This window comes from Nicotiana sylvestris, chromosome 8, assembly GCF_000393655.2.
Source record: "Nicotiana sylvestris chromosome 8, ASM39365v2, whole genome shotgun sequence".
NCBI classification, from domain to species: domain Eukaryota; kingdom Viridiplantae; phylum Streptophyta; class Magnoliopsida; order Solanales; family Solanaceae; genus Nicotiana; species Nicotiana sylvestris.
The window spans coordinates 11986086-12058174 of record NC_091064.1 but is presented as its reverse complement, the minus strand read 5'-3'; the positions used below and the strand labels follow the sequence as shown (position 1 = coordinate 12058174).

The 72089-nt window shown below is 38.5% G+C and overlaps 3 protein-coding genes and 1 non-coding gene across 9 annotated transcripts; 1 reads left to right on the top strand and 3 right to left on the bottom strand.

Moving 5' to 3' along the window:
* Positions 1–11992: 11992 nt before the first annotated feature.
* Positions 11993–14050, bottom strand: LOC138874689 (uncharacterized). Its single transcript, XM_070153467.1, has 5 exons — positions 13977–14050; positions 13314–13810; positions 12965–13210; positions 12666–12844; positions 11993–12076 (listed from the first exon to the last, which is right to left on the bottom strand). Exons 1-5 carry the CDS (start codon positions 14048–14050, stop codon positions 11993–11995), a joined length of 1080 nt encoding a protein of 359 aa, XP_070009568.1.
* A 2758-nt stretch (positions 14051–16808) lies between these two features.
* Positions 16809–22111, bottom strand: LOC104232727 (indole-3-acetic acid-amido synthetase GH3.10-like). The gene is made up of 5 exons (XM_009785992.2): positions 21623–22111; positions 20722–20823; positions 20010–20401; positions 19062–19511; positions 16809–17437 (listed from the first exon to the last, which is right to left on the bottom strand). Exons 1-5 carry the CDS (start codon positions 21946–21948, stop codon positions 16899–16901), a joined length of 1809 nt encoding a protein of 602 aa, XP_009784294.1. The 5' UTR covers positions 21949–22111; the 3' UTR covers positions 16809–16898.
* Positions 22112–27263: 5152 nt separating this feature from the next.
* LOC104218952 (pentatricopeptide repeat-containing protein At1g03560, mitochondrial) lies at positions 27264–57258 on the bottom strand. 6 transcript variants are annotated; one of them, XM_070153105.1, is made up of 7 exons: positions 55051–57258; positions 53966–54118; positions 51547–51736; positions 35537–35604; positions 29411–29534; positions 27786–28729; positions 27264–27415 (listed from the first exon to the last, which is right to left on the bottom strand). In XM_070153105.1, the coding sequence occupies exon 1, from the start codon at positions 57205–57207 to the stop codon at positions 55144–55146; it is 2064 nt and encodes a 687-aa protein (XP_070009206.1). In that variant the 5' UTR covers positions 57208–57258; the 3' UTR covers positions 27264–27415; positions 27786–28729; positions 29411–29534; positions 35537–35604; positions 51547–51736; positions 53966–54118; positions 55051–55143. The 6 variants fall into 6 exon arrangements, with proteins under 6 accessions (XP_070009206.1, XP_070009208.1, XP_070009205.1 ...); XM_070153107.1 differs by having other exon boundaries at positions 51547–51712; XM_070153104.1 differs by having other exon boundaries at positions 54013–54118.
* Positions 57259–57379: 121 nt separating this feature from the next.
* Positions 57380–57451, top strand: TRNAQ-CUG (transfer RNA glutamine (anticodon CUG)). The gene has a single exon. It is a non-coding gene; the product is annotated as a tRNA-Gln (tRNA).
* The last annotated feature ends 14638 nt before the right edge of the window (positions 57452–72089 follow it).

The following is a 72089-nucleotide window of genomic DNA, read 5'->3' as shown; positions in this document are numbered from 1 at the left end:
GCTTTAAGATTTGTCCATTTAAAATAAATGAGACGAGCCTCGCCTAGTAAAATATGTAGATTGCGGGGCCCTCACAAATGTATGCATTAATTATTTAGAACATCGGAGTTGTCCGTGTAGTGAAATTTTACGGCCTTTCCCAAAACAACAATACGCTAGTCGCTCTAGGCGCGTCTTTAACAAATTATTTTCTTAAATATGGGTGTGCATTTATGTAACCCAAATCCAAATCTCAACGGAGTCGAAATGTGTCGATAACCACGGGTGCATTGATTGCGACGTGGTTTGAAATACGTTTTCACAATGTTGCAATTCTCCGTAAAATAATAACAATAAATAAAAAATAATAAAAGCGGTTAAAGGATAAAATTTGCACATAAGTTTATAATATGTATTATATCAGATAATCAAGCCGAATATAACAGTTGAGCGACCGTGCTAGAACCACGGAACTCGGGAATGCCTAACACCTTCTCCCGGGTTAACAGAATTCCTTATCCGGATTTCTGGTTCGCGGACTGTAATACAGAGTCATTCTTTTCCTCGATTCGGGATTAAAATTGGTGATTTGGGACACCCTAAATCTCCCAAGTGACGACTCTGAAATAAATAAATAAATCCTGTTTCGATTGTCCTTTAATTGAAAAAAACTCCCTTCCGTGCCCTTTTGAGGCGGCGCGGGGCGGAAAAAGGAGGTGTGACACAAACTCTACAAGTTCGTCTCTGATAGTAATAGTTTCATTAATCTGTACCACCATTATGAAAGTTAATGCATGGTGTAACACACTTAGCTCAAGAGTCCTTCCACACAAAAAAGACCTCAGCTGATCAATTATGTATTGCTCCTCAATTGGAGTAGTAGCATCAGCAACAGATCACATAAATGAATTTTCTAAAGACTCCCAGTAACGTGTACATTGCGCAAGATTTTATGGAATTACCATTGTGTGCAACACTCATATCAACTCTACCCAAAGCAACCTTAAATACCTGCATAGTGTCGAACCACGTGTCCACATAACTTGCCTTATGAACTAGACCAAACAGAGAAAATAAGAGTCCAACAGCTTTTTCCACCCCAACATGCGGTGATTGCTTGGAGTAACTGTCATCTAATACCTGCAGCCCTCGCTGTATTTTTTGTTCCCTAGCACACTCTCTGGATTTAGACAACAAGAATCCGGAAAAATTGCACACTTGTCCAGTATCAACCCAATTGCATTTGTGTAAGCTAAAAAGCGACATCTGATTTTGATTAGCCCCACCAATTTCTTCAAGATAACTACTCAACCATGGAATTGTGCCAAACCATAGGGTACCATCAAATGGAAAATCTATTACGTCAAATCTCACACTCGCATTCGACACCACAATTCCTTGGCTAGTAAAAACCAGGAAATCCAATGTATCCCATTGAGGAAATTTGTCAAACACCCCAGTCATAGTAGAATCTCGTGAATTTTCTTCCTCCCCATCATCAGATCTGGTGGTATCATCTAACGCCTCCGTATGGACTTTGGTTGGGAAGCTGGCATTTGCATAGCAGCTATCGTTGCAAACTGTGGATACTGTAGTAACAGAATTGTTTCTCTCGTGGACAAGAGCATTAAGATCATGAATGTCGGAGCTCACTACGACGAGTGAAATGTCGTCGCGCACATGATCTTCAGTGATAGCACAAGGTTCCTGTACCAATTCCACTACCTCTACTGAATTTGCATTCCAAATTTGAGGTGCTTCTATATCTTCAAGACTGACAATCTCAGTACCGCTTCCAGTAATCAATGTCAAGGAATCTAAATTTTCATACGTCACTGGCAATTTATCGAACATATGGTCCGCCTTTGAGTTTTCAGTTTCATAAGCTGTTTCAAATGCTGATGTCTTCGGAAAAAGGCTCGAAACAGGAAAAGGAGACACCATAGTTGATTGTGAAACTATAGGGACAGTATCAATGTAGTCAAAACTAACATATGAGGAACCAACGAAACGCCTCACCGAATATATGGCAGTTTGTTGTCGAAAGTGGTGAGCAAATTTCGCTTTGAAATGCGTCCAATCAAAAAATTACTTGTTCCGAAACAACCAATTGAACCAATTAAGAGCTTCATCATCGAGGTAAAAGGAAGGAAGAGGTAGCCAATCCTTCTCGGCGAAGCCAAGGTAATTGAAGTATCGCTCGGCCCGAAAAAGCCAACTCTCTGGGTTACCGCTGCCGCTGAATCGATCTAGTACCTCCATTGGAGTCCGATGGATGAAAGCACCAATGTAACAAACCACTAATTCAAACACTTCTATTACTTCAACAGTGACCGGAAATTACAAGATACTAAACTGAAATACAAAAAAAGGAGAAAAGGGATGAGAAGCTCAGACGAGATGATACAGGGGAGAAGGAAGATGAGGAGGAGCAGACATTTCATTCAACAATAGGCATAAACCTTTCTTTCTGTCTGATAGTCCTTTTTTTAATAAGTCTGGATCCCAAATAAAACTCTCCAATATTTTACTCAGCCCAATCTCTTCTAACTCAGTCTCACTCACCACTTCTAGCCCGTAGGCTCATATGGAGTGAGCTTGGTTCATAACATATAATCTCAACGTAATTAATATCAGCATAACTAATATAAATATTATTAATATCAGCATTGCTAATACACTTTATTCAACACTCTTCTACCTCCTACTAGACGACCACTAAGAGTTCACACATTGAAGGTACATTTTTTTCGTGTCTGTTTCTGCATCACATTACTAGTTCTATGGAAAAAAGGGAGACAAGAAAGGACCAAATTGTTTCCCCTTTACATGGTTTAATTTTGTGAAATAATTTTGTGGTTGGGTAAAACACAACTGGGTTGCATAAGGCTGCTGCCAAACCCATTCAATGTAAGGGAAATCACCCGCTATGTCCATTTATAAGTAGTTTATTATAAAAATTGGTTAATTCGTAAAATATTATTAATATTAGTCAAATATTATTAATAGTAGCCAATTAGCTATTTGTAGCGAAAAAGATCAAATTTTTTGCTTTCTTTTGAGTGGGTGTTATTAGAATAGATTGGGTATATCTTAAGGAGCTTGAATCTCGGTTTTGGGATGATTTGGTGGAATTTTGAGGTGGTTTGAATTGAAAATTAAAGTAAAAAATGAACATGAAAAAAATGATATGTGTATCACCCTGTGTATCATATTTATATCAATTGTGTGTTACATGTATATCTATGTATACCTATGTGTGAGATACAAGTATGATATATGTGTCGCATAAGAATTTTTTGAACTCGATTTAGTTATGAATTTTGATATCAAACCAGTCCATAGCATCTCCAATCTTCCTCAAATTTTGTATGTTGACTTATCTATATGTTTTCAATGAATTTCAGCTGTACCCATTGAAAAAGGTCCATTTTTTGCTTAGATTCTTGGATATATATATATATATATATATATATATATATATAGTATTCCATCACCTTATTTGCTACCTCATCCATGAAATTTCCTTTCTGTTTTGCTTCTAATTTTACTAATCACGCATATATGAGACATTTCTATAGGTTTCTCTCACAGAAATTGGTCTGTCCAGAAGAGAAGTCCGATGTTGTTTAGAAGCCCAAATGGAAACTCATATCTCAACTTTGCTGCAACTCAAACCGTAATGTTTTTAGAAGTATTCAGTAAATTCAAAATTTTGTTAACAGAGAACAGTGCTAACACTAATATTAATCTCGTCATCTCATCAGGTCGATTGAATCCGGTTTAATATATAACTCGCCATTTGTTTAACAACTTCTTACTAATATGGAAATTAAATTTGGTGCTCGTCAAATTTAATGGTAATGGCAGGCAGTAATGAAACCAAGAATTTCACTAAGGTGCGTCAAAATATAAAAAAGTAAATACACGAAGAAGTTAAGAATTCAAAATATAGTATACGTATATAAAAATAAAATTTTGACATAGCTATACAATATAATTTTCAAGCGAATGGGTACCAATTTAGCCTAAGGCGGCTCCGCCATTGATTCTTTTCATGATTATTTATCATTACTTTTAGGGGTCGTTTGGTAGCCGGTTAAGGAAAAAATTATTCATGTATTAGGGGTAACATAACTTATACCTTATTTGGTAGCCATTAGTTATTTTGTACCAAATTCAGCATAACTTATACCATGTTTGGTTGGCATTTTACAATTCTACATAAATAATATATGTATAAGTTATGAGTCAATCTGTGTATTATTTTATGCGGGGTTGAAGGTGGAATAACTAATACATATGTTAGTAATACATGGATAAAATACTGAAATGACAAATTTATCACAAATCATTGCCATTTTCTCTAGCAAACTTTTCACTGCCGTTTTCTCCAGCAAATAACAATATTGTGCTATGATGTTTTTGAATTACTAAATAAAGTGTGTAACAATATAGCAAAAAATTCAACCAAAATCCAAGAAAGAATTATATACACTATAATTAGCATGGCCCTTTTTTTGAATTTCACATGCATTACTCAAGGACTAATCCCTGCATAACTAATTCATGCATAACTAATCTCTGCATTACTTATTCCTGCATAATTAATACATGCATAACTAATACTTGCACAAGTCTAACCGGCAACCAAACGACCTCTTAAGGGATGACTCGTGTTGTGCACGGGCCCAAATTCAAGTAAACTAACACAATTTAAGTGAATTAATAATTTAACTTTATATTCTATAGGTTTGAGTATGATTGAGAAATGTAATCGCAATTTAAGTTAATGTTAGTGAAATATTGAAATTTTTTGTTTAAGAGAAATAAATGCAATTTTGCTGCAAATTTTCGATAAAGTTTTTTATGTTAAGTTCATGTCCAAACATAACTTAACTTGAAAACACTTTTTTTCTTTCCATATTTCAAATTCAAATACTTTTTTTCTTCGGCCTCAATCGGATATTGGTTAAGGAAGGTTAAATTTTGAATTTGAACCCTGGTGATTATTATGCATAACTTGTTAGACCAGTGGTCACACCGAAAGTAGGTCACAGCGAAAGTACGAAGGAGGTTGGTTGAAGATGATGTTACACGGCATTCAAAACCAGTCTTGAAGTGTTGGTTAGGGGTGTGCATTCAATTTATCGATTCGATTTTGACCATTATCGATAATTACTTATCGATTATCGATTTTGTACATATGCTTATTGTTATCGTTTCAATAAGGTTTTGATTTTTTCGATTTCGATTTATCGATTTTTTGGGCTTATCGATTCGGTTATCGATTACACCAATAAGAAAATTTGCGGGATTCCACGAAAAGTATATCGCTATAAACACGCCTAACTAATATGGACAAAAAGAAGTTAAAATAAGACGAACACTGTTTATAACATAAAAATTGTGTTAACAAGCACATGCAACGAAACTGAAGTAATGGGTAGAGGAAATAATAGAGTTAGGGACTTAGGGTAAAGGAAAGGGTATATTTGTCTTTTTAGTATATTTTATCGGTTTATCGATAAACCGATAACCGAAGAGGACAAAATCGAAATCGAAATCGATAACTCGATAAGGAAAATTTCGAAATTGAAATCGATAAATCGATAACAAATGATCGATTCGATTTATCGATAAACAGATTCGAATGCGCACCCCTAGCGTTGGTGAGAGATGGAAAGATCATCATTGACACTAATGACACGGCCGAAGCGAACTATGTTAGTGCTAAAATCGATCACAAGAAGGGATCTCCAAGGAAGATCGAAGAAGATGAATGAAGGTAATATTTTGAGAGAAAGGGGGTATATAATAAAATATGATTAAGATCCAATATTAGTAACTTGTTTTTGATAGTTGTTACTTATTATTGTATCGTATTGTTATCTCAAATATAATATTTATTTCGATTTTAATTTTAATTTTATTATATCGTGTCGTTAGATTTTTTGGTTACATAATAACGAAAAGTGACACATTATGGAACGATCGATTTGATCTAAGCACATAGTTACCTTTTTTAACTTTATTCTAGTATTTATCCGATCTAATTATATAATAATTTAGCCTGTACCATTTTTTTTTTTTGTAAAGGAAACATCTTTTTTCAAAAGTTAAGGCATAGAGTTTAATATTTTATTGTTAGCTTTTTCTTTTTACAGATCCATCAATGCCCTTGAATCCCAATTAAATCATTCTTTTTCTCTTAATTCTTTTGTAAAAACTTCTAAGTTTTTGCTTAATGTTTGTAAATTTATTAGCATAATGTAAAATGTTCTTCCTCTGTTTGATTAAGAAATATGTCTTTCATATTATTGTAAAGAACTAACCCTCCAACAATATTACACGTAGCTTGAAATACTTCATTTTAAATTATTGAACTTTGCCAGCTCATCACTTTAGTTTATATAAGTATATCGTAGCTTGATAATACTTGAAAATGTTTACATCAGCCAGTTGATACTCTAGGAACAATTAGAAGGTTCTCAAAGTTCACAAATTTATACAACACCAACGTCATAAAAATGATAATTCAAAGGGTATAAATAAATACTATTAAAAGAGGGGTCCACATGATAGGAAGTGGCAATTTCAAAAGCTACCTAGACACGTGGCATAGGAATTGAGGTGGCCCCCACACGATCAGCACACTCAGCAAATATGTACAGGTGATAAAGCTTCATGTACAGTAGCTTGAAAGCAGATAAACAATGAAATTCCAGAAATGCCCTCACAATAAGTAGGCATGTTGACGGGAAGGTGCCTGCTAACTCTCTCTTATACAATAGTAGATAGAATTTAGGTAAAATCAACATTAAAATATATAATTAACTCATTTGTCTAATTTATAAGATACTCTTTTCATTTTGGAACGTTTCAAAATCTTTGACGCTACTCCATTTCTGTACGATTTTCACAATATAAAGTAATTAAACCGCCATTCCTTAGTATTTCTTTCATTACACTAATATAATATATCAATCAAATTCTTAACATAGTAAATGTTTTGCTAAATCTAATATAAAATAGAATTAAACGTGTTCTAGTTCGGGACTTCTAATGGAGTAGTATTTGTATGTGTAATTCTAAATTGATGATCTTTTTTCTGATAGGAAAAACATAGTCTATGAATGCTGGCCGAAGTTCCTTTGTTTTTCTACATATTAATTTACACTTTTGTCAATGATCAATAATGGATTCAAGATTGAGACACTATAAATTTTGAATTGAGATAATTTGATTATATACTTATTTCCCGCACATATATAAAAGTTTCAAATTGATAATTTAAAATAGTTCTAACCGATATTCATAGATTGTCATGGATGGAGCTAGGGAGCGGAATGGACTTCAAAAACACTAACTATGTATAAGGGAGAGATATTAGAATTTTCAGTGGGAGGGAAAAGATTTCAGAATTTTTAGTGATAGAAAAGTCAAAGTCGAAGCAGAGGCGGAGTCAGGATTTCAAGTTTATGGGTTCGTAATTCTAATCTTTTTAATTTACTGAGTTCTAAATTAATAATTTATACATATTCAATGAATTTTTTAAGACAAATACAGAGTTCGAACCAAAGTTACTGGGTTCGACCGAACCCAGTAGCTATATTCTAGCTCCGCCCCTGAGTCGAAGACGCTCAACACTTTAAGAGAGCTAGTAGAAGTATTTTTTAATAAAAGCACAGCAATTTTTTTCTCTTTTTTTAATATGGGACAAAGGTTCCTTCATTTCCCATTTACAAGGGTCCCCATTCACACCAAAACCCAACATACATATTAAGTGGTGAACCCTTTAGATTTTTTGCCTATTTTATTTTTTTATTATTTGAATTTTCATGGTAAAAATCCTGCATACGCCCTCCCCCAGTGCCTGCTCCCTTCAGTATCAATATCAACATCAAGGGGAATCATTTTATCCTATAAAACGACAACAAGACGAAGAAGATTATTCCATTTGTGTGGTTACACACCACCTTATATAAAATCTTATCAAATATACTTAATATTACAATTTTTGGCTTTATAATGCTAGCTGTCTTAATCTTTCTAAATCAAGAAAGTTGTTTGTTGGTAATAATCGTAGTTTAATTTTCAAGTATCAATGATTGGATCTCTTGTGAAAAACGAGTTTCACGAAACAAGAAAGAACGTTCAAATTAATAATTTAAAGTAATTCTATTAAATTCATATAAAAGAATTGGTAAGATATATATGTGTTAGCAAATTGTCCACGCTTTCGTATTCTTGCATGGCTGTAGGCGTTCTACGTGTAAGTTGTAACATCTTCTTAATGTTAAGACAGTGTCCTCTTAATAATACACTTGAACATTGACGTTTCCTTATGCTTGTTTGTGGGGCGGGAACATAGTATGTTACCAACGGGTTCAATTAAATTTATAATTTTTTACGCAAAAATAAAAATTTATTAAAATTATAAAAATGATAAATATAAACTTGTAAGATACTTATAAAATACATTTATAAGTGTTTTATACTTCAATACCACACAAGATTATTCTTAATTTTTAAGACACTTATAAAATACATTCTGATGTTTTATACTTCAATATCACACAAGAGGGGGGTGATTTGTGTAATGACCAATTTTTCGCTTAAACTGATTATGGAAAGACCTGGTTCTTCTAGGTGTTCCAACTACGACTGTTGCGGAATAATAAGTACAGAAATTAAAGAACACAGAGATTTTTACGTGAAAACCACCTGGCTCAAAAGTTGAAAAAATTACGACCTACTTTTCAGTAGGATTTTCCCAAACTCTCCACTAAAATCACTGAGCCAAAAACTGCATTTACAAAAACACTTTTGTAAACCTAGGACTAACTATAATCCCGTTGTAGCACACAACCTCAACTGTTGCGACAACTTCAAGTTAACTCTAACTTGAATACTCTGAGTACCTATTACAATTTCCTCTAGATAAAGCTGAAAGGTACAATATAAAACACCTACTACAATTAAACTAGAAATAAAGAAAGACACATAAAACTCTTTATGGAGCTGGTTCTTCAATCTGGTTCATGTAGCTTTAAGTTTGCACACTTGAATCACATACAAACTGCTTGCAAAAAGCCTTGCTATTTTGCTCTCAATTCACGTTTAACTTCTGCGTTTTTGTGCAACACACGTAATGTGAGAACATCCTGCAATTTATAGAGTTAGTAGATGAAGAATAACTAGAGAACTGATGCAACTATTCCTTGGTGAAAGAGTTCTAGTTGATTTCAACATCTAACTCCTTCCCTATCTTGGATAATATTCTCTTTGAGTAAGGACTCATTCTCCTTATTAATTATGCAACATTTTCGATCAGGAGATATTAAATACAACAAATTAAGCTTATCTCCTTCACGTGCATCCCACATGCTCGAATCTGCTCGTTTTTATGAACCTGAGGGATGGACCTAGTTCATGCCTGAGCTTCCTTTGTCAATCTTCAAAACTAACCTTCACTTGGGCCAACAAATTCCCCCTTTTTGATGATGACAAACTTTGTGCTTTTCATAAGCTTAGGCCCTGTTTCAACTCAGCTCAACATCAACACAATGTTAGAAATATTTTTTCTTTTTATCACTTATCATCAAGGACCAGGTACATTAGGTTATAAACATCACTTGTTTAAAGCACAACTTTTTTTCCCCTTTTGACATCATCAAAAAGTTGCATAAAAATATGAGATAACCAGATTTTAAAGCTTACTCATGGCCATTGGGGCTACTTCAAATGAAATCATAGATTAATCATCATAAATCAAGCTAAGAATTTTAACCATCAAAGAAATATAAATAAATAGTTAGTGCAAAAATAGTAAATTTCATTGCTGATTGATAAGATTCTACCACAAAGCATAAGAAGAAATAAAAATACTGAAAACATGTGCAAAAGAACAAAAAATCCCGAACTGGATCACTGGTTGATCTACACTAGGCTAGGAGGCTTAAGGCTAGGAAGAACTAGGTGCTTGATTTTTGACTTGGAGGATTTTTAGCATATCTTGAAGAATGTCATCATTCTTCTCTTTTTCTCTTGCCAGTCAGTTCTGAGAGCAACTCTCTTAATCTCCACCTCAACCAACCTCTTCTTCATCCTTTCAATTTCAACATCTTTAGCCCCACTTTCTTGCACCAAGGCTCTGACCTTGCTATTCACTGGTACCTTTTGGATGAACTAGGTACTTTAGGAGTGACATTGACTTTATAATCGCAAGCAAGCAGAGTATTAGCCCAAAAATATCCATGCTTGTACTAACCTCCCACTTTTTCATAGGCACATTGAAATGTGCAAGCACAGTTGTGAGAATTAAGCCATAGGGAATGGTATGAGTTTTGGTGCCATTGATAACTCTATCAAGAAGCTGGATTATAGCTTTCAGTCACTTTCTTCTGCAGGTCTGCGAGGGTTTCCTCTACAGATGAACCAGATTCATCTCCCCAAACAACCATTGCACCTGCGTCTTTGGTTAAACTCACCAGAGTGGGTGAAGAATCAGCCACTCTTGTCCGCTTTCCCCTTACAGTACTCCTAGTACTCTTGCTCTCTTTTTTTTTTTTTCATTTTTACCACCAACTTCTCCAGATTCTGTAGTCTCAACACCTTCTATAGATCCTACAAATCTATTTTCCAAATTTGTAGCAACTTTAGAAATTGTCTCAGGAGAAACTTTAGAATCAGAAGATACCTGTTCAATTTCGGAAGAACCACTTTCTTCCCCTGAGTAGCAGACTTAAAAGAATCTAGGTAGTTTAAATACGGTCAAGAGTCTTGAACGTAACTAGTTCACTTGTAACGGATAAGTTCAAAAGAACTTTTGTATTTAGTAGGACTCTGCTCATGATCCAAATATAGTTATTTCAAATTATGCAGAGTGTAGAAAACATACTATGTTATCTTGATGAACCAGGTTCTTCACTGATAATTCTCTTATGTAAGTCTAAATTTGCCAAAATAGAGAAAATATCATTAGAGATTAATGTGTCATTTTAACACATGGCATAAGAGTATATTATGGAAAGTATGAAACTGAGCAAGATTTAATCTAATTATATAAAATTTACAGACTTTCTAGCCAAAAAAAAATTTCCATTTTTTTTATTTTTTTCCGTTTAACCGTGAACTAGTCATTTTAGGTGATCTTAATCATCCCTAATTCTAACCTGTTCCTCTCAAAGTGATCTCTACTTAAGGCTTTTGTGAAGATGTCAGCAATTTGCTTGTCAGTAGCACAAAACTCCACAGTGATCAAACATTTCTCATAGTTATCCCTAAAAAATGGTGTCTGATATCTATGTGCTTAGTTCTCTTATGATGAACCGATTTCTTTATCATACTAATAGCACTAGTGTTATCACAAAAAATAGGGATGCAACCAACATCAATTCCAAAGTCCATTAATTTTTGCTTGATCCACAACAATTGAGCACAACATGAAGCAGCAACAACATACTCAGCTTCAGCAGTAGATAAGGCCACTGAATTTTCCTTTTTAGTAGCCCATGGCACAAGATATGAACCAAGAAAGTGTGCGATACCTGAGGTGCTCTTCCTTATCCACATGGAACCCTGCATAATCAGCATCAGCATATCCCACTAGGTTAAAATTACTACCTTTTGGATACCAAAGGCAAAGGTCAGTGGTGCCTTTCAAGTATCTCAATATTCTCTTGACAGCAGTCAAGTAGGACTTCTTTGGATTTGCCTGAAATCGAGCACAAAGACCTATACTGAAAATAATGTCAGGTCTTCTAGCAGTAAGATACAAAAGAGAACCAATCATTCTCCTATACAACTTCTGATCAATAGATGAACTAGGTTCATCTATATCCAATTTCGTGGATGTTGCAATAGGAGTGTCAATTTATTTGGATGTTCCTTCCTGGTTTTATTACTGAGGAATAGGTTCATGGACAAGTTCCCTCGAGGTTTGAGGATCAGTTCCTCTCTTGTCAGTTTCCCCCATCATGTTGCCCCAGGTGGAAGGACATGTACCTTCCTATGATGCATCTTCAGGCTGGACTGTGGTTTCACCATTTGAATTTCTTATCAGCCTAATCTCTTCATTATCTTGTTCCTGCCTCTAAAAAAGAATGTTAGTTTTTAAAAAAAAAATAACATATACATTTTTTCTACACACATAGTTTTTTTACTGTATATCTTATCAGTTTTACTATGTGAAGAATATCCCAAGAATACTCCCTCATCACTTCTGGGATCATACTTACCTAGGGAGTCTTTGTCATTATTGTGCACAAAGCAATTGCATCTAAATGCCCTAAGATGGGATATATTTAGCTTTCTCCCTTTAAGTGACTCATAGGGAATTTTCTTAACAAGAGATCTAGTCATGCAAATATTTATGATGTAGCATGCAAAAATTCAGCAAATTTAGCATTTTCAAATTCAGTTCCATGATAAGACCTAATTGATGCAAGTTGATTACCTAGTTGTTTCTGAGTTTTTCTAACAAAAGAAGTAAATATGTCAAATGCTTCATCTTTAAATGCTAAAAATAATGTCCAAGTAAACTTAGAGTAATCATCAAGAACCATAACATATCTTTTACCACCTCTGCTTAATGTTCTCATTGGACCACAGAGATCCATATGGACTAGTTCCATCGTTCTGGTGGTGCTTACCATTTTCTTGCTTTTGAAAGAGGATCTTACCTGCTTCCCCCTATCACAAGCCTCACAAACTTTGTCTTCCTTGAACTTAGTGTTAGGCAGTCCTATAACCAAGTCCTTGGAGACTAGTTTGTTGAGTTGGCTTAGACTAGCATGTCCAAGTCTTTTGTGCCAAAGGAGGGGATCATTATCCAACACATTTAAACAAGTGAGTTCATTTTCTGAAAGTGTGGACAAATCTACAATGTAAATATTTTTTACTCTTTTTTCCTGCAAAACAATCTTGTCAGTGGTAAGATTTATCACAAAACATTTAGTAGAGGTGAATGCTACCAAGTTACCTCTATCACATAATTGTGATATACTGGTTAGACTGTACTTTAGGCCATCTATCAAGTAGACATTCTCAATAGAGTGAGAATCAGTCTTATCTACCTTTCCAACCCCAATGATCTTATCTTTCTTCCCATTTTCAAAGGAGATATTACATCCTTTGAGGTCCTCAAGTGAAAGGAACTGGTTCTTGCTTCCTGTCATATGCTTTGAGCAGCCACTATCCATGTACCATATTTGGTTGCTCCCCTTCACTTGGACCCGCAAAAGGAAATCAGTGTTTATTCTTAGGAACCCAAACTAGTTTGGGTCCCTTTCTATAGGTAAATGGGTGAATCAGATTCTTTTTAGCCCAACCTGCCAGCCTATTTTTCCCTTGAACAAATTCTTTATTCTTTTGACTTGCCTTTTCTTTTGCAATACATTCACTTTTATAGTGACCAATTTTACCACAGTATGTGCAAATTTTGTTCTCAGGAAGTGTGAGGTACTTGCTTTTGGGATCCCACTTAGGTGCAGGGATCCCGTAGCCAAGTCCCCTCTTGTTGCTGCTATGGTGTTCGTGTAGCCATGAAAGTGCATCGGAGGACCTGTTCCATTTACAGGTTCTGTCTAGCTCATGCTTAACCTTATTTAGATCCTCCTTAAGGACTCTTATCTGCTCATCTCTTTTGTACAACTCGTCTTTCATTTTTCCTAGGTTTTCTTCTAATGTGAGTTGTGTGTGATCAACTTTCTTTTTACCAGTTCCTAATTTTAATTTTAGATTTTCAGATCTAAGCTCTCGGATAGTTGTGTCAAGTTCATGAACCTGGTTCTTTAACTTAGCATTTTTACTTTCACTTTCACTAGTCCTAAGTTTCAGATTTTTTCACTTAGCTTTGAAAATCACACACTCCTTAGACAATTGTTCCTTTTCATTGTTTAGATCCTCAGATTCATCAATGAAATCCAGGAGTAACTCAGATAGCCTTTTTTAGACAAAAATTTAATCTTGTCTTTGAGACGAATTATACTTACCTCAGATTCCTTATCGGACTCTCCAATTGCCATAAGTGCTTGTTCATATCCATCTTCACCCTTTGAGTCCTCATCTTAGCTTTCTCCCCAGGAAGCAACCATAGCCTTTGTTGATCCTTTGTTCTTCTTAGGTTGAACCTATTCCTTCTTCATGTTCCTCCGTTCAGCTCTTTCCTTCTTCCATTCAGTTTTCCATTGAGGACAGTTTTTGATGTGGTGATCATTCTTCCCACACTTGTAACACCACCCCTCATTGGTTTGTTTTTCAGAAACCCTTGGTTTGCTGTAGCTTCCATTTCTTGAAGGACCTTTTCCTTTCATTAGGAACTTCTTGAAGTCCTTTGTGATCATGGTCATTTCATCCTCCTCTAGATCAGCACCTTCAGTGATCTGAATGCTAGGATCATTTCCTTCTTGGGTGGATCCAGCTTCATAGTTTGCCTTCTAAGTTCATAGGCAGTGAGATTTCCAATTAGCTCATCCAACTTAAGAGTGGCAATGTTCTTTGATTCCTGAATAGCAGTGATTTTGCTTTCCCAAGAGACTGGTAGAACCCTTGTCAAAATCTTCTCAACTTGTCTTCTTCAAGTATAACCCTTCCAAGAGACTTAAGTTCATTTTTCAGTGTGGTGAACCTTGTATACATCTCTTGGATGGTTTCCCCTTCCTTCATGGTGAAATTCTCATATTGAGAATACAACAGTATTCCTCTGGACCTCTTCACTTGAGGTGTTCCTTCATAAGCCACTTGCAAAGTGTCCCAGATTTCCTTAGTAGTGGTACAACTTTGAATTCTACTATACTCGTCTGGACCAAGTCCACACACAAGCCATTTCTTGGCCTTAGCATTCTTTTCCCATTTCCTCAAGTCTACAGCATTGTAGTCAGCTCTTGTTTTTGGCACATCTACTCCTTCAGCATTCTTCTTTATGGTAGCCAGGGGACCATCAGTGACAATGTACCATAGCTCATAGTCTTATCCCATGATGTGATCTCTCATCTTGTTTTTCTACCAAGAGTAGTACTGGCCATTAAAGAGTGGAGACCTATCACTGGATTGTCCTTCCTAGTTTCCAGGAGGTGCACTCATCTTGATCTGTTCCTAAGATGTTAGCCTCTTCAAGGATAACCCTCTCTGATACCAATTGATGTTTTATACTTCAATACCATACAAGGGGGGGTGATTTATGTGGTGACAAATTTTGCTTAAACTGATTATGGAAAGACCTAGTTCTTCTAGGTATTCCAACTACAACTATTGCGGAATAATAAGTACAGAAATTAAAGAACACAGAGATTTTTACGTGGAAAACACCTGGCTCAAAAGGTAAAAACCCACTACCTACTTTCCAGTAGGATTTTTCCAAACTCTCCACTTAAATCACTGAGACAAAAACTGCATTTACAAAAACTCTTCTGTAAACCTAGGACTAACTCTAATCCCGTTGTAGCACACATCCTCAATGTTACGACAACTTCAAGTTAACTCTAACTTGATTACTCTAAGTACCTATTACAATTGCCTCTAGATAAAGTTGAAAGGTACAATATAAAACCCCTACTACAATTGAACTAGAAATAAATAAAGATACATAAAACTCTTTATGGAGCTGGTTCTTCAATCTGGTTCATGTAGCTTCAGGTTTGTACACTTGAATCACACACGAACTGCTTGCAAAAAGCCTTGTTATTTTGCTCTCAATTCACGTTTAACTTCTGCATTTTTGTGCAACACACGTAATGTGAGAACATCCTATAATTTATAGAGTTAGTAGATGAAGAAATAACTAGAGTTCTGATGCAACTCTTCCTTGGTGGAAGAGTTCTAGTTGATTTTAACTTCTAACTCCTTCCCTATCTTGGATGATGTTCTCTTTGAGTAAGGACTCATTCTCCTTATCAATTATACAACCTTTTCAATCAGGAGATATTAAATACAGCAAGTTAAGCTTATCTCCTTCACGTGCATCCCACATGCTCGAATCTGCCCGTTTTTATGAGCATGAGGGATGGACCTGGTTCATGTCTGAGCTTCCTTTGTCAATCTTCAAAACTAACCTTCACTTGGGCCAACACATTCACTACAAATTATAGCAAGAGGTACAAACTTAGTATAGTCAATGTACAAGAAGTCCAAATTTATTCAACTGTATCTGTTAAGATAGCTAGTCTGGTAGGGTTTTTGTCTAAGATATCTAGTGACAGTGTTGTGTCTTACTATTTCGTTTTTCATAGTGTGAGGCCTATTTACTAGCTATCGCTTTTGTTTTGCATCTATCTTTTGGATTTCATGTTGTTTCTATTTTTCCTATGATTTTTGTGGTGGTACTGATATTGTTCCCTTTTGTCTTTTTATCTTCTTGAATCGAGGGTCTTTCGAAAACAGTCTCTCTACTCCTTCGGGGTAAGAGTAAGGTCTGCATACACACTACCGTCCCCAAACCTCACTAGTGAAATTCTACTAGGTGGTGGTTGTTGTTGTTGTTGTTGTTGTTGTTGTTGTTGTATCTGTCAATGACATCCTGTCAAGATGTCCAATTATATTGATATCTCTTGTTTTTCGCTTAATAACATGCTCTTATAGCTATAGAAATGTCTTGTAATAAAGTACCACACGTATTCTAATGAAGTTGCAATATTATATTTCTAATGGCAGTTTTGTAATAAAGCGCATCTTACTCTATCAAGTTGCAATATTATGTTTCTATTGATAATTTAAAAAAAATATTGCTATATGAGTCAATCCTCTTTATAGCAATTTCGTTTGTTCCGATATTTTTTGGATGCTCGTTGTTATAGAAGGCATATATTATAACATACCATAAAAACCGATTTTGAGAAAAATTTGACTTTTATAGTGGTTGTTATATAGAGATGTTATTATAGAAAAGTCTGATTGTATCACGTTCAATACAAACATTTTTATAAACCATAGGCTGTGCTATAAAACCTTTTAATGGTACATACATTAAGAATTCTTAATAGAACTTGGTTGCTAGTACATCTAGGAGTTTTAAACTGGCTTAATGCTGCTCCATTTCCTATGAAATGTTCCAAAATCTTCTTAAATGTACCTCTCTCCACAATGCAAAGTTCCAATGGTCCAATTGAATTTGTTTTTCTTGATACAACATATCCATGATCCACAAATGAAGCATCCATTTCCCTACAACATTCTCCTAAAACTTTATCTTCAACTTCTCCTTTGATTTCCCAATAAATCACATAATGGCCTGGCCTTTTTGCTACATTTGCATGACTTGTGAAATCAACTAGCTCAGCTTTTGATTTACTTAGGATCTGCGAACCTCTCTCCACCACTAACTGGAGGTCTTTTTCGGTGTTTTTATCGATGTTTACTGTTAGTATCAGCTTTCTCCTGCTTATGAAGTTGAGTCTGGGGGTGTTCTTGTGAAAACCGACTACTTCTACTACATCACCCAGTCTATACCGATAAAGACCTGCAAATAGCGGTTCAATTAGTCAAAATAGAAGAATTTAACTTATATATGTTGACACTTGAAATAAGTTATACACAATCAGCGTATTTTAATATGTTGTAAAATATTACTTGCCCGATTTCTTTTTTACGAATTTCATTTACTGTGAACGATTACATGTAATTATCTTTCGATGACTCAATAAAAGTTCTTTTACACTAGTAATCTATAGAAATTAAAAACTCAAAAGGTAAACACTGCAAGTAGACAAAAAAAAGAAAAATAAAAACAAACTCTAACACAAAATATGCAACCTAACCAAGATATTCCATTGTAAAGTCTAAACTTAATCTGGCAGAATATAACTTTTAGTTAGAATTTACTTCCAATTTTTCTTTTTTATAAAATGATTTTGCAGTGTGAAAAAGACAAGATAATCCCTTGTTCTTGGAATCGCAGACACCCCATGTTTATATATAACTGGATGATAGGCTTGCTGTCGAAATTCAGTACAAATAATTGATGCATAGTGCTTGATGTAGTCTAGTTTAGAGTCTATGACGGGCTTTATTAGAAACAGAACCAGGATTTGAAGTTTATGGATTCTAAACTTGTCACTGAACTCAGAAGTTATTTTAGTTATTGGGTTCGCGATTGAATATTTATACATAATTAATGATTTTTTTACCCCCAAATACAAATTTTAAGCAAAAATTACTAGGTTCGTTCAAACCCGTAACTATTCTCTAGCTCCACCCTTAATTATAAAAGATTTTCACTATTAGGTCACTTGAGATATTACTACAGATAAATATCCTTGATAAGTAAGATTAAAAAGTAACTTAGCTAGAAACTACAGTAGATAATAACCACTACAACATGTTAAACTAAATTAAAATATTTTTTATACACTGTAAATGTTTTGTAACTTAAATCCTATTTAATTAAAATAAAATTTAGCTTATAATCACTGACAATATAAAAGAAAAATTACACTATCAGATCACTCAAAAGATATTTGCGTGTAATAAATTCCTAAGGGGTCATTTGGTATGAGGTATAAGAAGGTATAGTGCTGTTACAAAAATTTAATATCACCTTAATACTTTGTTTGGTTAGCAAATCTGGTGTGTTATTCCGGGATTAAAATTAGTATCGGGATAACTTATACCTTGTAGAAGGTGGGGTAATTAGTGTCGGGATAACTTATACCTTCTTCTTAGAAACTATGCAATTGTCATTTTTAATACAACATACCAAACAGTGGATAAAAAACAATACCGGGTAACTAATCCCAGCCAGGGGCGGATTCAGTTCAATAGCTACAGGTACCCGTGAACCCAGTAGCTTTTGTCTAGAAGTTGTATTTGTATTGAAAAATTCATTAAATGTATAAAAATATTTAGCTTGGAACCCAGTTCGTTCATCCAGTTAGTATTATATATTAACTCGAGATTTTTGTAGGAACCCATAATCTAAAATCCTGGATCCGTCTTTAATTCCAGCATAACTTATCCCGGCATAAGCCATATTCAAACCAAGCGACCCTAAGTGGGCACTTAACAAAAGGCAGGTAAGCATAGAGATATTTACATGACATTGACATGGAAAAAGGAGCACTATAAAATTTGAGTTATTTTATTACCTGTAAAAGTGGTGAGGACGATCTCATACTCTTGTCCAATCTTGACTTTAGATAAGGGAACAGGGTCATCTTCAATGAAGTCATCAGTGGCTAGATTGGCATCTTGGCTATTATTGCAATTTTGTGACTTGGTTCTATGTAGTGGTATGAATTCAAAGTAAGCAAAAGTGGGTATAACTGCAAAAGTAACTTTCTCTGGTGGAGATGAAGGTTCCACATTTACTCCAATCCAACTCTCTGTGGACCCATAATCAGCACTTACCAAAGGCAATTTCCCAGCATAATGCCTCAGTTTTGTTAAATATGGTTGCATTGAGCCAGTCATTATTGAGTAAACATATTTAGCAGTTGGCCATAATCTTGGAATTATGCTAAACCAATCTTCCTTTTCTACTTCCTCACAAATTGATTCAATTCTTGAAGCCAACTCTGGATTAGGCAAAGTGATACCTGTTGAAGACATAATCAAATAATTAAAAACGTACCCTCTCTAAAAGTTTAAATTTTAGACGAGATGGTAACACACTTCACCATGATATCAGAACATATAGAGGTATTGAGTTCACGTCTCACTGACACCCAACAACAGCAACAACAAACCCAGTGATTTCTCACAAGTAGGGTTTGGGGAGGGTAGATGTACATAGACTCATCCCTACACTGAAAGGGCAAAGACGTTGTTTCCAAAATGTCTCACTGGCCAAATTGCGTGCTAGGCCCAAGAGAAAAGAGTAAGGCATGTACATGCGTATTGAAGACATAATAAAGTAATTAAAAGCTATGTTGCTCAGATCATCAAGAAATGTCTTCGCATGCATATCGGAACTTTTGGAAGATCCGGCACACGCCCATTGGCATTTTTGGAGGATCCTATGTGCATCCGAAAATTTTTGGAGGATCTGAGCAACATAGATAAAAGGTATACTCTTTCTAACAGCTTAAGCTTACCTAAGACGGCTTTTCGGACTTTGGTTATGTTGATTCTTGAGCTAAGAGTGCCTTCCCTAATATCATGACATAATTCCTTCCACAGCTCTTCAAATGATCTGAATGCTTGAACAATGCTATATGCAAAAGTTGAGGTCACAAATTCCACTTCCTCAGAAAAATACAAGCCAAGAAGGAGGTGACAATATGTAGATTGTTTATAATCTCCACTTGAAATGACTTCCTCCGGGCTGCAAGTAAAAGACTTTGTGTCTTGCTGTTTAATCTTGAATTCTTTACTAGCATAATAATGAGTTGTGGCTGTTCCTGCTATTAGTCCTCCTTTTGTTTTATATTGTTTGCTGCTATATATGAATTCAAGAACTTTTCCTCCTCCTCTTATTGAATAAATCCTGTTTATTACCCCACCATGCAAACAGAGGAAACTTGTAAGATTTTCAGATTCTAATGAAAATACAGCAAAACAGAGAAAGGGTAATCCAGTGCACAAAGCATCGCGCGTTTACGCAGGGTCCGGGGAAGGGCCGCACCCCAAGGGGGTGTAATGTAAGCAGCCTACCCAGATGCAAGCATCAGTGGCAGTGGCTTGATTCCAGGAGCTAGAACTCATGACTTATAGGTCACACGGAGACAACTTGACCGTTCCTCCAAGGCTCCCCTTCTAACTCCAAGATAGAGAAAGTTTGAATATTTTCAAGATTTTTAGCCATACCTTGATCTGTAAGCTGCTGCTAACTTGAAAATCTGAAGAGTGGTTTGGGAGCTATGGTGAGTAAATGGCACAAATTTCTGTCTTCCATCTGTGGTTCCAGAACTGAATGCAGCAAAATAAGAAAACATCAGCAACAACAACTAAGCCTCAATATTATGCAAGTTGGGATCGGATATATGAGTCATTATTCCCCATGTCGTTCCACTTAAGCTCATCTCAATCCAATATTATATAAAGAAGAAGAAGAAAACATCATTGGAAGAAATTTAAAACTAGCTTTAATCATTTGTTCTTTTGTAAGAACTAGTAATTTGTCTCCCTTGTTTAAATCTATCATGAAATAAATATCTCTAGAAAGTACTTTGAACAACTAATTACGCATATACAGTTAGACCTCCCTATAACCGCACCGTTATGTAGTAATCATTCACTATAAAAGCCAAATTTTTTATCGAACCAATTTTTATACTATGTAATACTAATATATATTCTTTATAACAGCACTTCACTATAACAGCAAAAAGAAGTCCGAAATAAATAAGGTTGTTATGGAAAGGTTTGACTATGATACATTATCTTTTCCATATAAACTATTTTATTGCCAAAAGGATGCTTCTTAACTGCCACTCCAATAAGAAAAAAGAAAAGAGTAATCATAAAAATTAACTTCTATACATTAAAAGGAGGCTTCAAGATTTAAACTTAACGGATTCAACTTTAAAAATTCTTACTATTGAACTCGCTGCACTTTCTAAATTATGAGTTAAAAACATAACATTTGTAATATTTTTGTATTTTTTCATGTGTAAATATATGCTCCGTGTCAAAGCATCAAATAAGTAATGGCACATCATATGTCAAAATTAGAGAAAAATGTAGCTCAAGAATACAAGAACTTCACCTTAAGGACAGAGTTGTGATTGGTTGTTGAGTAATAAGAGGAGCTGTTTCACCATCAGCAATTCTCTGAATATAAGGCTCAAAATCTGCATGAGAAGCAAGAGGGACCAAAGTGGCAAAGACTGATTCCAATGCATTTTCATTCATTATATCTTGAAGTTTAATATTTCCAAGCCATTTCTTGAGATATTCAACACCATGGTTGAGTTCAAGAATCCGGCGAAGCGTCTGCCGCTGAATAGCGGCGACGTTCTCGGCGGATTCTTCGAACCAACTGATTATTTGGGTGTCACCATTGCCATTGTAAGTGGCCTCTGTTGGTTCCATTTGTTAAGGCTAAGAGTGTAGCCAGCAGCAAAGATATATAAAGTGTTGGCTTAGTTGATAAGTGGCAATCATTTTGTTTTGTACTGAAAAATTAACTCCTCATTTGGAGTTGTGAGGCTCAAGTTATTTAGGAGCCAACATAAGATTTAAATGATAGGTTCCAATCAAATTGTTATAATATCAAGTTAAGTCTTTATTTTATTCCATTTTATATAACACTTGTTCTTTTTTAATGTACAACAACATATCTATTGTAATCTCAAAGTGAGATTTGGAGAGAATAATATGTACGCAAATATTATTCCTACGGTCCTGCCTTATGAAGATAGAGAGACTGTTTTAGATGGACCCTAACACTTGTTCTTTGTTATGTATGTTTAGAAGGGAAAAAATGATTTTTTGACATTTAGAAATTATTTATTTTTAAAGCGTTAGATTTTATTGTAATGACATACTCTTATAGCTATAAACCATTTCATGACATGTTTAAAATTAAATGTTTCAGAAATTTTAGATATATGTGTCAAATGTCTTTCTTTATTTCTTAAAATTTTACTAGTAATTTTCACAATATGAAAGGGAGCCTAGGAGCAACGGTCAAGTTGTCTCCGTGTAATCTAAAGGTCATGAGTTCGAGTTATGAAATCAGTCACTGATGCCTGATGCAAGGCTGTCTACATCACACTCCCTTAGCAGCCTTTCCTCGGACCTTGCGTGACCGCGGGATGCTTCAGCTACTGATATATGTTTTTTTATTTCTTAAGATTTTACTAGTGTCTCTCTATCTCTATCTATCTATGAAAAATTTTATTTTGTGTCTCATACAACTGACACTAGTTGTATAAGGTAACTTTTTTGTCCCACAGTTTTGTGGACCCAGATTTCTATGGATCCAGAAGTGTAAGAATGGGGTCCACAAATTTGTGAGACAAAAAGGAGTCTCATACAACTAGGGTAAGTTGTATGAGACACAAAATAATATATATATATATATATATATATATATATATATATATATATATATATATATATTATTTTAAAAGCACGAATAATTTAGGCTAAATATCGAACGACTAAAATATCCCTGAAACATTGATTGACTTTTATAACCTTGAATACATGTTTAATTTAAGAATATAATTGTAAATCAGATTGAAATTTTTTTCCGATTTAAATTGCACCTACCGAGCAAAAAGGAAAAAGTGTGAATGTGAAATACTCCTATCCAAATTGATTTTGGATTCATCCTCCCGCACCAACAATACAACATTTTACCCTCCTATCTGATATTTTACACAATGCAATATACAAACTAAAAGAAAACACCAAGAAATAAAAAAGCGTAAAAATTCTTTCTCTTTATCCAGAGTTTTTTTGCCTACTTTTTCTTGCAACAAATGCTTCGCACAATAGTCTTCTTCTTGGATGACAATATACTTCGTCCAATTATTCTTTCCCAGTTTGTGTGGGATTTGGATTCATTAATTATAAAAAAAGTTAGTTTACTTGAAATCCTAATTATCAGTTAATCATCATTTCATCCAAATTAAAATATTTTTTAAAGGATTAAAGAGTTGATCAATATCTCAATACAGTTACACTTACTTTTTAATTATGTGAATCACTCATATAAAAGAAACTAAATTAAAAAAAAATCCCCAGTTGCTACCATTATAATAAGATAGAGATACACATATAAAAAATTTAAATATAAAGTTGTGTTCTTAGTACCTAACTAAGAGAAGATGAGAGGAATAGTATGAGCAACTAGATCGTTGTTATATAATCATTTATAATGAGATCGAAAAATTATGAGATCTTATCTTTGATGTGTATAATTCTTTCCCTTTATAATTTATGTGAAACTTGATGGACCAATAAGTTATCGCACGTGCCTTTCTCGTCAAAACTTGACTTCTCAAGCCAAAAAATGACTGGTAGTTTTAAAATTATATATATTTAGTAAATATTTTCAATATGTTTATATTTATAATGACAATCAATAAATTATATGATCGATCAATCCTACTGTTAAATTATTTGTCATGACATATTTTTCCAAATGGGTAAGAAGAATAAAGAAATGTACCAAGACATCAAGTTTAAAGAGGTATTAAGTGGATGTGATCTAATAACATTTTTGTACTTCATAAAATAAATTTAATGGAATTAAAAATAATATTACATAATATCATTGTTTGTGATGATTGTCTAAGAATAACGTGCAAAGCACGTTCATAGAGACTAGTATATATATATATATCCCGTATCAAAATACTACATTCAATCAAACTCGCAGCTAATAATCTATAACCGCTACTGAACACGTTTTTATCATGGACGAGTTAGACAGATAAAATATTTTGGATTGAAAGTTAACGTTAAAAATAAATTAAGCCAATTTGGTTTCTGTTTGGTCGTTTTCTTTCTCCTCCATTAAATTGAACGAGGAGAAATAGCCAGAAGCCCACTTGGATAACGAAATATCCTTCTTTCTACATATAAACAATTGTCATTTTATCACAATTTATTCAAGAAAATGCTCTTTCACACCCTTAATACCCAAAGGTCAAAAAGAAATGTGTACAATGCTTTATACACCACACAATGTCTGTCATATATTAAGAGGAGAGACAGATAAGAAAAGAAAAAAAATATTTTTCTTTTTTTAGGAAATTGATGGAGATAAATAGGGTAGGGACCAAAAACCATTACGTTGACAGGAACTGTTCCTCTCTATTTCTATTTTCTAATGTAAATTTCCCATTTGTAAATGAGTAAGAATGGTTAGAGGAAGTCATTATTCATGAAAAATATTTTACGTGTTTGATTGGTGAATGAAACTTTTTCAAAAATAAAAATATATTTGAGTTAAAAACGCAGCTGATACATTTGATGATTCGTCCATCTTTATCTATAAATAAAAATTGAAAATCAAAATCATATTTATTTTTATTTTTATCATCTCTTAGATAATGTTAGAATTATATCAAATTCCGATGGTACAAGTCGTGTTAGGATAAATAGGGAACCGGTGTTGATTCCTTGGGGAAAGAAAGGAACAAAAGACAGTTTTTTAATAGGAAAGGGGTAGGAGGTGATAAGGAAAAATAGGCTAAATAATCATAGCTTTTTCTGAGTTGAATTCATAATTTATGTGGGACGTAAAACCGTTATTATGTTGTACTAAATATTCAATTAGCGATATCCTCTGCATGTCTCTCCAACATAGGTCTGAAACTCGTATCTAAACTTCTACCTCCGCCCATGTTAGTGAGAGCAAATTATTTCTCATTTGTCGGCAAGCAGAAAATATTTACTAGCACCCAATGTTTATAGCTAACTTCAATAACTTATTATTAGGGGTGTACATATGTCGGATTGGCTCGGATTTTGCAATTACCAAATCAAACCAATTGTGTCAGGTTATTAAATCTAAAGACCAAACCAAACTAATAAAACTCGGGTTTTTCAATCTCGATTTTTCTCGGTTTTTCGGGTTTTTTCGGGTAAAATTTTCGTAGCACAAAACATATAACTTGTGCTCAAAACATTTCTTTAATCATAGTAAGATATAATTATATAAAGTATTTTTCAAGAAAATAATGAGATGTGTCATGTCTTATCCTAAAATATTCAACAATAAAGACAATAAAATTACGTAATATAAATATTGCTAATTAAAAAGCAATAATAAAAATAGACATAATCTAGAAGTACTAAGTCATGCTAAAATAAGTAGACTAATAAGGGAGTATTAATTACATGACTAAACGCTAATAGGTTATGTATTTTTATTTAAAATATTGCAAAACTAAAAATAGATATTCAATACATTCTCATTTGAAGTATTGAATTGAATGTCTTTTGTTAGCATTAGTATTGATTTGATTTTGGTTTGGGCTTTTGCTAGCATTATTTAATTTACTAATAGTAATGGCTATAAAACTTATTGAAACATTCAAAAGTTCTAAGTCCAACCTTGAAATAATACCTTAGAAGATAAAATTATGAAAAATTTTAAGAAATATTTATAAATTACATCACAATAAATATATTTATATATTAAATGTATCTAAAATTTCTATATATGTAATGTCGGGTTGGTTTGGTTTCGATTTGACTTTCTTTAGTTAAAACCAAACCAAACCAATTATGGTCGGGTTTTTTTCCCAATACCAAACCAAATCAAACCAAACCATAGTCGGGTTTTTTTTCTCGGTTTAACTCGGATTATCGGGTTGGTGCGGTTTATCGCTTTCCTTTGTACACCCCTACTTATTATGATTATGTGATAAAATGATGTGAGAGTGTCTTTTAATTAACCATGTTTAACATACACAACTTAATGTATAAATTTCATGTCATGTTTTTATTAATGTGCAAGCACCTAACCTATGTGTGGGGCAGCAATACGACTGAGTATTCACATTAGGGACCATGCAATTACTCTTGCTAAAGCCCTAGTTTTAGGACCGCCTGTCTCAATTTGTAGCATTTACTAGCATGCTCTATCTCGCCCATGCCCCACTCCCCTCTGTTATAGGGCGCCCAGGTGTGCACTACCGCATTCACACAGGGTCCAGGGACGGGCCGCACGCAAAAGGATGTGATGTAAACAACCTACCCTAATGCAATCATTAGTGGCTGGTTCCACGCCTCGAACCCATAACCTATAAGTGGATCGCATTAGAGAATTCATGTCATTTTCCAGTAAATTCCCAAATATGCGACCCACCACATTTTTGTCACACACACCCCGTCGCCCTGTGCCAGTCAGTAGGCGCAAAGAGGGAGAAGAAGAAACAACTCCACAAAGATCTTCAAGTAGCTAATAAATTGTTCCAGAAAGTTTTGCAAGTGGCCTAAAAATCAATTTCAGGAGGTCCACAATCCAGAACAATGCACATTTTAAGGCAGAGTAATCAACCAAACATTGTCCCATATCACAAAGAACCAAAGAGATAAGAGAAACCAAAAAGTATACTAAAGGAAGGAATCTCCCCATATATTACAACAACAATAACTTACCGAGTGTATTCCCACAAATGGGGTCTGGGAAGGGTAGTATATACGCAAACCTTACCCCTACCTTGTGAAGGTAGAGAGGCTGTTTCCGGAAGACCCTTGGCTCAATAAAGCAAAATCACAGCAGTTATGACAAAGAACTATGGAAAGCGAGATAGCAGCAACAGCCAGAAAAAATAAAGAAGATCTAAAAAAGGGGGAAAATCCCCCCATATATTGTACATTATATTTGGAGGTAACACTTCTAACATTATCATGCAACAAGATTTCAATGCCCCAGCAGAATCTAAAAAAGATATATGCCATTTAAAGATATATGGTTTAGCTTCCTCACACTTTCGAAAATTCAGATACCATATCTTTCACTTTGTGATCCAAATACAAAGTTAAATTCACAAAGCAAATAAAAGATAGCATCTTCCTTGATAACGAAATGTATCTGCATGACAAATAAATACAGATCATGATCAGTCACTACTCCATGTTCCGATATAACACAAACCTTTACAGACACTTGACATGAACAGATTTTTCTTGAAAACAATGACTTTTAAGGCCTTTATACATTTGAAATTTCTAAAGTTAAGCTAAAAGATAGATAGCAGATCAACATTGTCTTTGGGATCAAAGGAATCAATCAACTATGTCGTAAATTACCAAATATTGTCTAGGACATATGCGTCAAAAAAGAAATTCTGCATGTTTTGGCTAGATGAATATGAATGGATAAGCAATAGGCATGTGCCAACAAACATCATAGATAGTAGAACATGCAAATTGGTCTCATTACAGAGACTGCAGTTACTCACGTGTTTAATTGAAAGGCAGCTCCTTAGACTTAGAGTGAGTAGCTCCAAACGCGAATTTCTCCTTGATACTCATCTCATGTTCTCAAACTTAATGTACAGTGATTGGACAAGGACAGCATGGACGCGTTCTTCTTTTCAGTTCCACTGTGCCAATGGTTCAACAAATGGCAGCAGAGCAGAGATCGAATACTGGTTTAGGACAGGTTGAGATCTATCTAGCTCAACAAATATTTTTTATCGAAGTGTTACTCAATATGGAAATAAATTTTCAATCATATTCACATTAGAACATGCGGATTGGTTCCATTACAGTGACAACAGTTGCTTACAAGTTTAATTGAAAAGCAGCTCCGTTGAGCTTTTCCAAACACAAAGATGACAGAGCACAATGTCTCTTTGAAACTTATCCCATGTACTCCAACTTAAACATACAACAATGAGAAAAGGACTCGTGTAGGCATTTTCTTTCATTCCCACTATCTCGCTGCTATTTCTGTATGACTGTCTCCCTTGATTCACAAGACTGATGGTGGCATTGGTCAAGTACTCTACATAGGTGCTCCAAGGGTCCATTTCATTACGAAAAGACAATGTGTTCTGTACTCGTTATATACAGGAAATGCCGGCTGAAAATAATAGTTACATCTGCTGCTGACATTCTAGCTCCCACTTACCTATCTAAAACGACATTCTAGCTCCCGCTTACCTATCTAAAACAACAACAACAACAAAAAATCCGGTGTAATCCCACATATTGGGGTCTGGGGAGGGTAAAGTGTACACAGACCTTACCCCTACCTTGTGAAGGTAGAGAGGTTGTTTCCAATAGACCTCCGGCTCAATCCACTTACCTATCTCCATATGACTTAATTCTTCTTGTTCCATGTTCATGCATATAAAGAAGCAAATTCCAAATTGTAGCCCATCCGTGTATGGGGATGTTCCTGCATTTAGTACTGAGTGCATTGAGAACAAGTGACTATTGCCATAAAGCCAGCATGCTGATTGGTGTTGGGACTCGTAGATTCCAACATATAAGAAAGATTTCAATTCACAAAAGCATGGTTTGGCAAAGGAAGACAAAATATAGCAACTAAAGCATGAGTGTCAAAGTCCAACTAATTGTATATTTGATATCATAATAACAGGAGTGCCAAATTGCAACCAATTATACATATGATGTTGTAAAGAAGCATAAAAACAACTGAATCAATGCCTAAATATTATCAAATGGGCTGTTTATTAAAATAATGAATACTAAACCCAAGGGTAAGGGTGTGGCCTAGCTAGGGTTGAAAGCAGAATTAATTTCATTCCATCAGCTTTAGCTTTGGTGGACCGAGTTAGCAAGACTTGTGATGGTTGGAGGTAAAAGGTACAATGTGCAATAATCGAGATGCGCCACAAGCTGGCCTGGACAATACTGTTACTTAAACAAAACAAAAAAAAGAATGAAACTAAAAGTGAACTGATGAGCAGTCAAGAACAAGTAAATCTGCCTTACAAAGCCAGAGACCATGAATAAGAAGATAGACTTAGCTTGCAAAAAGCTAGTAAGTACATTTATTAACTTCAACCATGTTCGATCTGAAGTAATTAACTAATGCATACACACTTCAACCTACCTTGACTTTTCTTACAACATCTTCCACAACAACAGATCAATCTTTCTCTTCAAACTCTTGAACAAAATATCTCGCGATCAAGCGCCTTTCTTCGTGTGCATGCTTTTTAACCTCCCTCATTACCCTATTGTATAAAAATAAAAACAATACAACAATTTCAGACTAAATAGGCCCGTAGTTAAGTAATAAAGTACAAGATATGTTGTAGTTAAGCAAAACAATATGAAAAACTTCAGACTAAATAGACTTGTAGTTTAACAAATACAGTACACAACTTCAGCTCTAACAATACTGAAGTTCAGCAAATACAGAGCAAAACCTTCAGGTTATGAAAGTTAAAGAAACTTGTAGTTCAAACAATGCTGAATAAAGAATTTCAGACTAAAAAAAAAACTTACATCAATACTATGTTAACTAATTCATCATCAAACCCCGTTAAAGAAAGTTTCAAACGACTGTGGGTACGAGGTGATTCTCCAATTAAAGGAGTTGAATTCATTTCCTTTGACCAATTCCAACTACGTGGTCATTCTCTATTTAAAGACACTGGATTCATTCCTTTTGAATGACTGCATGGTAATTGTCCAATTAAAGGCATTGAATTCATTTCCTCTTCGGTAGATTATCTCTAATATCCTAAATATCTAATATTTCTGTTTAATAGATGAAAAGTATATTAGGAAAAATAAAACTGATACATCAACATATTAACAAAACTACAGGAGAAAAAATGAATGTTAACTTACTGCACGATTACTGTTGCGAAACTCATAAAGTTTTTTATATTTAGGCTCCCCAAGATTGGATAACCTAACATCCCGGGGATTTGAGGGACATGACTATATTGGTCAGTTTTTAAATATATGTCCCGAATATTTGGAAAGTGCTCATAGAACCAAACATACAGTGGATACTGAAATTCCCCTACACTACACTCAGATGTATTACTTTTGTTCTTGTTGTCCAAAACATGTTTCAAAGAAGTTATCAGTTTATCATAAGACGCATTGCCAAGGATAATTAAAACAAGCCTATTCGTCTTTAGCAACAACTGCATACTCTCAAGACACAGTTGCTTCATGTTTTCTTCCAAACAAAATAGACTCAACAATTAGAATTTTCACATCTTTACATCTTTATCACTTTCACGTACATTTCGAAATTCACATCATCATCTTTATATTCATTCTTTAACGTGTAATCTCGAATATCCTTCAATATTAGACCCTTAGACTTCCCCATGATAGCGCTTCATAATCTTACAATCTCGTTTAATTGGTTTTAACATTATGTGTTGTGATCCTTAAACCACTCATAGTGTGAAAATTTTCAAGGCAAAACGACACTCCACGGCCAAAAATCTTGAAACTAATTGGTGTATACACGAGAAAGGATCAAACAGTGAACCAACTTCATATTCAACTGTAATTCTCCACAGGCATGATATACCGAAATGTAACGTTACTCAGCTTCTCCCGTTGTGCATTCTCTAGTTGTGCTGGAGACGAGAAAGTTGTAATTAAACATTTCAAATCATGGTTCCCCTTCCCGTAAGCAGGGGCATTAACCCAATCTCCAAACTATTATATCTCCTCTGGTTGTACTAAAGCTCCTAGAGTACGTAAAGTGCCTTCAACGCCCGTTGCAGTACCTAAAAGGTCAGGGGAGAGATTGTGAGTTTGGAGATTGGTTTAATGCCCCTACTGAAAAGGGAACCATGATTTGAAGGGTTTAATTACAACTTTTTCGACTCCTGCACGAGGGAGAAGCTGAATAACGGTACATTTCGGTATATCATGGCTATAGAGAATTACAATTGTAATATGAAGTAGGTTCATTGTTTGATCATTTCTCGCGTATACATCAATGACCAAGATTCAATTAGTTTCAAGATTTTTAACTGTGAAGTGTCGTTCAGCCTTGAAGACTTTCACATTATGAGTGGTTTGAGGATCACATCACATAATGTTGAAAAACTAATTAAACAAGATTGTAAGATTCTGAAGCGCTATCTTGGGAAATCTAAGGGTGTAACGTTGAAGGACATTCGAGATTACATGTTAAAGAATGAATATAAAGAGGATGATGTGAATTTCAAACATGTATGTGAGAGTGGTAAAGATGCAGTGACGCTTATGGAAATTCTAAATGTTGAGTCTATTTTGTTTGGAAGAAAACATGAAGCTACTGTGTCGGAGGAGTATACAGCTATGTAGAAGACGAACAAACTTGTGCTAATATCCTTTGGGCAATGTGTCTTATGAGAAGCTGATAACTTCAATGAAACATGTTTTGGCAACAAGAACAAAAGTAATACATCTGAGTATAGTGTAGGGAGATTTCCATATCCACTGTGTGATTAGTTCTATGAGCACTTCCCAGATATTTAGGATACAACAACAACAACAACAACCCAGTAAAATCACACTAATGGGGTCTGGGGAGGGTAATGTGTAAGCAGACCTTACCCCTACCCCGAAGGAGTAGAGAGACTGTTTCCGAGAAACCTTAAACTCAAGAAAACAAAAAGACAAAAGGAGATAATATTTGGGATAGATATTTAAAAGAGGACCAATACAGTCATGTTCCTCATATCCTACGATGTTAGGTTATCCAATATTGGGGGAGCCTAAATATAGAGAACTTAATGAGTTTTACTTCAGTAATCATGCAGTAAGTTAATATTCTTTATTTTTCTATAATTTTGTTAATATGTTGATGTATTAGTTTTATTTATTTTTCCTAATATACTTTTCATCTATTAAACGAAAATATCAGGCATTCAATGTTTTGGAGATAATCTCGATCAAAAAGGAAACGAATTCAATGCGTTTAATTGGACAATTACCATGCAGTCGCAGTCGTTCAAAGGGAATGAATCCAGTGCCTTTAATTGGAGAATCACCACGTAGTCGGAGTCAGTCAAAGGAAATGAATTCAACTCCATTAATTGGAGAATCACCTCGTACCCACAGTCGTTCGAAATGTTCTTTAACGGGGTTTGATGATGACTTAGTTAACACAATATATGATGTTAGTTTTTTTATTTTTGTTTTTAGTCCGAAGTTCTTTGTTCATCATTGTTTGAACGACAGGCTTCTTTAACTTTCATAACATGAAGATTTTGTTCTGTATTATTGTTAGAACTGAAGTTGTGTACAGTGTTTGTTAAACTACAAGTCAGTTTAGTGTGAAGTTTTTCATACTGTTTTGCCTAACTACAACATGTTTTGTTTGATGTTTAGTACTGTATTGTGATGACCCAAAAGATCATCTTGTGTTTTAGAACCCAATTCGGGGTTCTGAGGTCTTCCAGACCTCATTTTTCTTTCTCCTCAATTTGAATGCGCAGTCCGGGCGCGTTTCCGGAAAGCCTTTATGTAAAATTTAAGAAAAATATTGAAATTTGCTTTTAAAATTAATTAAAGTTGACTTCGGTCAACGTTTTTGGTAACGGACCCGTGATCCCGACGGTGGGAAATCAAGGTTCTCATGTCGTGGTTCCGGCACCGGGTGTTCCACCGCCCGCTCAGCTGGCTAGAAACAGGGGTCAGGCAGCTAGAGGTGGAGGTCGAAGTATTAGAGGTGGAGGCCAGCCAGCAGGAGGTCGTCCCAGGGAGTAGTTCAAAGTGGTGGGCCCAGCCCCGATGTTATGTTTTCCCAGCCAGGCCTGAGGCTGAGGCATCTGATGCCGTTATCACAGGTACCGTTTCAGTTTGCAGTAGAAATGCTTCAGTTCTATTTGATCCAGAGTCTACATACTCTTATGTGTCATCTTATTTTTTGCTACGTATTTGGTTGTGTCTCGTGATTCTTTGAGTGCTCCTGTATATGTGTCCACACCGGTGGGTGATTCTATCGTCATAGATCGTGTCTATCGCTCGTGTGTGGTTATTATTGGAGGTCTTGAGACCCGTGTAGATCTCCTACTTCTTGATATGGTCGATTTTGATGTCATTTTGGGGATGGATTGGCTGTCACCTTATCATGCCATATTGGACTGTCATGCCAAGACTGTGATCTTAGCCTTGTCGGGGTTGCCTCGATTGGAATGGAAAGGGACTCCTGGTCATTCTACCAGTAGGGTCATTTCTTACATCAAGGCTCGGCGTATGGTCGAGAATGGGTGTTTGCCTTATTTAGCTCATGTTCGCGCTTCCAGTGCAGAGGTTCTTTCCATGGATTCCGTACCAGTTGTTCGTGAGTTTCCAGAGGTATTTCCTGCAGACCTGCCGGGGATGCCACCCGACAGGGACATTGACTTTTGCATTGATTTGGCTCTGGGCACTCAGCCCATTTCTATTCCGCCATACCGTATGGCCCCGCCAGAGTTGAAAGAATTGAAGGAGCAATTGCAAGATTTGCTTGATAAGGGCTTTATTAGACCTAGTGTCTCGCTCTGAGGTGTGTCGGTGTTGTCTGTTAAGAAGAAGGATGGGTCTTGTCTGACCAGTTCAGGTTCCGGAAGGATTCATAAATCATAGCTACTCTAGTGTTGCAGGACACACTAGTTCATTTGTCAAGGTTGGACAAGTTTACCAAGATATTTCCAATCCATCTCAGTGGTACGCCTTTTGAGGACTCACAGGATTATCTTGACCAATGCTATGAAGTATTGCAGATCGTGAGAATAGTCGAAAGCGATGGGGTTGATTTTGCTGTGTTCCAAATGGCAGGTGGAGGTAGTGGAAAGATAATGTATTTACTAGACCAGTTGTGGTTCCGACGGAAAATGCGGACGTGTTAAGAGATCACCCAGTGAATCATGTAGGGGTGCAACGGACCTTAACGTCTGGTTGATTTATTTGAGTTGCGAAGGTCAAATATTGTGGAGTATCGAGGAAAATCCTTCTAATATGCTCCACTCATGAGTGAGCTCAATAACCCTGAAATCTACTTATGAGAATACTCCTATTGGGACATTATATGGAGATAAGTATGTTTATCATTATGTGTTGGTCACTAAAAATAGTTGTGAGGCTAAGAATGACTTTTGTTAATCATTTCGGTACGTTGATGTAATTTCCAGATAATTGATTTCAATTATGAATTATATGCCCTACCGGTATGAGGGTTCATTATATGTTGTGATTTTGTTTAACGAAAATTATTTAAAAGAAGAAAATGGAATGTTCCGATTTGGCACAATGTGCATATTACTTGTGGTACAGAGTTGAGGACAAGATCATCATATTTTTATATGATGTGAAATATTTAAACCGGGCTACAAGCTGCGGTAGATGTTATATAAGGACGAGGTCCTTGTGGTGGAAAAAAAATTGTGTTTAAATGCTTCCTTTGTGAAATTAAAATTTGTATTATATTATTTACAGGGAGTCATGCCTATTAGGCTTATTTGAAACTTCTTGTATGAATATCTCTGTGCATAATTTGCCAAATTTGAATTGTAATTATTGAGTTTTAGCCTACGAGGTGAGTGCCCAGGTAGCATTAAATTGTGACTCGTTAATTTGGGTAAGTAGTTATGAGGTCTTCATTTCTCGTTGTTAGTAAAGTGGAGGTTGAAACGAGATCTTGTTAACATGAATTGGCGATGTTATAATCTATTATGAACAACTATTAAGACCAGAGATGTGATTATGGTCATACATATGATGCGTTTCATATGAAGATATCACTATGATAATGTCGTGCTTGTAATGCGGAGATTAGTGTTATTGATATATACATTGTGGTGCTTTGTTGGGTTGTGAATGTGTTGTTAAGAGTTGTTTTGGTGTTACTCCGACAGGTGGATAGGCCCAATTACAAGGGAGACTCTGATACCAACTTGTCACGACCCAAAATTCCCACCTTTGGGACCGTGATGGCGCCTAACATTTCACTTGCTAGGCAAGCCAACGTTAGAATAATATTAGTCATTTTTAAACCCATTTAATTTAATTAATTACAGCTAAACAATGCGGAATTAAAATCTGAAATAAAGTGATTAATCCATAATAATAGCGATGTCTAAAAACCATCCCAAAACTGGTGTCACAAGTACACGAGCTACTAGAATAATACAAATAAAGGTCTGAATGAAAATAAAACTGGCTGAAAGAAACACACAACTATGATAAAGTGGAAGGGGACTTCAGAACTGCGAACGCCATGCAGTTATACCTTAAGTCTCCTGTGAATAGCTGAATGTGAGCAAGTCTAATGTGCGCCGCTAGGACCAACTCCAGTATCTGCACAACAAAGTGCAGTGTGTAGTATCAGTACAACCGACTCCATTGACTGGTAATTGTCGAGTCTAACCTCGACGAAGTAGTGACAAGGCTAAGGCGGGTCACTTACATCAACCTGTACGCAATAATAATAATAATAACAATAATAGAAGGCATGAATAGAAATAAAACAGTTAACTCATATCAACAATCGAAGCCAACTCGGGAAGCATAAATAATTATTACTTCTGAAAATGTTGGTTTATGTTTAGTCAACAATGGCATGCCAATTGGAAGAGTTGGTGGAAAGAGTTGGTGTGGATGCTAGGAGGAAGCTTCCTCCTTTGATGTCACCCATGACATCAAGAGGAGGTAGTTTGATGTCACCAATGACATCAAGAGGAGGTCTTTACCTCTATAAATAGATGCACTCCTTCACTTGTAGAAATCATCCCAAAATAATACAATACATTGTAGTGAGTAGAGAGTTAAGAGAGAAATTCTCTTAAGTGTAATTGGGAAATCTCCCCTTCCTTTGTTAATATTAAAAGGGCAATTGTTCTCTGGTGGACGTAGGATTATTTTGATCCGAACCACGTTAAATCTTGTGTTCTTTCTTTTACGTTTCCGCTAACAATTGGTATCAGAGCGACAGGATTCTTTAACGATCCAAGGAGAAAGAACAAGCAAATATGAGTTCCATGAAGTTTGAAATTGATAGATTCAATGGACGCAACAACTTCAATATCTGGAAGATCCAGATGATGGCGTTACTGCGGAGGGAAGGTTCAATCCATGCTATTGACGGAAAGTATCCTACGGATATATCAGCTCCCGACAAGGAGAAGATTGAAGGGGATGCATTGAGTGCAATCCAACTATCCCTTGCACCTAACGTGCTTTGTGAAGTGAGTACGGGTACCGAAGAGACGGCCAAACAGTTGTGGGAAAAGCTAGAAGGGCTATACCAAGACCGATCAGTGACAACAAGAATGTTGTTACAACGGCGTCTTCACACATTTAAGATGGGGTCAGGTACTTCGTTACAAGATCATTTAGATGCGTTTAATAAACTTGTCATGGACTTACAGATTGCAGGAATTAAAAGGGAGGAGGAGACGCTTGCATGTGCTTTGCTATTTTCATTGACTTCAGGATATCGTGATATTGAGAATTCAATGATGTATAGCAAGGAGCCTATCAAGCTTGAGCAAGTGCGGCAGGCACTTAACTCTAGTGATGTGCGGAGGCACATTGAAGGAGATAGAGATGACCAGGCAAGTGGCCTCTTTGTAAGAGGCCGGACTAGCCAACAGGGAAAGACCAAATCAAAGCACAGATCAAAGTCTCGTGTGAACAAGAAGAATACAGAGTGTTGGGGTTGTGGCAAGAAGGGGCACTTTGAACGAGATTGCCCAATGTCAAAGTCCAAGGAAAAGGCGAGTGCATCTACAGTTGAACAGGTACATAATTTTGATAATGATTATGTACTAACAACATCGTGTAATAATAATAGTAGTTATGAAAACAAATGGGTGTTAGACTCTGCTTGTACTCTGCATATGACGTTCCGAAAAGACTGGTTTAGCAGCTACGAGAAAAGTGGAGGAACCGTAGTAATGGGCAATAATGCAACTTGTGCAATAGTTGGCATTGGCTCAGTTCGGGTTCGCTGCCATGATGGAATCGTGAGGACTATTACACAAGTCCGTCATGTTCCTGATCTGAAGAAGAATTTGATCTCCTTGGGTACTCTGGATGAACAAGGCTACAGGTACATGAGCGAAGCAGGAACTATGAAGGTGACTAAAGGTTCTTTAGTCATGCTGAAAGGCAAGCTGGAGAACGGCCTTTACACATTGGCCGGAAGCACCATTGTTGGCTCTGCAAATGCATCTACAGTGCAGTTATCTAATGATGACAAGGCAAGACTATGGCACATGAGACTGGGTCATATGAGCGCACGTGGACTGGAGATGTTGAGCAATCGTAAACTTTTGGAAGGTGAGAAGATCAGCACGCTTGACTTCTGTGAGCACTGCGTTCTAGGGAAGCAGAAGAAGGTCAGCTTCAGCACTGGCAAACACAAGACAAGAGGAGTGCTAGACTACATCCATTCAGATTTATGGGGTCCTTCTAAACTTCCATCGAAGGGCGGAAAGAGGTATCTTCTCATTTTTATTGATGATTTCTCACGAAAGGTTTGGGTGTATTTTTTGAAGGCAAAAAGTGATGCTTTTGAAGCATTTAAAGAGTGGAAGATTTTGGTTGAAAATCAAATGGAGCGGAAAATCAAGTATCTTCGCACAGACAATGGCTTGGAGTTTTGCAATGAAGAGTTTAATGAATTCTGCAAGGTTCATGGGATCTCAAGACATAGGACTGTCAGGCATACCCCACAGCAGAATGGAGTTGCCGAGAGAATGAACAGAACTCTTCTTGAAAAGGCTCGTTGTATGCTCCTACAAGCCAAAATGTCCAAAGTATTTTGGGCTGAAGCAGTTCACACTGCTGCTCATATTGTCAATCGATCTCCAGCATCGGCAATTGACTTTAAGACTCCGAATGAGGTATGGTCAGGTGAACCCTCTAACTATTCATACTTACGAGTATTTGGGTGTCCAGCTTATTATCACGTTAATGAAGGAAAGCTTGAACCAAGGGCTAAGAAGGCCATATTCGTAGGGTATGTGGATGGAGTAAAAGGGTACAAACTTTGGTGTTTGTCTTTACTCAAATTTATAGTTAGTAGAGATGTCACCTTCGATGAATCCTCTATACTTGATCCCCGTAAAGTTTCCGTGGAGTTTTCAGGAAACAAGAACAACGAGCAGGTGGAGCTTCCGGTGGAGCTTGCCAAGGAAAAGGATCAAGAGACTCAGGTTAAAGATGAGTCAGAAGATGTAGGCCTTGAAGAACTTGCTGTCAATGAACCATACACAATTGCGAAGGGGAGGGAGAAGAGGCAGACACGAGAACCGGAACGCCTTATAAATCAAGCAAACTTGATTGCATATGCGTTCGTAGCTGCACAAGAAGAGATTAAAGATCTGGAGCCCTCCTCGTATATTGAAGCAACTTCTTGCAAGGATGCCGCACAATGGCGGTTAGCCATGACTGAAGAGATGGAGTCTCTTCACAAGAATCAGACATGGGTCTTAGTGAAAAGACAAAAGGGGAAGAGGACAGTTGGATGCAAGTGGGTCTACCGAAAGAAAGAGGGAATTCCTGAAGTGGAAGATGCTAGGTTCAAGGCGAGATTGGTTGCAAAAGGTTTCAGCCAAAAGGAGGGAATTGACTACAATGAGATTTTCTCTCCGGTCGTGAAGCATAGCTCAATTCGCGTGCTACTAGCATTGGTTGCACAATTTGACTTGGAGCTTCAACAGCTTGATGTCAAAACTGCTTTCTTACACGGTGATCTAGAAGAGACAATCTATATGGATCAACCTGAAGGTTTCCTAGCTGAGGGAAAAGAAGATCACGTATGCCAACTAAAGAAGTCTTTGTATGGTTTGAAGCAATCCCCTAGACAGTGGTACAAGAGGTTTGATGCATTCATGACTACACATGAATTCTCAAGGAGTGCATTTGATAGCTGTGTGTATCACAAGAAGATGTCTGGTAACTCAATGATTTATTTACTGTTGTATGTTGATGATATGCTTATTGCTGCTAACAACATTACAGAGATAAATGCTTTGAAGAAACTGTTGAGTAAGGAATTTGACATGAAGGATTTAGGAGCTGCAAAGAAAATCCTTGGTATGGAGATTTCAAGAGAAGACGATGTTGTACATCTTTCTCAGAAGAGGTATATTGAAAGGGTTCTCGAGAGATTCAATATGCAAACGTGCAAGCCTGTAAGTACACCATTAGCTCCTCATTTTAAACTTTCAGAGTCACAAATGCCTCAGTCCGAGGATGAGGTGGAGCATATGTCAAAGATTCCTTATGCCAGTGCAGTTGGTAGTATTATGTATGCTATGGTATGCACACGTCCAGATATTGCTCAATCTGTAAGTGTGGTAAGTAGATACATGTCCAACCCAGGAAAGAGGCATTGGGAAGCTGTCAAGTGGATATTGAGATATCTCAAAGGAGCTTCTGGTGTTGGTCTTACCTTTCGAAAAAGTGGTACAGGTATTTCAATTCTCGGTTATGTGGATTCTGACTATGCAGGAGATCTTGACAGAAGAAGGTCCACAACTGGATACATCTTTACCCTCGTTGGCAGTGCCGTCAGTTGGAAGTCGACTTTGCAGTCGATTGTCGCTTTGTCTACGACAGAAGCAGAATACATGGCAGCAGCGGAGGCGGTAAAGGAAGCTATCTGGTTGAAAAGTTTAGTAGCGGAATTGAGTTTGGTTCAGCTGGAATCAACTCTTAGATGTGATAGTCAGAGTGCTATTCATCTAATGAAAAATCAGAGATTTCATGAGCGCACTAAACACATTGATGTCAGATTTCATTTTATTCGAGATGTTATTGATGAGGGAACTATCAAGGTCGTGAAGGTTATCACAGACGATAATGCTGCAGACATGTTGACCAAGATAGTCCCGCTCGCTAAGTTTGCACACTGCAAGGACTTGGCGGGGGTGTGCATCAACTGATGCAACTCCGAAGAGAACAGTTGCTAGGTGGAGGTGGTATGTTCAACAATGGTTTGATTCTTCTTGTTTCTTACAACGGGGTTGCCCAGTAAGCTTAGAAGTTTTGGCCAGAGTTGTTCACACGCTCGAAACGCAAACCAAGGTGGAGATTGAAAATGTTGGTTTATGTTTAGTCAACAATGGCATGCTGAAAATGTTGGTTTATGTTTAGTCAACAATGGCATGCCAATTGGAAGAGTTGGTGGAAAGAGTTGGTGTGGATGCTAGGAGGAAGCTTCCTCCTTTGATGTCACCCATGACATCAAGAGGAGGTAGTTTGATGTCACCAATGACATCAAGAGGAGGTCTTTACCTCTATAAATAGATGCACTCCTTCACTTGTAGAAATCATCCCAAAATAATACAATACATTGTAGTGAGTAGAGAGTTAAGAGAGAAATTCTCTTAAGTGTAATTGGGAAATCTCCCCTTCCTTTGTTAATATTAAAAGGGCAATTGTTCTCTGGTGGACGTAGGATTATTTTGATCTGAACCACGTTAAATCTTGTGTTCTTTCTTTTACGTTTCAGCTAACAACTTCAAACAATTTCCTTTGCGACGTGCAACCCGATCCCATAATATATTCATATTCAGTTCCATTGTGGCGTGCAATCTGATCCCATAATATAATCAAATTAAATTCTGTTGCGGCATCTCATATTTTACTACGTACCCTACGGGACCGTCAAATCACGGGTCCGTTTACCAAAAACGTTGACCGAAGTCAACATTAAAGGCAAATTTCACATAAAGGCTTTCTGGAAACGCGCCCGGACTGCGCACGCAAATCGAGGAGAAAGAAAAATGAGGTCTGGAAGACCTCTGAACCCCGAATTGGGTTCTAAAACACGATATGACCTTTTGGGTCATCACATTCTCCACCTCTAAAACAATCGTTCGTCCTCGAACGGACATAGAAAAGTACCAGAGTCGGTGAAAAAATGGGGATATCGGCTCCGCATATCGGACTCCCACGTAGTTACCTCAACAGGCTGACTTCTCCACTACACACGAACTGAAGAATAACTCTCTGATCTCAACTGTCGAACCTGCCGGTCTAGAATAGCTACCAGCTCCTCCTCGTATGTCAAGTCCTTGTCCTACTGGACAGTGCTGAAGTCTAACACGTGGGATGAATCGTCGTGATACTTCTGAAGCATGGACACATGAAACACTGGATGCACTGCTGATAAACCTGGTGGCAACGCAAGCTCGTAAGCCACCTCCCCCACTCTCCGAAGAATCTCAAAAGGCCCAATGAACCTAGGGCTTAACTTGCCCTTCTTCCCAAATCTCATCACGCCCTTCATGGGCGACACTCGAAGCAACACTCGCTCTCCGACCATGAATGGCACATCACGAACCTTACGGTCGGCATAACTCTTTTGCCTGGACTGAGCTATACGAAGTCTATCCTGAATAATCTTAACCTTATCCAAGGCGTCTTACACTAAATCTGTACCCAAAAACCAAGCCTCTCCCAGCTCAAACCATCCAACCGGCGACCGACACCGTCTACCATATAATGCCTCATAGGGAGTCATCTGGATGCTCGACTGATAACTGTTGTTGTAGGCAAACTCCGTAACGGCAAGAACTGATTCCACGAACCTCCAAAGTCAATAACACATGCTCGAAGCATATCCTCCAAAATCTGAATAGTACGCTCGGACTGTCCGTCCATCTGAGGATGAAATGTTGTGATCAACTCGACCCGTGTACCTAACTCACGCTGAACTGTCCTCCAGAAATGTGAGGTAAACTGCGTACCCCGATCGGAAATGAAGACACGGGCACACCATGAAGACGAACAATCTTCCGAATGTAAATCTCAGCTAATCGCTCCGAAGAATAGGAAACTGCCACAGGAATGAAATGCGCTGACTTGGTCAGCCTATCCACAATAACCCATACTGCATTGAACTTCCTCTGAGTCCGTGGGAGTCTTAATAACGAAATCCATAGTGATACGCTCCTACTTCCACTCAATCTTCTGAAGCAAACCACCAGGTCTCTGATGCTCGTACTTTACCTGCTGACAATTCAAACACCGAGCTACATATGCAACAATATCCTTCTTCATCCTCCTCCACCAATAATGATGCCGCAAGTCCTGATACATCTTAGCGGCGCCCGGATAAATAAAGTACCGGGAACTATTGGCCTCCTCTAAAATTAACTCACGAAGTTCATCCACATTAGGCACACAATACGACCCTGCATCCTCAAAACTCCATCATCTCCCATTGTAACCTGCTTGGCACCTCCATGCCGCACTGTGTCTCTAAGGACAAGCAAATGAGGATCATCATACTGCCGATCTATGATACGCTCAAATAATGAAGAACGAGCTAGAACACGGCTGGGCTCAAAAACATCCAACCTCACGAACTAATTGGATAAAGTCTGAACATCCAGAGCAAGCGGTCTCTCACCGACTGGAATATACGCAAGACTACCCATACTGGCTGACTTCCTACTCAAAGCATCGGCCACTACATTGGCCTTCCCAGGATGATACAAGATGGTGATATCATAGTCTTTCAATAGCTCCAACCACCTCCTCTACCTCATATTTAGCTCCTTCTGCTTGAACAACTATTGCAAACTCTTGTGATCCGTGAACACCTCACACGACACGCCATATAAATAATGCCTCCAAATCTTCAGCGCGTGAACGGCTGCTAGATCCAAATCATGAACGGGATAATTCTTGTCGTGGAACTTCAACTAACGCGAAGCATATGCAATAACCTTGTCATTCTGCATCAATACCGCACCAAGTCCGATATGAGATGCATCACAATATACTGTATATGGCCCTGAACCTGTGGGCAATACCAACACCGGCGCCGTAGTCAAACCTGTCTTGAGCTTCTGAAAGCTCGCCTCACACTCATCCGACCACCTAAACTGAGTCAACCTGGTCATCGGTGCTGCTATAGATGAAAACTCCTCCACAAACCGACGGTAATAACCCGCCAAACTCCGGATCTCTGTAGTTGATGTGGGTCTAGGCCAATCCTTGACTGCCTCAATCTTCTTAGGATCCACCTGAATACCCTTTGCTGATAGAACATGACCCAAGAATGCAACTGAACTCAACCAAAACTTACACTTCGAAAACTTAGCATACAACTGGCTGTCTATCAGAGTCTGGAGAACGACTCGAAGATGCTGCTCATGCTACTCTCGGCTGCGGGAGTAGATCAAGATATCATCAATAAAAACAATCACAAAGAAATCTAGATAAGGCTTGAACACTCGGTTCATCAAATCCATAAATGTTGCTGGGGCATTTGTCAACCCAAATGACATCACTAGAAACTCATAATGCTCGTACCGAGTGCGAAAAGCTGTCTTAGGGACATCGGATGCCCTAATACTCAACTGATAGTAGCCAGACCTCAAATCAATCTTCGAAAACACCTTGGCACCCTGAAGCTGATCAAATAAATCATCAATCCTCGGCAAGGAATACTTGTTCTTGATGGTGACTTTGTTCAAATGTCGATAGTCTATGCACATCCTCATCCACCAAGCTGGTCTGGCCAAACAATAATCCCTCCACCAATACTTGGTGGAACCTGACAGACGATACGCAGCAAAGTTGACCCCATTGGTCTCCACTATCCCCATGTTCTGTAGAACCTCATGAGAGCTGTCCAGATAGTCCCGGGGATCCTCTGAATATGTACCGCCATAGGTAGTAGTGAAAAGCTTGGTGAACCTCTCCAATCTCCACAATACATCAGAAGACATAGCTGCTCCATCACCGGTCTGTGCTACAGCACCCGGCGGAACTACCCCAACTGGCTGAGCTGCTGAAGTCTGAAACTGGGGAGCCATCTGCACCGGAGTGCCAGTAGCGGGAGTCTGTGCTCGTCCCCCAGCCTGAGAGACGGCTAGTGCTACAAGAAGTATGTCTGCCTGAGTGACACTCTTCATAAGGCCCACTAGACAGACCAGAGCATCCTGGAGTACCGGGGTAGCGATGAACCCCTCTGGAACCTGAGTTGGCCCTGCTGGAACGGTCTGGGTTGGAGCCTCATCATCAAACTCTACCTGAGGCTCCGTCGCTGGTGTTGCTGCTCTAGCTTAACCCTGCTCCTGCCTCGGCCTCTAGCACGGCCTCGGCCTCTGCCCCTCGTAGGAGCTGCCACTGGGGGCTCGAGCTGCTGATCAGCTGATGAAGCGGTACGTGTTCTCTCCATCTGCGTAAGAACAAAGTAGAAGTTCAATTAGCATTGAGAAATCAAATCGCACCTCTAGGGATAAGCACAGACGTCTCTGTACCGATCCCTCAGACTCTACCTGGGGATAACCTAGGTCTCACAATTCACGAATAAGCTAGGTAGAGTCTGAGGGATCAGTACAGAGATGTATGTGTTTATCCCCAGAGGCTACAGAGTTTAGGAACAACTTCACTTCTATTCTTCTTTGTCGTGCAATTTGATTTCTCAATGCTAATTGAACTTCTACTTTGTCCTTACGCAGATGGCGAGAACACGTACCGCTTCATTAGCTAATCCGCAGCTCGAGCCCCCAGTGGCAGCTCCTACGAGGGGCAGAGGACGAGGTCGAGGTCGAGGCCGTGCTAGAGGCCGAGGCAGGGGCAGGGTTAAGCCCAGAGCAGCAGCACCAGCGGCGGAGCCTCAGGTAGAGTTTGATGATGAGGCTCCAGCCCAGACCGTTCCAGCAGGACCAGCTCAGGCTCTAGAGGGATTCATAGCTACCCCGGTACTTCAGGATGCTCTGGTCCGTCTAGTTGGCCTTATGGAGAGTGTCACTCAGGCAGGCATACTTCCTGTAGCACCAGCCATCTCTCAGGCTGGGGTAGGAGCACAGAATCCCGCTACTCGCACTCCGGAGCAGATGGCTGCCCAGTTTCAGACTCCAGCAGCTCAGCTAGTTGGGGTAGTTCCGTTGGGTGTTGTAGCACAGACCGGTGATAGAACAGCTATGTCTTCTGATGTATTGTGGAGATTGGACAGTTTCGCCAAGCTTTTCACTACTACCTATGGCGGTACATCTTCAGAGGATCCCCAGGACTATCTGGACAGCTCTCATGAGGTTCTACAGAACATGGGGATAGTGGAGACCAATGGGGTCGACTTTGCTGCGTATCGTCTGTCAGGTTCCGCCAAGTATTGGTGGAGGGATTATTGTTTGGCCAGACCAGCTTGGTCGATGAGGATGTGCATAGATTATCGGCAGTTGAACAAAGTCACCATCAAGAACAAGTGTCCATTGCCGAGGATTGATGATTTATTTGATCAGCTTCAGGGTGCCAAGGTGTTTTCAAAGATTGATTTAAGGTTTGGCTACCATCAGTTAAGGATTAGGGCATCTGATGTCCCTAAGACAGCTTTTCGCACTCGGTACGGGCATTATGAGTTTCTAGTGATGTCATTTGGGTTGATAAATGCCCCAGCAACATTTATGGATTTGATGAACTGAGTGTTCAAGCCCTATATGGATTCCTTTGTGATTGTTTTCATTGATGATATCTTGATCTACTCCCGCAGGCGAGAGAAGCATGAGCAGCATCTTCAAGTCGTTCTCAGACTCTGAGAGACAACCAGTTATATGCTAAGTTTTCGAAATGTGGGTTTTGGTTGAGTTAAGTTGCATTCTTGGGTCACGTTGCATCAGCAGAGGGTATTTAGGTGGATCCTAAGAAGATTGAGGCAGTCAAGGACTGGCCTAGACCCACATCAGCTACAGAAATCCGGAGTTTCTTGGGTTTGGTAGGTTATTACCGTCGGTTTGTGGAGGGTTTTCATCTATAGCAGCCCCGATGACCAAGTTGACCCAGTTCAGGTGGTCGGACAAGTGTGAGGCGAGCTTTCAGAAGCTCAAGACAGCTTTGACTACGGCGCTGGTGTTGGTATTGCCCACAGGTTCAGGGCCATATACAGTATATTGTGATGCATAGCATATGCTTCGCGTCAGTTGAAGATCCACGAGAAGAATTATCCAGTTCATGATTTGGAGCTAGCAGCTGTTGTTCACGCGCTGAAGGTTTGGAGGCATTATTTATATGGCGTGTCGAGTGAGGTGTTCACGGATCACAAGAGTTTGCAATATTTGTTCAAGCAAAAGGAGCTAAATTTGAGGCAGAGGAGGTGGTTGGAGCTATTGAAAGACTATGATATCACCATCTTGTATCATCCCGGGAAGGTCAATGTAGTGGTCGATGCTTTGAGTAGGAAGTCAGCCAGTATGGGCAGTCTTGCGTATATTCCAATTGGTGAGAGACCGCTTGCTCTGGATGTTCAGGCTTTAGCCAATCAGTTCGTGAAGTTGGATGTTTCTGAGCCCAGCCGTGTTCTAGCTTGCACAGTCGCTCGTTCTTCATTATTTGAGCGTATCATAGATCGGCAGTATGATGATCCTCATTTGCTTGTCCTTAGAGACACAGTGCGGCACGGAGGTGCCAAGCAGGTTACAGTGGGAGATAATGGAGTTTTGAGGATGCAAGGTCGTATTTGTGTGCCTAATGTGGATGGACTTCGTGAGTTGATTCTAAAGGAGGCCTATAGTTCCCATACTCTATTCATCCGGGCGCCGCTAAGATGTATCAGGACTTGCGGCAGCATTATTGGTGGAGGAGGATGAACAAGGATATTGTTGCATATGTAGCTCGGTGTTTGAATTGTCAGCAGGTAAAGTACGAGCATCAAAGACATGGTGGTTTGCTTCAGAAGATTGAGATTCCTGAGTGAAAGTGGGAGCGTATCACTACGGATTTCGTTGTTGGACTCCCACAGACTCAGAGGAAGTTCGATGCAGTATGGATTATTGTGGATAAGCTGACCAAGTCAGCATTCCTGTGGCAGTTTCCTATTCTTCAGAGTGATTAGTTGAGATTTACATCCGGAAGATTGTTCGTCTTCATGGTGTGCCCGTGTCTATCATTTCCGATCGGGGTACGCAGTTTACCTTGCATTTTTAGAGGGCAGTTCAGCGTGAGTTAGGTACGCGGGTCGAGTTGAGCACAACATTTCATCCTCAAATGGACGGACAGTCCGAGCGTACTATTCAGATTTTGGAGGATATGCTCCGAGCATGTGTTATTGACTTTGGAGGTTCGTGGGATCAGTTCTTGCCGTTAGCGGAGTTTGCCTACAACAACAATTATCAATCGAGCATCCAGATAACTCCCTATGAGGCATTATATGGTAGACGGTGTCGGTCGCCGGTTGGATGGTTTGAGCCGGGAGAGGCTCGGTTGTTTGGTACAGATTTAGTGTAGGATGCATTGGATAAGGTTAAGATTATTCAGGATAGACTTCGTATAGCTCAGTCCAGGCAAAAGAGTTATCCCGACCGTAAGGTTCGTGATGTGGCATTCATGGTTGGAGAGCGAGTATTGCTTCGGGTGTCGCCCATGAAGGGCGAGATGAGATTTGAGAAGAAGGGCAAGTTAAGCCCTAGGTTCATTGGGCCTTTTGAGATTCTTCGGAGAGTGGGGAATGTGACTTACGAGCTTGCGTTGCCACCAGGTTTATCAGCAGTGCATCCAGTGTTTCATGTGTCCATGCTTCGGAAGTATCACGACGATCCATCCCACGTGTTAGACTTCAGCACTATCCCGTTGGACAAGGACTTGACCTACGAGGAGGAGCCGGTAGCTATAATAGACCGGCAGGTTCGACAGTTGAGATCGAAGAGTTATCCTTGGGTTCGTGTGCAGTGGAGAGGTCAGCTTGTTGGGGCAGCTACGAGGGAGTCCGAGTCTGATATGCGGAGCCGATATCCCCATCTTTTCATCGACTCGGGTACTTTTCTATGCCCATTCGATGACGAACGATTGTTTTAGAGGTGGAGAATGTAATGACCCAAACGGTCATCTCGTGTTTTAGAACCCAATTCGGGGTTCCGAGGTCTTCTAGACCTCATTTTTCTTTCTCCTCAAATTTGCCTTTAAAATTGATTAAAGTTGGCTTTGGTCAACGTTTTTGGTAATCAGACCCAGACCCGTGATTTGACAGTCCCGTAGGGTTCGTAGTAAAATATGAGACTTGGGCGTATGCCCGAAATTGAATTCCGATGTCCCTAGCCCGAGAAATGAATTTTTGAAGAAAATTGTTTGGTGGAAAATATAAGGATTTTTGGAAATGGAATAGTGTGTAATCTCGTTGGTATAGGGTCCGTATTTTGGTTCTGGAGCCCGGTACAGGTTTGATATAGTATTTAAGTCGTATCTGTGAAATTTGGTGAAAAACGGAAGAGATTTGATATAATTCGGACCCTTGGTTGAGAAAATAGAAATTTTGAACTATCTTGAGAATTTCATGAGTTTTGGTGTTAAATTCGTTGTTTAAGATGTTATTTTGGCGATTTGATCACACGAGCAAGTATGTATGGTGTTTTTAGACTTGTGTGCATGTTTGGTTTGGAGCCTTGAGGGCTCGGGTGAGTTTTGGATAGGCTACGGAGTGATTTTGAACTTAGGGAAATTGTTGGTATGCTTCAGCAGAGTTGGAGGCCTCTGACCTCGCAATTGCGAGATCAGGCTTAGCATTTGCGAGCTTCACAGGCTTGGCAATTGCGAGGCTTCCATCGCAAATGCGAAGGAAGCTGGGCCTGGGCATGTTCGCAATTGCGAACTTTTATTCGCATTTGCAAAGGAAACAGGGCAGGGCAACTTCGCATTTGCGACCAAAAGGTCGCATTTGCGATAGCAGCAGGAATGTGGATGGTTCGCAATTGCAATGCCTTTCTCGCATTTGCGAGCTTCGCAACCAGTCGCAATTGCGACATCTGCAGCAGTTAAGTTGGGACTTGGACGGGATTTTGAACTCATTTCTCAAATTTTCAAATCCTAAGCTCCCATAGGCGATTTTCCAAAGGAGAGTTTTCCTCAAATCATAGGTAAACGATTTATAACTCATTTTCTTCAATCTATTTCATCTTTTTACATGATTTCATCTCAAAATCTAAGGTTTTTCATGGGAAATTGGGTGTTCTTGGGTAGAATTTAGGAATTTTGAAATTTGGGAATTTGGATTGTTCTTCAAAACCAATTGCATATTTGGGTTCGTGGGTAAATGGATAGTCCGATTTTGGTTCGAACTTGAGTTTTGACCAAGCGGGTCCGGGGTCAGTTTTTGACTTTTTGGGGAAAACATTGAGAAATCTATATTCATGCATTAGAATTGGTTTATTTAGCGGTTAATTGATGTTAATTAGTTAATTATGCATAGATTCGGGCGGTTTGGAAGTGGAAATCAAAGGAAAAGTGGTAATTGAGGCTTGATTTTTGGCCGTGGAATCGAGGTAAGTGTTTGGTCTAACCTTAGCTTGAGGGAATAGGTGTTGTGTCTTATTTGGTACGTGTTATTGTTGAGTAAGACGTATAGGTGTGGGGACGAGTATCTATACGTTGGTGTCGAGCATGCAAGTGAGTCTTATACTGTGACTATTGTGACTCTTATTATGTATGTTCATGTTTAAATTGATGATTATCCATGTTGGACAAGTCGTATGATATTTTCTTGGTATTTGATCATTGTTGAGTATTGACTCAAGTTGAGACTTATTTTGTGAAGTTGACTGTTGAAACGAGATTGGATATAGCCGATTTCCTTGTCGGGATGTAATTGTTTCTATTGTTTGGGTGAGGAAGAGTGTAAAGCACGAAGGGTGATGTCGTGCACGATATTGTGAGAAAGTGTTAATGCACGAAGGGTGATGTCATGCCATATTCAGTGAGTGTTAATGCACGAAAGGTGATGTCATGCCATATTTTTGTGAGTGTTAATGCACGAAGAGTGATGTCGTGCCATGCTTATGAGAGAGTAAATGCACGAAGGGTGATGCCATGTCGTTTCTGTTGATTTCTATGGTGAGGACGAGAGTAAAAGCACGAAGGGTGATGTCGTGCACTTGATACTGTGCTATCATTTTTGTTGGTTCAAAGTTGATATTTACCTTGCTTTTCTACTTTATTACTGTCAGAATTTGATATTCCCCTCAGCATGTTTCCCTTTCCCGTCTTTATCTGTTCAATTTTGTTATTATTGTTTTCTCGTATATGATTTAACTACAGGTTTATATGGTTGTCGTGTCCTAGCCTCGTCACTACTTCGCCGAGATTAGGCTCGACACTTACTAGTACATGGGGACGGTTGTACTGATACTGCACTCTGCACTTCCTGTGCAGATTTCGGTGACGAACCTCGTGAGTAGAGTTTGGGTGGCTGAATTCAGTCCACAGGAGACCCGAGGTAGATCTGCTGGCGTTCGCAGACCCTGGAGTCCCCTTCCATATGTTTTAGATTTCCCGTCTCTTTTCATTTTGAGAACAGTTGTATTTCTTTTAAATCAATGTTTGTAGAATTCCGTAGATGTTCGTGAAATTGTGACACTAGATCATTGGGTAACCTTGTTTTAGAACTTTGAGCTGTTATAAAACTCCCGCACTTTATATTTGCTTAGCTTTATTTACTAATTAATACTGTTTGGGTTAATAATAAATGAGTTAGAATGTATCTGTTGGCTTCCCTAGCTTTCACGAGTAGGCGCCATCACGATCCCAATGGTGGGAAATCCGAGTCGTGACATGTATTTACTTAACTACATGCCTATTTATTCTGAAACTGTTGTATTGTTTCTATTTTTATACTAGAGGGTAATGAGGGAGGTTAAAAAGCATGCACACTAAGAAAGGCGCTTGATCGCGAGAGATGTTGCTCTTAGAGTTTGGAGAGAAAGAACAATTTGTTGCTGTGGAAGATGGTGTAAGAAAAGTCAAGGTAGGCTTATTTATAGAGAAATTTTTTTCAGGAAATGATATTGTTTATTAAGAATACTCATCCTTAGTATAGCTGGAAAAATTGTTTGAGATTGTTGACAAGTCGAAAGGAAATATGTTGTTGAAGAAGATTCTGAATTTATGAACTATCGAGAATATGATGGAATGAATGAGTTCTTCAAGCCTCAGTCTGATGCAAATGTTGTTGATGATGGACTGCATAAAGTCCCGGATGAAAATACTGGAAGTGAGCAAGTGCAAGGTCAAGAGCAAGTTCAAGGGAAAGGTTTTAGTGTTGATAGATTGAGCAAAGATGCTGGATATGATAAAAAGTTATTAACTCAGAATGTTGGAATCGAGAAAGATGCAGATGGTGAAGCTAATGGTACGGAAGAACATGCATCGAATGCAGATGTATGTACTCGTATTGCAACGAGCAATTTATTTATGGAAGCATTTGTTGTTTGTCAAGAAATTTTAGGTGGAGATACACAGAAAGTTGTCACTACATGTATAAATGTGTTCTATCTTATTATATATCATTACCTGTAAGTTTTGAGTCATTGATTTCTTCTCTATCAATATGCAATGGAAGTCGAAAATAGTGGCGCTTCAATTGATAAGAGTCAAAAACTCCTCAATGATGATGCACTACTTGAAGCTGGAGTCGAAAAAATCCTTCTGCAAAATACTCCAAAGCTCCCCAACGATGCTGCACCAATGAATGAAGCTGAAACTGTTGAGATAGAGAAAGGTATGCAATCAGGTGATAGCACAGAGGAAGGCCAACATCACGGTATTCTACCCATCACGAACTTATTACATTTGATCCAGATTTTTATTTTCAGCTTGAAATTTTACATACTTCTTTTCTTTTTTGCATTTTTTTCATGATTATTCAGAAAGACTTCATGCAGCCGAAAAAGAAATTCGTGAGCTCATTCGGCTATATGAGAAAGGAGAAATACATCTTTTTACACATGTTGGCTCATAGACATATGTGAAGTTGCTTTATAGTATTTTCAAATTTTAGTCAGTATTATTCAATATTTTTTCCTTTTTTTACAATGAAGATGCAGTGATATCTGAAGGGAATGCAAGCAGATCTATTGGTATGCAAATGCCCATTTGCATCACAACACTTAGACCAGGTAGTTGTTTCCTGCAATGCGATCACAAGGTGTTATTGACGAATGTGTGTTTGTAATAGTTGTATTTATGTATATATTTTCCTTATTTTTCATATCTCATCTCATGGACCACAACTTCTACCAAATCCTAAAAGAAGGAAGCCATCCAGTTCTCCTAAAGTTTTGCTTGACAACAATGATATCCCCAACTTCAATCCATCTTCATTTTCGTTTGGTAGTATACAAGATACTATTTCAGAAGGCAATTCTGATGTTGTTGTTGTTGGTGAAGTGAGACAAGAAGATTATAAACAGCAGGGACTTGGAGAAGGATCTATTCCAATGGCTGTGGATTTTGCAGCTCATGTAACCATGACAGTTAGTTGAGACTGGGCAACAGGAGCAGCAAGCAAAAGGAAACTCAACTAAAGTAGGGAAAAGGAATCGCATGGCTAGTATTTAGTTGAAATCTCCTTATGTGATTCTTAAATAAAGGGTAAGTGGACAAGATTGGAAAGTAGAAAAGATTACTCATTTAGGCTGAAGTTTCTTATCAATCTATATCAGCCTGAAACAACTTCACGCTATATAAGCATGAAGTTTAGCTTATGTAGGTTTGAAGCATCATACTTTTTAGGCTGAAGTTTTCTAGAAAACACCACCAGTTATTTTTTAAATTTCCATAGTCTGAAGTTATCTTTATATATACCTGAAGTTCGCTTTCTATATCTTTAAAACTTCAGACTTTTTAGGTTTAAGTTTCCTGGAAACACTTCTTTCAAGATTCCGACAATTTTAATATATTAAATGTGAAGTTTTCAAAAGTTTTTGAAGATCTCTAAGTGAAGACAATTAAATATGATTTGTAAATGAGTGTAAGTAGCATAAATATTAAAACTTTCTATAGGCGTGAATTGAAATCAGATTTTGTTTTTGAAGTTCAACAGTTAAAAAGCAGTACAAATTATGAAAATAATTGCAGAAACATGTATCATGAAGCTCAATTAGTTGTAGAAACTAATGGGAAATCTAAAGTACTTAATGAAAGCTCGATGAATTGCAGAAACATGTGTAGGAAAGGTACTCACAATGTAGCTGTAATTTCGAATTCGAAGTTTCTGATGAATCTAGTTCAAGTTTCTGGTTTTGTGATGAAGTTGTTGCAATGAAAAACTTGAGAACTTTGACGAGGGATGGAGGAGATTTTTGACGAGTGAGGTAGCAGATCACGCGATCAATGCCTTATTCAGGTTTTATATCGTTGGTCAGGGGTATTATTGTAATATTATTACTTATTTTTTAGCAACTGGCTACCAGTTCAATAATTTGTAAAAATAGGGTACAGGTTAAAAGGTGTTACAAATATAGGGTATGGCTGCAAATCCCCGATATTACCTCTTTTACGATAATATAAGATAAGTTGCCTGAGGGTGCCATATTTAGTAGATTGCAAGAACTGTTGAATCAACAATCGAAAGCATAAGTGTAAGCACAAAGCATATGAGAAGAATCAATGACGGATAGTAACTAATATGAGTGATAATCCCGTCCAACAATTTTATGTGTCTCGGAGTTATCTTAAAAATAAGTTGACACTTCCAAATAATCTTCTACAATAAAGGTTTTAAAAGCAACAAAAGGGGTCAGCATCTTTAAGCATATCTCAGACTTCATCAGAACCGGGGAAAAGGTCGGACGTCAGAGTTTGTGAATTGAGTGTCACTATCACACCACCCTATATCGTACTTCCAGTTTCAACAAAAAGAAGATAGAGCTAACGCAAGCAAGATGATTTGTCAGATTCTCTTACTGAAAAAAAAATCAATTAACTTTACCTCTTTATTTGCTTGTTAGAACTCCATAAAGTGGCTGATATGCATACCTTTGTCAAATGGCAGGTTCATTGCTTATTTGATCACATCATTGATTTTGCCTTACATTAACCAAACAGGAACGTAATAACCATCATTGCGTTACCAACACGCTCCCTGCATGTGTCAAAACTAGTTAAGAGAACCTCAGAAAACAAACTTTGTTTTAATATTGGAGCTAAGTTCTATTTTGAGATTACTCATCTAAAAGAAAGTTTTATTGAAAGACTATTAATTGGTTTAAATACTGTGCTAGTGTTATAAGGAATCAAAAAGCAAAATGCATCTAAAGGGTCCAAGAAGGAAAACACAGAGCAGATACAAGCACTCCTTTTCCACTTTGTTTGTCACATTTCGATTGGGTAAAAAAGAGCAGAGTATATAATTGACTTGAAGTGTTTCATAGTTCATAGGCAGACTGGGTAGAAACTCTTCTACCAAAAAGAGACCGACCAAAGATGACCGAGGAAAGTATTCGGTTTTATTTTATATTTTGATAGTTGAGCAAAGTATATACTTTTTTTGGCAAAAGAGTAATTTCAAAAAAAAACATAGTTTTAAAGAACATAACTCATAGCTTTAAGGATTATAAAACTGCAGCTCTTTTAATTAGTTAAAGACATAATCTGAGAAAAGCACCAAATCAGCCCAAACTGTACACTGTTAGGCACACACAAAAACCCCCAGAACATGCAAAATAACAAGACTCAGATCACCACCAATCTCCACCCAATCAAGTACAGAAGTATACCTAGGATTACTTTTCTACAAATTTGAAGCTTTATAAAAATAGATGTGGATCCCAAATAGAATTTAAGTCTATTTCAGTTAAAAGGTAATGAGTAGTAAGAGAAAGTTATTTGCCACGTAGGAATCGATATCAGCTAGGCATGTTTGAAGAACTAAAAATAATTAAGAAAATATCAAGAGGGACTAACAAAGTGTAAATTTCACGACTAACACAAAAGGCCGACAAAAATAAATGAAAGGTTGAAGGAAAAGTGGCAATGCATGTATATTAACTTTCTACATAAATTCTGTAAACTCACTTTCTAATTTTGTAATCAACCATGACAGTAGCATAATACCATTCTTGAATGTCCCAATAGTAACCCCCTGATATACAGCTTTACCCTCAGGCCTCAGCTTTCCACCAGTACTCGGAACTTTACTCTCCTTTTAATACTACCCTGCCTGTCGTATCCAATGCCAATCTTACTATGCATCAACTTCACCGCCATATCAGCATTCCCTGTCTTTCTCAAGGCATTAATCAAGATAGTACGAACTTTTCCAGGAATTTCTCGACCTCTATCCACAATCCCATCAGCTAATTTGCAAGCCTGTTTTATACGACCTGCCTTGCACAGAACATTAATCATATCTTCAAAAGCTGTCTCAAGGATAACGCCCATTGGTGCCAGCTCATCCAATATCTTACACGCTCTTGCCACCTTCCCAGAAAGACAAAGCCCAGTTGAAAGCGCTCGAAAAGAAGCGGCATTTGGAGTTATACCCTTATCAATCATCATATGCCACAATTTCAATGCCTCTTCATTTTGATGCTCTTTAAACAAGCCACTGATCAATATTGTATATGTATAAACTGTTTGATCACAACCTTCATCTTCCATTCTCTTAAAAAGCACCAAAGATTCATCGATTTTCCCATTTTTGGCCAAGGCATCAATAAGCGCATTATAACAATAAGAGTCACGCGTACATCCCTTCTCGGCCATCTCCTCAAAGAGTTCTCTGGCCTCATCAACTCTCCCTGCCTTTCCTAGACCATCAATAAGACTTGAATAAAACATGGCGTTGATAGCTACATTGTTATTTTGACAGTACTCGAGCCACTGCATTGCCTCGTCCAACCTCCCACTCTTGCATAAACCATTTACAATAACCCCAAATGTTACCTCATCTGGTTCAAATCCTTTATTCTTCATTCTGTCGAAAAGCCTCATCGCCTCATCCAAGTTTCCAAGTTTCATGTATGAATCAATCAAAGAAGTATAAATCGACAGATTAGGTTTAAAACCCTTCTTGACCATATTCTCGAAAACAGTGAACCCTTCCAAAACCTTCCCAATTTTACAAAGCCCTCCAATCACTAACGTATAAGCATGTGGCGGAATATCCAAGTCCTTTTCCTCCATTTCGTGATAAAGTCCCAAAGAAGCATCAAAATCTTCCTCCCCATAACACGCTTGCATCAGAGTCATGTACGTAATCTTGTCAGCTTCCACTTTCCTAACCTCCATATCTCTAAATTTCTCCATTGCCTTTTGAAGCTTCCCTGACCTACAATACCCTTTAATCATAGTATTATACGTAACAATATCCGGGTTAACTTTCCCGCTTTCCATAACCTCAAAAACGCGTTCAGCCGATTCAATAAACATGGAATTCACCAATCCATTCATCAAAAAGTTATAGGTATACAAACTAGGCTCAATACCACTTTCTTTCATTCGACGCCACACAAATAACAATTCTTCAACCATCCCAAGTTCTCCGAAACTCCTAATCAATGAATTAACCGACCCCACATTCATCAACAAACCACTACCTTTAAGCTTAAATTCACTAAACACATGCTTAATTCTATCCAATTCGCGTGAAGCAGATAAAATCTGAATTAAAAACACATAGCATTCAACATTATGAGCATACCCTTTTTGCTTACCAGCCCAATAAAAGAAACGAAACGCGATATCAGGCTTACCAGCAAGGTCAGCTGACTTCAACACATATGCAACAAAACTGGGAGACAATTTGATCAAAAATTTGCAACAATAAGCATCTAAATTCTGCTCCATTGAGTGTGAATTGTCTAAAAGATTCAAAATTTGTGGGACCCATGGTGATATTTTGAGATCTTTAGGGTCTGTAACTAAATCAGAAAGATCAACGAATGGATTTACCCATTCTGGAGGTGGGATGTTAAGAGTAGAAAATACCCTTTTGGGTTTTGAAGTGAAATTTAAGTAAAGATTGGATCTTTTTGATTTGGGTACCTGGGAAAGTGGAAAATTTGAATAAAATGGGTCTGAATAACATCGACTTATTTGGAACTGAGACGAATTTGATTGAGGGATTGGTAGTTTGAAGAAGAAAAAATGGTTTGTGCCATTGGGTGGGGTATTGTTGTTGGATTTGGAAGCAGAAATGGAACAAAGGGGTTTTTTCAGAGTTTTTCTCATCTGGGGTTTTAGTGGTGCAGCTTTTAACAATTTTCGAGGAGGTTCAGTTCAAATGTGTCTTTAGGTTTTTGGCTCTTTTAATGATGCAAAACTTCTGTTTAAAAACTTAAATTTTGACATGGTTAACTGTTTAAGTTATAATAAAAATCTTGCACAACTCTAATAGCAAAATGGTTCTATGGTCTAGCGGTTAGGACATTGGACTCTGAATCCAGTAACCCGAGTTCAATTCTCGGTAGAACCTCTTTTGTATTTTCTTTTTTTTTTCCTTCAGAATATTCTATTTGCACTTTGGAAATAAATGTACATAAATATTTCCTCTATCTCACTCTATGTGATACAGTTGTTATTGGAAGAGTTATTTTTTAATATATTGAATTGTTAATTATTATGACTTATAATACTTTTATGTAGTTTTAAAATCGCAAATTTTGTTTTAAAAAATTAAAAAGTATATGTTCAAATTCATACTAAAAACAAGAAAGATTAATATCTCGTATTCAGAATCGTAGAGTCATATAAAATGGGACGAACGAAATATTACTTGTTTTTAAAATGTTATCCTCGCTTTTTATCTCACTCTATGTTATACGGTTATCATTCGAATAGTTAATGAGCTTTTCTAGTGTGATTTTTTCGTATGCTTTTTTAATATACTAAGTTATTAATTACTATGACTTATAATATTTTTATGTAATTTTTGAATCGTAAATTCATACTAAAACTAGATAGATTAATACCTCGTATTCAAAATCGTGGAGTCATACAAAATGGGACGAAAAGGGTGATTAGTGGATGTAACCCAAGTCCATCGGACGAGACTTTTTAGAGTGAGAAATTCTCACATCTTACTACACTCAGAATGGAGAATTGTCACGATCTGGACTTCCCACTGTCGGGATCGTGATGGCGCCTACTCTTGAGAGCTATGCAAACCAACAGACACATTCTAACGCATTAATTATTAACCCAAACAATAATAAATAATAATTAAAGCTAAGCAGATATAAAGTGCGAAAGTTTCATAACAGCTCAAAGTTCTAAAACAAGACTACTTCCAATGATCTGGTGTCACAATTTCACGAACATCTAAGAATTTGTACAAACACGGGTATAAAAGAAATACAGTTGTTCTCGAAACGAAAAGAGACAGGAAATCTAAAACAGAAGGAAGGGGACTCCAAGGTCTGCAAACGTTGGCAGATCTACCTCGGGTCTCCTGTGGACTGAAGGTAATAACATAAACTCTACTCACGAGGTCTGTCACCGAAATCTGCACAGAAAGTGCAGAGTGCAGTATCATTACAACCGACCCTATGTACTGGTAAGTGCCGAGCCTAACCTCAACGAAGTAATGACGAGGCTAGGACACGACAAACAACATAAACCTGTACAGTTAACAATATACTAATAGAGTAACAATAATAGAAGCTAAATAGAAATTAACGGGAAGGGACAACATGCTATGGGGGTACCAGAATCAGAAATCACATTAGGAACGGAAATTAAACAATTAGTGCACTTGAACCGATAACAGTAGATAATCACAGCAAATAGAAAATGCACGGCATCACCCTTTGTGCTTTTATTCTCAATTCTCACCATGCAATCAATAATAGAAATGTGTGCGGCATCACCCTTCATGCTTTATCTCTCTTCCTCACCATATGCATAAATATAAATGTAAATGTGCACGACATCACCCTTCGTGCTTTATCACTCTTCCTCACCATATGCATAACTATGAATGTGCACGGCATCACCCTTCGTGCTTTATCACTCTTCCTCGCCATAAGCAACAACAGAAACAATAACCACCCGGCAAGGGCATCACTAACAAATAACTTCATTTCATCATTTAATTTCACAACAAAAATCTCAACTTGAGCCAATACTCAACCAATATCCAAAACCAAGAAAACATAGTAAGAGTTGTTTAATATGAGTAATAACTAGTTTCAACAAGAACAATATGTATAAAGGAATACAACGGTCATAAGTATAAGACTCACTCGCATGCCATGACCCGATAACGACGTATAGATATTTGTCACCACACCTATACGTCATATTAAATAGCTAACAAGTAGCAAATAGGGCAACAATACCTAATCTCTCAAGTTAAGGTTAGCCACAATACTTACCTCGATTCCACGGCCATAATCAAACATCAATTACCGTTTTACCTCTCAATTCCACTTCCAATATGCTTGTATCTAGTCATAATTAACTTAATAACATCAGTAAATGGCAGAGAAATCAATTTCAATGTTTAATTCTAGGTTTTCCAACATTTTCTCCAAAAAAGTCAAAAACCCAACCCCGGGCCTACTTGGTCAAGACTTGAAGTTCTGACCAAAACCCGATTACCCATTCACCCCCGAGACCGGATACATAATTGATTTTGGAATCCGACCTCAATTTGAGGTCTAAATCCCCAAATTTCAAAATTCCTAAATTCTACCCAAAAACACCCAATTCCCCCATGAAAATCCCTGGATTTTGAGAAGAAATCTTGTAAAAAGATGAAATAGATTGAAGAAAATGAGTTAGAAATTATTTACCTATGATTTGAGGAAGAACTCTCCTTTAGAAAATCGCCAATGGGAGCTTAGAGTTTGAAAATTTGAGAAATGAAGTGAAAATCCCGTCAAAACTTGTTTTTGAAAAGTTGTAGGTATCGCATTTTGCGATCACAGGCTCGCAAATGCGAAGCTTGGCCTGACCTGCCGCCTTCACAAATGTGAACAAATGTTCGCAATTGTGGCCACTGTTCAAGTCGCATTTGCGACGATGAACTTCGCAAATGCGTTGATTCTTCGCAATTGAGGTGCTCGCATTTGCAAGAAATGCGAAGTCTGCAGACCTGCAATACCAGAAAATTTTCCTTAAGATTCAACACACTCTGTGACCTATCCAAAACTCACCCGAGCCCTCGGGGCTCCAAACCAAACATGCACACAAGTCTAAAAACATCATACGGACTTGTTCGTGCGATCAAACTGCCAAGATAACATCTTAAACAACGAATTTAACACCAAAACTCATGAAATTTTCAAGATAGTTCAAACTTCTTATTTTCTCAACCAAAGGTCTGAATCACATCAAATTACTTTCGTTTCTCACCAAATTTTACAGATAAGGTTTAAATATTATAACAGACTTGTACTAGGCTTCGGAACCAAAATACGGGCCCGATACCATCAAGTTCCAACACTATTCAATTTCCATAAACTATTATATTTTTCAATTAATAATTTTCTTCAAAAATTCATTTCTCGGGCTAGGGACCTCGAAATTCGATTTCGGGCAAACGCCCAAGTCCCATATTTTACAATGGACCCTCCAGGACCGTCGGAACATGGGTCCGGATCTGTTTACCTAAAACATTGACCGAAGTCAACAAAAATCATCTTTTAAGCCAAAATTCACATAAGGGCTTTCCGGAGATATGCCCGGACTGTGCACGCAAATCGAGAATAATAAAAATAAGGTTTTTAAGGACTCGAAATACGGATCTGACTTCTAAAATAAGAGATGATCTTTTGAGTCATCGCATTCTCCACCTCTAAAACAACCGTTCGTCCTCGAACGGACATAGAAAAGTACCTGAGTCGGTGAAAAAATGGGGATATCGGCTCTGCATATCGGACTCGAACTCCCATGTAGCTGCCTCAACAGGCTGACTTCTCCATTACACACGAACCGAAGGATAACTCTTCGATCTCAACTGTCGAACCTACCGGTCTAGAATAGCTACCGGCTCCTCCTCGTAGGTCAAGTCCTTGTCCAACGGGATAGTGGTGAAGTCTAACACGTGGGATGGATCGTCGTGATACTTCCGAAGCATGGACACATGAAACATTGGATGCACTGCTGATAAACCTAGTGGCAACGCAAGCTCGTAAGTCACATTCCCCACTTTCCGAAGAATCTCAAAAGGCCCAATGAACCTAGGGCTTAACTTGCCCTTCTTCTCAAATCTCATCACGCCCTTCATGGGCAACACCCGAAGCAATACTCGCTCTCCAGCCATGAATGCCACATCACGAACCTTACGGTCGGGATAACTCTTTTGCCTGGACTGAGCTATACGAAGTCTATCCTGAATAATCTTAACCTGATCTAATGAGTCCTACACTAAATCTGTCCCCAACAACTGAGCCTCTCCCGGCTCAAACCATCCAACCGGCGACCGACACTGTCTACCATATAATGCCTCATAGAGAGTCATCTAGATGCTCGATTGATAACTGTTGTTGTAGGCAAACTCCGCTAATGGCAAAAACTGATCCCACGAACCTCCAAAGTCAATAACACATGCTCTGAGCATATCCTCCAAAATCTGAATAGTACGCTCGGACTGCCCGTCCGTCTAAGGATGAAATGATGTGATCAACTCGACCTGCGTACCTAACTCACACTGAACTCCCCTCCAGAAATGTGAGGTAAACTGCGTACCCCGATCGGAAATGATAGACACGGGCACACCATAAAGACGAATAATCTCCCGGATATAGATCTCAGCCAACCGCTCCGAAGAATACGAAACCGTCATAGGAATGAAATGTGCTGACTTGGTCAGCCTATCCATAATAACCCACACTACATCAAACTTCCTCTAAGTCCGTGGGAGTCCAACAACGAAGTCCATAGTGATATGCTCCCACTTCCACTCAAGAATCTCAATCTTCTAAAGTAAACCACCAGGTCTCTGATGCTCGTACTTTACCTGCTCGCAGTTCAAACATCGAGCTACGTACGCAACAGTATCCTTCTTCATCCTCCTTTACCAATAATGCTGCCACAAGTCCTGATACATCTTAGCGACGCCCGGATGAATAGAGTATGGGAACTATAGGCCTCCTATAGAATCAACTCACGAAGTCCATCCACATTAGGCACACAAACTCGACCCGACATCCTAAAAACTCCGTCATCTCCAACTATAACCTATTTAGCACCTATGTGTCGCACTGTGTCTCTATGGACAAGCAAATAAGGATCATCGTACTACCGATCTCTGATACGCTCAAATAATGAAGAACGAGCGACTGTGAAAGTTAGAACACGACTGGGCTCAGAAACATCTAACCTCACGAACTGATTGGCTAAAGCCTGAACATCCAAAGCAAGTGGTCTCTCACCGACTGGAATATATGCAAGGCTGCCCATACTGGCTGACTTCCTACTCAAAGTATCAGCCACTACATTGGCCTTCTCGGATGATACAAGATGGTGATATCATAGTCTTTTAATAGCTCTAACCACCTCCTCTGCCTCAAATTTAGCTCATTCTGCTTGAACAAGTATTACAAACTCTTGTGATCCGTGAATACCTCACACGACACGTCGTATAAATAATGCCTCCAAATCTTCAGGGCGTAAACAATGGCTGCTAGCTCCAAATCATGAACTGGATAATTCTTCTCATGGATCTTTAACTATCGCGAAGCGTATGCAATATCTTTGCCATTTTGCATCAACACCGCACCAAGTCTAATATGAGATACATCACAATATACTGTATATGGCCCTGGCCCTATGGGCAATACCAACACCGGTGTCGTAGTCAAAGCTGCCTTGAGCATTTGAAAGCTCGCCTCACACTTGTCCGACTACCTGAACTGGGCACCCTTCTAGTTCAACCTAGTTATCGGGGTTGCTATAGATGAAAACCCTTCCACAAACTGACGGTAATAACCCGTCAAACCCAAGAAACTCTGGATCTCTATAGCTGATATGGGTCTAGGCCAGTCCTTCACTGCCTCAATCTTCTTAGGATCCACCTGAATACCCTCTGCTGATACGACGTGACCCAGGAATGCTACTGAACTCAATCAAAACTCACATTTCGAAAACTTAGCATACAATTGGTTGTCTCTCAAAGCCTGAAGAACGACTCGAAGATGATGCTCGTACTCCTCTTGGCTGCGGGAGTAGATCAAGATATTGAAAACAATCATAAAGGAATCCAGATAGGGATTAAGCACTCGGTTCATCAAATCCATAAATGTTACTGGGCCATTTGTCAACCCAAACGACATCACTAGAAACTCATAATGCCCGTACCGAGTGCGTAAAGCTATCTTAGGGACATGAGATGCCCTAATTCTCAACTGATGGTAGCCAAACTCAAATTAATCTTCGAAAATACTTTGGCACCCTGAAACTAATCAAATAAATCATCAATCCTCGGCAATGGATACTTGTTCATGATGGCAACTTTGTTCAACTGCCGATAGTCTTTGCACATCTTTATCGACCTATCCTTCTTCTTAATAAACAACATCGGTGCACCCTAGGGCGAGACAATAGGTCTATTAAAGCCCTTATCAAGAAAGTCTTGCAACTGTTCTTTCAATTCCTTCAACTCTGTCGGGGCCATAAGATATGGCAGAATAGAATGGGGCTGAGTGCTCGGAGCCAAATCAATGCAAAAGTCAATATCCCTGTCGGGTGGCATCCCTGGCAGGTTTGCAGGAAATACCTCTAGAAACTCCTGAACAACTGGTACATAATCCATAGAAGGAACCTCAGCACTAGAATCACGAACGTACGCTAAATAAGCCAAACACCCATTCTCGACCATACGCTGAGCCTTCATATACGAGATAACCTTGCTGGTAGAATGACTAGGAGTCCCTCTCCACTCCAATTGAGGCAACCCTAGCAATGTTAAGGTCACGGTCTTGCCGTGACAATCCAATATGGCATGATAGGGTGACAACGAATCCATCCCCAAAATGACATCGAAATCCACCATATCGAGGAGTAGAAGATCTACGCTAGTCTCAAGACCCCCAATAACAACCACACACAAACGATAGATACAGTCTACAATAATAGAATCACCTACCGGTGTAGACACATATACACGAGCACTCAAAGAATCACGAGGTACAACCAAATACAAAGCAAAATAAGATGACACATAGGAGTATGTAAACCCTGGATCAAACAAAACTGAAGCATCTCTACCACAAACCAGAACAGTACCTGTGATAACTGCATCGAAGGACTCAGCCTCAGGCCTGACTGCTGAAGTATAACATCGGGGTTGGGCCCCACCATTATGTACTACATCCTTGGGACGACCTCCACCTCTAGCAGCCTGACCTCCACATCTAATACCTCAACCTCAACCTCTAGCTACTTGACCCCTACCTTTAGCTGGCTGAGCGGGCGATGGAATATCCGATGCTGGAACCATGGCACGAGAACCATAATACTGAGAACTGCTCGAGGCTCGAGGGCAAAATCTAGCAATATGCCTCGTGTCGCCACAAATATAACAAGACTTCGGCTACTAAGACTGCTGACCCTAAAATTGACCCTGATGACCAGAGTAACCACCCTGAAAACTCTAGAGCGGAGGTGCACTGATAGGAGTTGGTGGTGCACTGTAAGGTAGTTGATTAGAATACGAGGGCCATGACCACCTAGAGCACCGTAAGAAGCCTCGAGTGCTTAATGAAACAGCCTGGGAGGATAGCCTCTACCAAAAGAATCCCTGCCTCTAGACGAGGCACCACTGAACCTGCCAGAATGACGAGGCCTCTTGTTAGACCCCTGACTACTCCGCTGAGCTAAAACCATCTCAACTCGCCTGGCCACATTGGTCGTATCTTGAAAAGAAATCTCGCTCTCAGTCTCCTTAGCCATCTGCAATCTAATAGACTGAGTGAATCCCTCAATAAACCTCCTCACCCTCTCTCTCGGTGGGGAGTATAAGAAGAGCATGATGAGCCAAATCAATAAACCTCATCTCGTACTGAGTTACAGTCATGGAACCCTATTGAAGACGCTCGAGCCGCCTGCGATACTCCACTCTTTGAGTGACGGGAAGGAACTTCTTGAGAAATAGCTGCGAAAACTGGTCCCAAGTGAGAGCTGGTGACCCAGCTGGTCTGGCAAAAAATAATCTCTCCACCATTTTTTGGTGGAACTTGACAGACGAAAAGCAGCGAAGTTGACCCCATTGGTCTCCACTATCCCCATGTTTCGTAGAACCTTGTGACACCTGTCCAAATAATCATGGGGATCCTCTGAAGATGTACCGCCATAGGTAGTAGTGAAAAGCTTGGTGAACCTGTCCAATCTCCACAAGGCATCAAAAGACATAGTTAATCTATCACCGGCTTGAGCTACAACACCCGGTGGAACTACCCCAACTAACTGAGCTATTAGAGTCTGAAACTGGGGAGCCATCTGCTCTGGAGCGCGAGTAGCGGGGGTCTGTGCTCCTACCCCAACCTAAGAGACTGTTGGTACTATAGGAAGTATACCCGCTTGAGTGACACTCTCCATAAGGCCCACTATACGGACCAGAGCATCCTGGAGTACCGGGTAACGATGAACCCCTCTGGAACCTGAGCTGGACCTACTAGAACGGTCTGGGCCGGAACCTTATCATCAAACTCTACTTGAGGCTCCGCCGCTGGTGCTGCTACTCTGGGCTGATCCCTGACCTACCTCGGCCTTTAGCATGGCCTCGACCTCGTCCTTTGCCCCTCGTAGGAGCTATCGTTGGGGGCTCGGGCTACTGATCAGCTGATGAAGCGGTACGTGTTCTCGCCATCTGCGAAAGAACATAGTAGAAGTTCAATTAGCATTCAATTAGCTCGGGATACTCTACCTGGCTTGTTTGTGAATTGTGAGACTTAGGCAACCTAGTGCTCTGATACCAACTTGTCACGGCCCGGATTTTCCACCGTCGAGATAGTGATGGCACATACTCTTGAGAGCTAGGCAAGCTAACAGACACATTCTAACGCATTAATTATTAACCTAGATAATAATAAATAATAATTAAAGCTAAGCAGATATAAAGTGCGGAAGTTTCATAACAGCTCAAAGTTCTAAAACAAGACTACCCCAATGATCTGGTATCACAATTTCACGAACATCTAAGAATTTCTACAAGCATGGGTTTAAACGAAATACAGTTGTTCTCGAAATGAAAAGAGACAGAAAATCTAAAATAAAAGGAAGGGGACTCTAGGGTCTGCGAACGCCGACAAATCTACCTCAGGTCTCCTGTGGACTGAAGGCAGCAACCCAAACTCTACTCACGAGGTCCGTCACCGAAATCTACACAAAAGTGCAGAGTGCAGTCAACTGACCCCATGTACTGGTAAGTGTCGAGCCTAACCTCGGTGAAGTAGTGACGAGGTTAGGACACGACAAACAACATAAAACTGTACAATTAACAATATACTAACAGAGTAACAATAATAGAGGCTAAACAAAAATTAACGGGAAGGAATAACATGTTATGGGGGTACCAGAATCAGGAATCATAGTAGTAACAGAAATTAAACAATGAGTGCACTTGAATCGATAACAGTTGATAATCACAGCAAACAGAAAATGCACGACATCACCATTCGTTCTTTGTCACTCTTCCTCACCATATGAATAATAGAAATGTGCACAACATCACCATTCGTGCTTTATCTCTCTTCCTCACCATATGCATAAATATAAATGTAAATGTGCACAACATCACCCTCCATGCTTTATCACTCTTCCTCACGATATGCATAAATATGAATGTGCACGACATCACCCTTCGTGCTTTATCACTCTTCCTCACCATAAGCAACAACAGAAACAATAACTACCTGGCAAGGGCATCACAATCAAATAACTTCATTTCATCATTTAATTTCACAACAGAAATCTCAACTTGAGCCAATACTCAACCAATATCCAAAACCAGGAAACCATAGTGAGACTTGTTTAACATGAGTAATAACTAGTTTAAAAAAGAACAATACATATAAAGGAACACAACGGTCACAAGTATAAGACTCACTCGCATGCCATGACCCGACAATGACGTATAGATACTCGTCACCACACCTATACGTCATACTAAATAGCTAACAAGTCGCAAATAGGGAAACAATGCCTAATCTCTCAAGCTAAGGTTAGCCACAACACTTACCTCGATTCCTTGGCCACAATCAAACCTCAATTACCGCTTTACCTCTCGATTCCACTTCCAATCCGCTTGTATCTAGTCATAATTAACTTAATAACATTAATAAATGCTAGAGAAATCAATTCCACACTTAATTTTAGGTTTCCCAACATTTTCCCCCAAAAAGTCAAAAACCCGACCCCGGGCCTGCTTGGTCGAAACTCAAAATTCGGACCAAAACCTGGTTACCCATTCACCCCCGAGCCCGGATATACAATTGGTTTTGGAATCCGACCTCAATTTGAGGTCTAAATTCCCAAATTTCGAAATTCCTAAATTCTACCCAAAAATACCCAATTCCCCCATGAAAATCCCTAGATTTTGTGAAGAAATCTTGTAAAAAGATGAAATAGATTGAAGGAAATGAGTTAGAAATTGTTTACTTATGATTTGAGGAAGAACTCTCCTTTAGAAAATCGCCTATGGGAGCTTGGGGTTTGAAAATTTGAGAAATAAAGTGAAAATCCAGTCAAAACTTGTTTTTGAACAGTTGCAGGTATCACATTTGCGATCACAAGTTCGCAAATGCGAACTCGCAAATGCGACCAATGCTTCGCAAATTTGAAGCTTGGACTAACATGTTGCCTTCACAAATGCGAACAGATGTTCGCAATTGCGGCCATTGTTCAAGTCGCATTTGCGACGATGAACATCGCAAATGTGAATGTCCCTTGCCCAACTCAATCATCGCAAATGTGATGATTCTTCGCAATTGCAGTGCTTGCATTTACGAGCCAGACTTCGCAAAAGCGAAGTTTGCAGACATGCACTACCAGAAAAATTTCCTTAACGTTCAAAACACTCTGTGGCCTATCCAAAACGCACGCGAGCCCTCAGGGCTCTAAACCAAACATGTACACAAATCTAAAAACATCATACAGACCTGTTCATGTGATCAAATTGCCAAGATAACATCTTAAACAACGAATTTAACACCAAAACTCATGAAATTTTCAAGATAGTTCAAACTTCCTATTTTCTCAACCAAATGTCCGAATCACGTCAAATTACTTCTGTTTCTCACCAAATTTTATAGATAAGGTTTAAATATTATAACAGACCTGTACCGGGCTCCAGAACCAAAATACAGGCCCGATACCATCAAGTTCCAACACTATTCAATTTCCATAAACTATTATATTTTTCAGTTAATAATTTTCTTCAAAAATTCATTTTTCGGACTAGGGACCTCGGTATTCGATTCCGGGTATACGCCCAAGTTCCATATTTAACTACGGACCCTTCGGGACCATCAGAACATGGGTCCAGCTCCGTTTACCCAAAACGTTGACCGAAGTTAACAAAAATTATCTTTTAAGCCAAAATTCATTATTTCTTAAATTTTTCACATAAGGGCTTTCCGGATATATGCCCGGACTACGCACACTAGTCGAGGAGATTAAAAATGAGGGTTTTAAGGCCTCAAAACACGGATTCAACTTCTAAAACAAGAGATGACCTTTTCGATCATCACAAGAATACATCCAAAATACCCAATATACCCCCTGAACCACCGGACATTAACCCCATGGAGGAAGATGTTATTCCAGCGCATTCCTACAAGGAAATGCTATTAGACAAGAAATATACAATCCAAACGAAATACTATGCAAATGAACTTGGCAGAATAGAAAGCGATGTAAAGAGCAAGGAAAACCTAGGCACAATCATCCTCTCGCAAGATGACAAAAATCATCTATATGAACCATGGCGTTTCTCGGTCATTATCAAAATCTTTGGTAGAATAATGTCACATCACCTCCTTTGATCCAAACTAATTGATTTATGGAACCCCTTCGAACAATTAATTGACTTAGGTTGGGATTACTTTATAGTCAATTTTGGAAAGGAAGAGAATTTGATAAAGGCAATACACCAAGGACCATGGTTCCTATCTGAGAATTTTCTCTTAGTTAGAAGGTGGGAACCAAAGTTTGTCCCACAAGCGGCCACAATTACCTAATTCGAGTGTTACAATCTAAAGTGAGATTTGCTAATGGAGATTAGAGGAGAAGGAGTTTGGGATCCACAATGACCTACATGAAAGAGCGAGCTTTCTTGATGAATAGATCAACTTTTGATGCTCTAGTGTCACATTAGAACTATGGTACTCAAAAAGTCATATCATTGTGTTGTTGATAATTCATAAGTGTTGTGGGTAATTGTTGATCTCAATTGACGCGTGATTGATTCACCTTAGGCCAGCTGAAATATCCCTTTTCTAGTGGAGGTGAGAATTGCCTTAATTGCTTGAGGACAAGCAAAAACTTAAGTTTGGGGGAGTTGATAAGTAGGGATTTTGACCGTTTATTTGCTTTCTTTTACTTGTGTTTTAGCTCAAAAATGCTTAAAGGTATTCCCGAAAACTAATGAAATGTGTTTTCTTGCAGGTGCATTGTGAAAGGAGCCAAAAAAAGTCAAAATCAACTCATAAAGGAGTCAAAAGTGAACAAGAACCAAAACATGGCAACAGTGCGGACCACACAATTCTAGTGCGGCCGCACAAAGGAGATTCAGAGAGTAGTCTTTGGGCCAGCTGAAGGAGTGCGGACTGCACCGAAAATGTGCGGCTGCAGGATGTCAAGTGCGGCCGCACTCGTTATTATGTAGACTGCAGGAGTGAAGAATCAGAGAGTTGGGATCAAGTCCAAAGTCAAGGAGTGCGGACCACATCATTTTTGTGCGACCGCATAATCAGAAGCATAGTCGCACTCATTTTTATGCGGACTATAGAAGCCCCGAAGTTCCAAGCCCAAGTTCTAAAGAATGCAGACCGCACGATAATTGTGCGGACGTAGAAGCTCATAGTGCGCACCGCACTAGAATTATGCGGCCGCACAACCTTCGTAGGGGCATTTTGTCAGATATTTTCAGCTTAGTATAAATAGAACTTTTTATCATTTTTAGGTTAAGTTCAGTTTTGGGAAGAACACCTGAGCCGTTTTCTTTATTGTTTTGAGTAATTTTGTACTAGATTAACTTCTAAACATTAGATTTTCTTTTTGTAATCAATTATTATGGATTCTATCTTAATTTCGTCTTGTATTTCTTCATTTTTCATGAGTAGCTAAATTTCTAGCTAGGGTTGTGGCTCAACCCTAGTGTGGACACTTAATGGGCGTTTAATTTAGGGCTTGTTTGTGATTAGGTTAGTTATATTTAGCTTTGTTCATGCTTGAATTCTAGAATTAATGATTTCAAATATTGATTCATGCATGTTTGACTTAGTCTCTACTTGAGAAAGAGAAACTAAGTCTAGAAAAACTTGGCTAACAAGAAATTGGGTGAACTCAAGAAATTGATAACCCCAGTTAATACCCATTTGGACTTGAGAAAGCCAAATTTTGCAAAATCACTCAAACTATCGAGAGGTGTAGAGTGGGTATTTGTGTGTGATTGCTATATTACAACCCCGACTAATCAGACTTGCCCTAGAGTTTGCAACCCGTTAGGTAACCACCTAGGTGGAAGTCACGACCCTAGATCTTTTACCATTTGAAAATCAACCAAAACCAAAAATATTGTCTCCTAGTTTGATATTTGCAATCAATAGTTTAGAGTAGAAGTAAAAACAACAACAAACAAGAATGTGAAAGAGTAATTTGAGGCACATCACACAATTACACTAAATATACCTAATCCCAATTCTAACTCCCTGAGGATTCGACCTCGACTCGTGTTGGGATTTATTATTGCTTCGACCCCCTCACTACCTATACTTGTGGTGTGAGTTTGGGCGACATCAATTTTTGGTGTTGTTGTAGGGGAGTTAAACGGATTTAGCTATATATATAGGTTTTTGTGTGTTTTGTCTTCTTTTCCTTCCGAGTCACTAACTTTGTTTTTGAATTGCTTTTAGGTACGGAAATGGCTCTCAACAATGAGCCTATCAAAATTGTGCCATTGGGGGAGGAAGTGGATGATTACCAAGTTGAGGAGGTTCCTCTTGAACCTCAAGCAAATAGACGAGGTCGCCTGCCTCAAGATAATATTCTCGTACCTCTCCCACCTCCACCAAGAGCAGTAGCACACTGACAATTACCGAACGAGGGTTATGCAAGTGCTATAGTCCCATCCCGTATTAGGGCGGGCAACTTCCAATTAACCAACTTGATGCTTACACTACTTGAGCAACGGGGATTGTTCACCGGGGCTTCGAGTCAAAATGCCTACAAGCATCTAAAAGGGTTCTTCAATACTTGGTGGGGGAGCAAGCAAACCAATGTCTCCAAAGATGCGCTGCGGTTGAAATTATTTCCCTTTTCTCTACGGGGAAAGGCATTGGACTGGTTAAAGAGATTGCTCAATCATTCCATCCACACTTGGGATGAATTGGCAGAGAAATTCATTTCCAAATTCTTCTCTACGGGACATGGCAACACTTCAGGATGAGATTCTTGCATTCAAGCAAGAACCTAATGATCCATTGCACGAGATTTGGGAAAGATATCATACTATGGTTAAAGAGTGCTCGAACAATTATATGACTAAGGCCATGATATAACAGACCTTCTACAGGGGTATCAACATAACAAATCAATGTGTGGTTAACCAACTCGCGCGCGGGGGGGGGGGGGGTAATTCATGAACACGCCGTATGTCGAAGCTTGTGAAATACTTGATGAGATGGCGGATACCTCATCAACGTGGCAAAGTAGATCCAATGTTCCGCAAGGTGACCCTAATGTTATTCACCTACACAAAGATCTATATGATCATGGGCAAGCTATTGCTGAGTTGACAACTACCATGAACCATTGGCCAAAGCTCAGCTTTAACAAGTTCAAGGGCCGAAACAAGTAAATACAATAGAAGGTGTGAATATGATGGTAAACAAGAGTCGGAAATAAGGTCAACAAATGCAAAACCGTCCAGAACAATTTATGCAAGATGA

Bases quoted from the DNA above. Each gene is read 5' to 3' on its own strand.
- LOC138874689 (XM_070153467.1), bottom strand. From the start codon at position 14,050: ATGAGGACTCAAAGGGTGAAGATGGATATGAACAAGCACTTATGGCAA. The intron at 13,811-13,976 runs GTAAGTATAATT...TCTGAAACTTAG, and splicing joins AGTCCGATAAGGAATCTGAG to GACTAGTGAAAGTGAAAGTA. The intron at 12,077-12,665 runs GTAAGATCCTCT...ATTCTTTTTTAG, and splicing joins CTTGTGATAGGGGGAAGCAG to AGGCAGGAACAAGATAATGA.
- LOC104232727 (XM_009785992.2), bottom strand. From the start codon at position 21,948: ATGGAACCAACAGAGGCCACTTACAATGGCAATGGTGACACCCAAATA. The intron at 20,824-21,622 runs GTGAAGTTCTTG...TGCTGCATTCAG, and splicing joins ATCACAACTCTGTCCTTAAG to TTCTGGAACCACAGATGGAA. The intron at 19,512-20,009 runs GTAAGCTTAAGC...TGTCTTCAACAG, and splicing joins AGTCCGAAAAGCCGTCTTAG to GTATCACTTTGCCTAATCCA.
- LOC104218952 (XM_070153105.1), bottom strand. From the start codon at position 57,207: ATGAGAAAAACTCTGAAAAAACCCCTTTGTTCCATTTCTGCTTCCAAA.